This window comes from Lissotriton vulgaris, chromosome 5, assembly GCF_964263255.1.
Source record: "Lissotriton vulgaris chromosome 5, aLisVul1.2, whole genome shotgun sequence".
Lineage (NCBI taxonomy): Eukaryota > Metazoa > Chordata > Amphibia > Caudata > Salamandridae > Lissotriton > Lissotriton vulgaris.
Genome location: NC_141693.1, coordinates 1618070123 through 1618142211, shown reverse-complemented (window position 1 = coordinate 1618142211; position 72089 = coordinate 1618070123). Strand labels below are relative to the sequence as shown.

General features: G+C 43.8%; 2 pseudogenes; one reads left to right on the top strand and one right to left on the bottom strand.

Moving 5' to 3' along the window:
• Nucleotides 1-49945: 49945 nt before the first annotated feature.
• On the top strand, nt 49946-66454 carry LOC147716839 (fez family zinc finger protein 2-like; annotated as a pseudogene).
• Nucleotides 66209-67282, bottom strand: LOC147716838 (charged multivesicular body protein 4a pseudogene; annotated as a pseudogene).
• Between the last annotated feature and the right edge of the window lie 4807 nt (nt 67283-72089).

Here is a 72089-nt window from a genome sequence, read left to right as displayed (position 1 = left end):
CGCCGCGGCTCCAAATAGTTTACAAAGAGGCCAAGGCAGCTGGCCGTCTACCGCAGTCCATGCGTGAAGCAATTGTGGTGCAGCTACTAAAACCCGGCAGGGATGGCAGTAGCCCCGCGTCTTACCGGCCGCTCTCTATGCTCACCGCCGATTATAAGATCTTGAGCTCTATCTTGGCGGCGAGACTCTTGCCACACATGCCGGGACTGATACACGAAGAGCAGAACGGGTTCATACCGGCCCGCAACACCACGATTAACATTAGGCGACTTGTCCGCCTCATGGATGATCTGGATGGGGAGGTCGGGTCTGCGTTGATTCTCTCTGTTGACATCGAAAAAGCTTTCGATAGTCTGGAGTGGGACTATCTATATGGGGTTATGGAACGCTCTGGATTAGGCGCTGGCTACATTCAGTGGACGCGGGTTCTCTACGCGGAGGCAGTGGCAAGGGTGAGAGTTGGGGCGACGGTATCCCACCGCTATCCGGTAGAAAGGGGCACCCGACAAGGTTGCTCCCTGTCCCCTCTTCTGTTCGCGCTAGCTATCGAACCCCTAGCGGCTGAGGCCCGAACGGGACGGCACTTCGCCTGGGTACGCGCCAGGGATGGGCAGCAGTTCATCTCACTATATGCCGATGATTTGTTGCTCTTCCTGAACAACGGGGCCGCGGACTAGGAGGGCGCAGAGGCACTGCTGGAGCGGTTCGGAGCACTGTCGGGATTAAGAGTTAATTGGCCCAAGACGAGCTTGTTCCCACTGCGAGAGGGCACTGCTCGGCCGAGCCACCGGCCGGCGCTGGCCTGGGAACCTACCTGCATTAAATATTTGCGGGTCCACATTTACCACAAGGCAGCGGACCTGTTTGAGGGTAATCTGGGCCGTTGCGTGCGAGGACTAAGGGGCTGCGTGTCCTTCTGGGCCACGCTGCCGCTCTCTGTGGCCGGCAGGATCTCCTTATTGAAGATGGTTGCCCTACCATGGCTGTTGTACTACTTCTGCACGCTCCCAATCTGGATACCTAGCTCCTTCTTCCCGCAGCTCCAGTCCCAGATAACAGCGTTTGTCTGGGGAGCCGGACGATGCAGGGTGGCGCTGGCAACGCTTGCCCGCCCGAAGGATGAGGGGGGACTGGCGGTGCCGGACTACGAGCTTTACTATTTGGCGGCCCAACTGCAGGTCTTCACGCAGGAGGTGGCGCGAGTATTTCGGGGCCCGGAAGACGAAAGGCTGAAGGGCACGCCCCGCCATATTTTGGCCTACATTACTCTTCAACAGCGGATTGACGGTCGAGATTTGTCACTAGAACAACGCACGTACCGTCAATGTTGGAATCGAGCGCAGAAGAGGGCGGGAATTCGACTCCCGTACGCCCCGGAGATCCCTCTGGGCATGTTAACGGCGTTGCCACATGGAGGTGACTGGTCACGCCTACAGCAGTGGGAGGATGTGGGCGTGCAGGTTGTCGGAGACCTTTATGAAAATGGAACGTTACTCCCATTCCAAGAACTGCTAGAACGCTTCGACCTCCCGAGGGGGGGATATCTACTTCACGCGGCGGTGAGTGGAGCAATCCAGACCCATTGGGGCACGGGGCTGGTGGAACCTGAGACCGCAGCGGCATGCCAATACATCATGATGTCGGCGTTTACAATCAAAGCAGTAACGTGCCTATACAATAGAATGATACGTGAGAATCTCCCTCCTCTCGCGTCGTTGAAAGCCAAATGGGAGGCTGACCTAGGTAAAGACATTCCTGACATGACGTGGGCGCAGCTAGTACGTAGGGCCCGCAACAGTACAAGAAACGCTAGGTTTCAGCTTATCCACTACTACATACTACATAGGGCATTTATGACCCCGGGGAGGATTAAGAGGTACTTTTGAACGATAGAGGCGACATGCCCTCGCTGTCCGGAAGAGGGGGCTGAATTGGTGCACATGCTGTGGGCGTGCCCGGTCCTTCGGGAATATTGGCAGGCCATAGGTGACATTTTGAATGAGGTGACTGACAGGACCATAGATTTTGCCCCGGCGGAGTGTATATTGCATTGGTTCCCTCACACCCCCAAAAACAAACTCACAAGCAAATTTATAGATCTGGGGTTGATGGTGGCTAAACGAGAGATCACCAGGCACTGGAAGGCGAGGATGGGTCCGACCCCCAGATGGTGGCTCAATGAATTTCTGAAATGGGCGACTGCCGACAGCACACACAGATTCCAGCTAGCGCGTAAGACCCCTAACCAGGGGGCGACTGAGACAGCGACATCGTGGGAGGTGATGGTACAGGCCCTTAGAGATAGCAGGGAGGACGAGGTGGATGAGACCCCCGACACGGACAGGAAAGGAGGGATAAGCTGAAAAGCCGGCGCTTAAGCATGGGAAATCAGAAGACAAGGAACGCGCCCTAGATAAGCAGGAACGGTCAATGCTAGTGGCCCTTAGATAGGTGGTGGGGGGGGGGGTTGGGGGAGGTTTTCAGTTTTAGTTCAAAGGGGGAGGGGGACGGGGTTCATCACATTGGTTAGATGAGGAATAAAAGTAGTCATGCACACACTTCTGCAGCTTGATACTCCTGCAACTTTAGCATCAGGCATGGGGGGGCTACGAACTTATTGCCGCCCAACCCTCTGGTTGTGGGCTTACAGGCTGTGTATGACGTAATAGGAAATGATAAGCGACGGCTCAATGATTACTGTGATACACATCTGTGCTTTGGCCTTATCTTGGCATATAAAAATTACTTTAAAAAAAAAAAATATATATATATATATATATATATATTGTTCATTTCCGCATCACCGGGCACCGAAGTAGGCCTCGCGGCCGAAATGCATTTGCCTGATGTACCCACGAGAAATAAACGGCTCCCTGGTTCTCCCCTATTCGGCTTCTACTCTTTTCTTTGGAGGAGATGTGTTCTCATGAATTCACCGTGTTTTGCCTGTGACACGGTATAGAAGCCACCGCAACACAAGTGACTCTGGTTTCATTGGCAGCGGCGGCTCTGGCTGCCTGTTTGGCGTTTTCTGTGGTAGCAGAATTCCAGAGTCCACCACATGACCCCAGGAAGAGGAGAAGCGACGTTGAGGCTATCCTGCCTCAATCTGGACCCGATGCATTGCCATTCGGAACCTCGCAGAAAGGAAACCTGGGCGATTTGGGTTGTTGCGGGTTGGGGACCCAAGGGAGTGCCGTTAACTCCAGAATTTACAGAAATGGTGACACGCTCCGTTCCTTGACTCACCTGCCAGTTATTTCATTCAGTATGGTGTTTCCCTACCCTTGGATCCCTTCTGCTGGAACTGAGTATTCTGGGATGTGTAGTCCGTTGAACTTTCGTGGACTGCACGTTGGACATCCCGCTCCAGCCGGAGTGGGAGGGGGCTAGTGTGACTGCCAATGAGGACTGAGCAGGACCAGTATAGCAGCTCAGGGAAAGGGGTTTGTTCATTTCCGCATCACCGGACACCAAAGAAGGCCTCGCGGCCGAAATGCATTTGCCTGATGCACCCACGAGAAATAAACGGCTCCCTGGTACTCCCCTATTCGCCTTCTACTCTTTTCTTTGGAGGAGATGTGTTCTCATGAATTCACCGTGTTTTGCCTGTGACACGATATAGAAGCCACCGCAACACAAGTGACTCTGGTTTCATTGACAGCAGCGGCTCTGGCTGCCTGTTTGGCGTTTTCTGTGGTAGCAGAATTCCAGAGTCCTCCAAGAAGAACTGCCGAGCCCTCGAGAAAGTCTGGAGAAAGGAACCGACACCGGACAACAGGACCTCCTTCAAACTTGCCACCCGGAAACACCACCAGCTGATCCGCGCCGCCAAGAAAACAGCATTCAAGGACCGGTTGGACAACAACGCACACAACTGCAAGGAACTCTTCAACATCGTGAAAGAGCTCTCCAACCCCAGCGCAGGAAACAACGACATCACCCCATCGCAAGACCTCTGCAACTCCCTCGCCTCTTACTTCCACAACAAGATCGCGGACATACACAGCAGCTTCAACAACCAACTAACGCACACCATGACCGAACAACCACACCCCACCACCACCCTCCACGCCTGGACCCCGATCAGCACCGAAGACACCATCCGCACGATGAACTCCATCCACTCCGGATCACCGACCGACCCCTGCCCTCACCACGTCTTCAACAAGGCCGACGCTGTCATCGCACCCCACCTGCGAGACATCATCAACACATCCTTCGACACCACCATCTTCCCTGAGAGCTGGAAACACGCCGAACTCAGCGCTCTACTCAAGAAACCAACAGCGGACCCCACCGACCTCAAGAACTACCGCCCCATCTCGCTCCTCCCGTTTCCAGCCAAAGTCATCGAGAAGACCGTCAACAAGCAGATGGCCGCCTTCCTCGAGACGAACGGATCCCTCGACCCCTCACAGTCCGGCTTCCGAGCCAATCACAGCACCGAGACCGCCCTCATCGCCGCCACCGATGACATCCGAGCCCTGATGGACAATGGAGAAACAGCGGCCCTCATCCTCCTAGACCTCTCCGCGGCATTCGACGCGGTCTGCCACCGCACCCTAGTACGGCGCCTCAGCAACATCGGAATCCAGGACAAGGCGCTGGAATGGATCATCTCCTTCCTCGACGGAAGAACTCAGAGAGTCCGCCTACCACCGTACAAGTCAGAGGCCTCTGAAGTCATCTGCGGCGTCCCTCAAGGATCATCTCTGAGCCCCACCCTCTTCAACGTCTACATGAGCCCCCTCGCGGCCATCGTACGCAAACACAACCTCAGCATAATCTCCTACGCCAACGACACCCAGCTGATCCTCTCCCTGACCAACGACCCCACCGCCGTCAGAGCCAACCTGCACGAAGGGATGAAAGAGGTAGCCGAGTGGATGACGACCAGGCGCCTGAAACTGAACTCGGACAAGACGGAGGTCCTCATCCTGGGCCCCTCACCCTCCGCCTGGGACAACTCCTGGTGGCCTCCCGCCCTGGGCACCGCACCCAAACCGACAGACCATGCACGCAACCTGGGCTTCATCCTGGACTCCTCCCTCTCCATGACCAGGCAAGTCAACAACGTCTCCTCGGCGTGCTTCAACACCCTACGCATGCTACGGAAGATCTTCTGGTGGATCCCCACCGAGACCAGAAAGACCGTCACCCAGGCCCTCGTCACCAGCCGACTGGACTACTGCAACGCCCTCTACGCCGGTACCACCGCCAAGCTCCAGAAGAGTCTCCAGCGGATCCAGAACGCCTCAGCCAGACTCATCCTCGACATCCCACGAACCAGCCACATCTCCGGACATCTGAGAGACCTTCACTGGCTCCCCGTCAACAAAAGAATCACCTTCCGCCTCCTCACCCACGCACACAAAGCCCTACACGACCAAGGCCCGAGCTACCTCAACAGCCGAGTCAACTTCTACGCTCCCAAACGCCACCTCCAATCAGCCAACCACGCCCTCGCCGCCGTCCCCCGCATCCGAAGAGCGACGACAGGAGGAAGGTCCTTCTCCTACCTGGCCGCCAAGACCTGGAACTCCCTTCCGACCGACCTGCGCCTGACCCAAGACCACCTCTCCTTCAGGAAGAAGCTGAAGACCTGGCTCTTCGAGCAGTAGCGGCACCCCCCCCCCCCCAGCGCCTTGAGACCCTACGGGTATGTAGCACGCTTTACAAGTGTCATTGATTGATTGATTGACATGACCCCAGGAAGAGGAGAAGCGACGTTGAGGCTATCCGGCCTCAATCTGGACCCGATGCATTGCCATTCGGAACCTCGCAGAAAGGAAACCTGGGCGATTTGGGTTGTTGCGAGTTGGGGACCCGAGGGAGTGCCGTTAACTCCAGAATTTACAGAAATGGTGACACGCTCCGTTCCTTGACTCACCTGCCAGTTATTTCATCCAGTATGGTTTACTCTACCCTTGGATCCCTTCTGCTGGAACTGAGTATTCTGGGACGTGTAGTCCGTTGAACTTTCGTGGACTGCACGTTGGACATCCCGCTCCAGCCAGAGTGGGAGGGGGCTAGTGTGACTGCCAATGAGGACTGAGCAGGACCAGTATAGCAGCTCAGGGAAAGAGGTTTGTTCATTTCCGCATCACCGGGCACCGAAAAAGGCCTCGCGGCCGAAATGCATTTGCCTGATGCACCCACGAGAAATAAACGGCTCCCTGGTTCTCCCCTATTCGGCTTCTACTCTTTTCTTTTCATTGGAGGAGATGTGTTCTCATATATATATATATATATATATATATATATATATATATATATATATATATATATATATATATATATATATATATATATATGCACAGGAAAACTAAACAGGCACTTCCTTTACAAAGAAGTACAAAGTTTGCATGTCTGCAGCCTTTCTTATTTTTCACCTTCTTCATCTTCTGCTCAATCAACACATCGTCCACACATACACACACCTACTTGCTCCCTTTCTTGGCTGCGGTTATCAATCATTCTTCTTTAATTCAAATTCAAAATGCAGGCCCTTTATTAACGCTTTTTTTCTTATAACAACTACCCCGGCCGTAGGCACTATGAAATTTGCACACTTGCTCCCTTTCTTGGCTGCACTTATCAATTATTCTTCAATTTCATATTTTGATTCAAACTCAAGGCCCTTTATCGAGTCTTTTTGTTGTAACTACTGTTGCAGTGATTCTGCTCCTACACACAACTGTGCATAAAGACTTACGACCTCAGTGAATTACGGTGTTCCAAACCCCACCTTAGTACCAAAACCCCCTAACAGACTAGCATTCAGTGACTCATTGGTTCATCCTCCTATAGCAAAAACACCAATTATTAGTCAACCCACAACATGCGACTTAGGTTACCTCAGGTAAGTTAGATAACAAAAGTACTCTTTCGTTACATTCTTACACAAGTCCAAAAGAAGCACTTAATAAACACACCTGCAACTTTGAAATGTTTATTTCTAACACCGTAATCTCATGCCCAGTACCTTACATAATAGAAGCAAACATATTATCAGAAACAAAGTTGTCAGCATTGTTACTATTCCATAAAATACAAAGGTAGAAAGCATCCTATAATGCAAAAGGGAAACAGGGACTCATACCTATGTTACTCAGCAGTAGTGGATCACATTGAGTTCTACACAAACTGTCAAGATACGAATGTTCTCAAACTGTGTAATCGTGCCTGCACACTTCATTACTAAACGTGCAAGTATAAGAGATGCCACCGCTGCATATCTCTTATGGCTCGAACGTGCGAATATCATTTTGAATAACACACACAGTATCCAACATAACCTTGATGTTTCATGCTCTCACTATACAAACTAAAGTAGCGAGACAGTCTACAAATGTAGTATATCAAATTATTCTCATATGAAGCAAAATTCTCAGCCTTCTCTAAACAATATTGCAAGTGCGTGTTGTGTACAAATCAGAACAGGAAAACAAAAATGGCGTTTAACCTTCTAATAAACCAATGATAACTTAACACGGGGTGAGTGCAAGGCTCAGCCCACGACACATTTCCTTGACCAAAGCACATAATATAAACGTGGGCAAATTACGAACGAAGACTCCAAGCCTAAAAAGCAGAGTCAAGTTCAATTTTGCAAAAACATTTTTTTGATCTTTGATAAAAAGCAGTAACTAAATAATAAAGAATAGGTAGAAAAATCAAACAGTCTTATTCAACCAGCGTATAAGCTCAGTATGTAGCAACAGCCTCCAACAGGAAGTCATTGTTCTCATCAGAAAACATTTCAGCCATCCATTTCAATAGTGGGACTGAACATACATGTTCCTCAATAACCGGAGCCTCTATCACTATCGGAGGAAAACTCAGGTCATCTTCAATGTAACTGCGTGCCAAGAAGTCATGCGCCGCTGCAAAAACATTCCAACGTCCCATTATTCCATGTGTCGCTGCTACGGCCATAATCCTGCGGCCAGAACAGAGCAAGTCATGAACCACTAAGGGGCTCATCAGCTAGTCATAATCCGCGTTGGGAGGCACCGTACTGCAGAGACACAAATCCAGGGCCCAGTCGAAATCACAGCTCAGGCAATGGAACACAGGTTGAACGCATGTGAAAAAGGAGAATCGAAACAATAATCCATAAGCTGCACTCAACGTTGCAAGAGGCAGCGCTCCATAGTAACTAAGCATTCGGTTGCGGACCAGCAAGAACCGAGAAATATTTTCGTCTGCTGCAAAATGTGCAGCTATATTTAAGTAAACAAATTAATACAAGCACACCAGCAACTAATGTGAGCGTCAAGCACAATTCACCAAAAATGCTGGAAAAAATCGAATGAAAATACACCGACAAGACACCAAATATAGTTTCTACAGAAGTCACAAGGCCAATGCTTATAACTTTAAAAAAGTAACTTAACCCCCTACTCGAGGACGCATTAAAGATAGTCTAAATTAACTCCCTTAAATTCCGGGGCACGTCTGTATTTAATAAAGCATACACTTCTGTGCTGGTGTTTGCTACATGAAGGACAAATGTTTCTCTAGCAGATGTAAGAGCGACCTCTTTTTGAGACAATAGCGCTCTTATACGGCTCATTTGATTGACTCTTCTTTCAAGGTCGGAATCGACGGCCAGATGGAAACATCCAGCTTCCCATACAAAGGAGTAAACACAACTTTTTTATAGCAAACCACACGCTCAGTTACCGTAATCATGTAAGCGATAAGTGCTAACATCGCACAATAAGCCACACAGCTGAATCGGATCTCCAATAAGTAACCACTTCTAACTATTCTCATAGCTCGCCCTGTGCTCTGATTTGACAGTGAGAGAGTGATCGCACCATAGTTTCTACTGCTAATCATTCTCAGCATACGCTACGAATACGATAAAACGGCGATAATTTTAACACCAGTCCTTGATAAAATGCCCCGAATTTCGTAGCGCGCCCTGCATCGCAAAATGCAATGCAGGGCACGGAACGAAGGGGCATATTATCAACAACATAAGACGATATATTATCGCTGGTTTTATTGGCAGGAAACTGTTGATAAAGCGGCGATTATGGGCTTGATAATAGGCCCCTGTAAATTCTCATAGCAGCCCAGATTCTGGTGTTAACCTGGGCTGCTATGGGAATTCACAAGGGCATATTATCAAGGCCATTATCGCCGCTTTATCGGCGGTTTCCTGCCAATAAAACCGGTGATAATGTATCACCTTATGTTGTTTATAATATGGCGCAAAATTTGTTTCATTAATTTAATGGTTTACTTACCTACAATCATCCACATTCCTTTGTTTATCACCCCCCACCCTGCCCCTACCCCGCCCCGCCTGTCCGACCGCAACTCCCTCCATGGGCCACGTCTGAGCTTGATAATACGCCCTTGTTAATTCCCATAGAAGCCCATGTTAACACCAGAACATGGGCTTCTATGGGAATTAACAAGGGCGTATTATCAAGACCATTTTTGCCGTTTTATCAGCAGTTTCCTGCCCATAAAACGTCGATAATTTTAACACCGGTCCTTGATAACATGCCCGTCAGTGCCTTATTATCAGTAAAGGGCGATACATTATCGCCGCTTTTATCGGCAGGAAACTGCCGCTAAAGCGGCGATAATGGGCTTGATAATAGGCCCTTGTAAATTCCCATAGCAGCCCACGTTCTAGTGTTAACCTGGGCTTATATGGCAATTCACAAGGACATATTATCAAGACCATTATCACCGCTTTACCGGCAGATTCCTGCCGATAAAAGCGGTGATAATGTATCGCCCTTTATTGATAATATGGCCCATACACCCTTAATGTACAGAGACGCACAAACTGATATTAGACAAAAAAACATATCAGCATGCATTATAGCAAAACACATTTACTACTATAAAACGTTTAACAACGGACTAATATAGGGGCATATTATCAAGAAAGGTGATAACATTATCGGCAGTTTTCTACCCATAAAGTGGCAATAATATTATCGCCTGTCTTGATATACCCCATAATTCCTTAATGTACAAAGATGCACCGCACACACTCCAATACAACTTATCAACTCACCTTTCAAATTGATTTGTAGATTAAGAAGAATACCACTCACATAGTGGATATTCTTGTACAGAATCTCTCTAGTTCCGTGTTTGCAGCAGAACCGTCAAATGGAACATTTTCCCCTCTCATTTTACACATACATACATATAAATAACCAATTAAAATCCTGCACACATTATCTCAAAACAAAACACACATTTCTATTGATTTAACATTCCAAACCTTTCCAGCTGACATAACTTTCCACCCTACCCCCAACATATCATGAAAAAGTCAACTGTCAACAGAGGTCAAAAGTTCAGCACTGTATAAAACACTGCTCCTCAACAAATTTAGACTATGGATAAGCACTTACTTATAAGTACCAATAAAGCAAAAGTCTCATTACAAGCAACAAAGATATACACACATAAACTTGATAAATATCTGTAAAAGATTTATTTTTAATTCATTCTTCTTGCTTACGTACGCTTATGAAACAACTTTCAAAATTCACACTGTTTGCGCACAATAAATATACCGTAAAAAAAAATTGCATACATCACTAATTTTTTACAATCACCGGAAACCCCATCCAGAAAGCCTCAAATATAACGTTCAAGACCGTAGGTAGAGCCCCAAATCCACCACGCTACCAGCCGCCTCCCTGCATCATTCGGGAGCCGGAATTGCTTTTGGTCAGAGAAACTATCTTACATACTGCTCTCCAGGCACGGTTCTAGCGGGTGGGCCAGGCCCACCCAAACATCGGCCTGGCCCACCCAAACATAAACCTGGGCCCTGGCAACGACATCAGCAAGGCCAGCAGAAAATGGCCACTGCAATTTAAAACATTCTCTGAACGTTATTTTTCTTCTTTCCTTAGGAGTTGTGTGATTGGGCCTGGGCTCACTCCCCCAATCACGTATCTCCTATTGAAAGGTGGGCTCTGTCTCCGCCCACTCGTGCAGGTACAATTGGAGCATGGCGAAAGGAACAAATCCTTTCATTGGCACTGGATTTGTGTACCATCCTGCTGCGTGGATACTTCATTCTTTTCAGCTGGTGAAGAGGAGTTTGTTTTTGCCGATTCATTTTCCTGACCTTCCTGAACCCTTGAGCTGTTTATCAGATCAGGCTGTGCAGAGTTCGTAATTAGCAGGTAAGAGACTGTGTGGCTATTGTTGTGTTTTTAAACCTGTGTGCAAGACACAATCTTTGTGTGCCGCGTATACTTCATTTAAATCGTTTGTTTAAATCGTATCATTATCATTCATGACTTGTTCTGGCAAGGATGCACGGCAACTAAATGTCCAGATAACTTTGGCCATATACTGCTGGCGATCAATCTTTTAACTGCTTTTGTCTGTTTGTAGTTTTTAAATGCAGAGAAACTGCAGTTAACGTGGATAGCTCAGTGGGTTACGGCCTTTGTCACAGAGATCCTTTGATTATTTGCAGTTCAGAAGTTACAATCCAAACATAGGACAGGGACCTATGGACTGTCATCAAAGACCTGCATTCAAACCAGAATGGTTTAATTAGATTTTTTTTGTTTGTTTTTGTATTGCTAGTTAGTTCGAATTTTCCCACACTTTCATTATTCTAATGTTGCAAAAAAAAAAGGGTTTGGCCAGATATACATTCTAATCTAAAGCCAACCACTGGGGTATGCTTTAAATCCTGTGTGTGTGCTTCTCCAGACCCAACCCTCTTAAAACATATTCCCCAGCAGCATGGATGACATGTGATTCCTACACCTGGCAACCCTTATGTGACATTACCTATAGGCTGATTTGCATATTTTTATGAATCATTGTCCCTGAATAGTGTGTGTGATGTACAGTACTGTGACACCCTACACTATGAGTAGAGCTGTACAACAAATAAAATGCATATGAGAGAGGGGCTACGGAGAGATGATGGGCACTGTTGGAGTGTGGCAATTAGGGAATCCGAGGGGGACATCATGGGGGTGGGGCTTTGGAGAGATGAGCGGCACTGGTGGAGGGTAGCAATGAGGTAATCCGAGGGGGAGGTCCTGGGGGGTGGAGATACGGACAGATAAGGGGCACTGGTGGTGGTTGTTTGTGAGGGAATCTGAGGAGGAGGTCATGGGGGAGGGGCTTTAGAGTGATGAGAGGCACTGGTGGAGGGTGGTAGAGTGGGACTCTGAGGAGGAGGGTGGGACTTTGAGAAGGAGGTCATGGGGAGGGACTATGGAGCGATGAGGGGGAGGGGCTTTGGAGCAATGAGGGGCACTGGTGGAGGGTTGTAGGGAGGGAGTCCGAGGAGGAGGTCATGAAGGGAAGGTTATGGGGGGCTTTGGAGTGATGAGGGGCACTGGTGGTAGTGGGGGAGTCTGGGAGGAGGGTGGCAATGAGGGAATCCGCAGAGGAGGTCATGAGGGGGAGGCGCTTTGGAGCAATGAGGGGCACTGGTAGAGGGTAACAGTGAGGAAATCAGAGGAGGAGGTCAATGGGGGAAGGGGCTACGGAGGGATGAGGGGCACTAGTGGATGCAGGTAGGGAGGAAGTCTGAGGAGGAGTGTGGCAGTGAGGGAATCAGAGGATGAGGTCAATGGGGGAAGGGGCTATGGAGCAATGAAGGGCGCTGGTGGAGGGTATTTGTGAGGACGTCTGAGGAGGAGGTCATGGGGAAGGACTTTGGAGAGATGAAGTGCACTGTTGGAGGGTGGTACTAAAGGTGTCTGCCGAGAAAGAGGTCAGTGGTTGGACGCCAATAAATACTTTCGCACGAGCGCTAAAATAGATCCTGTAATGGCCTTTCTGTTTTTGCTTATTTAAATAGCAGTTGGGTCATTAGGGCCACAGTGTAACATATTTTTAAAGTGTGTGCTAATTATATTTACTGTTATATTCACGGTTTTGAGTTTGAAGGTGATTTTACTCATGTTTATTTAGTGGGAATAAGGAAAATGAAGCAGGGTGGTGGCTGATATGGGGCTGGGGACCAAGGTTAGCTGTGAGATAAGGTGCACGGTAGAGGGATGGTAGAAAATTGATAATCAGGCCTTGAAGGGAGTGTTCTGCAGAGTGTGGGTCAGGTGGATGTATTAATGAAGAGAGATTCTCTCTGAAGGCTGGCTACGAGGGAGGCTGTGTAGTGTTACTTGCCTGATACTCCCACCTCAGAAACATCCTCTTCCCATCAAAGGGACCTTACTTGGGGAACGAAACACTTTTTGAGAGTGTTAACGATTAGAAAGATTTGCAAAATAATGCATTTTATTGGGCCTTGTAAGACTAGGGAGAGATAAAGAAGACCCCTGAAGTAGGCCTTGCTAGATATATGGGCCCATCTCTAGGGGTGGGTGGGACAAAAAATTAACAGGAAGAGCTGAGGCAGTTGAGCAATCTGTTTGGCTTGGTTCAAAGACCCTGGCAACAAGACGAGAACTGAAAGTTTGGCCTGTAAATTGTACAGCATACCGCCTGTGAAATCTCTTTAATATCATAAAAGTCTTTTCTTAAATGTTGAAGAGATTTTCCAGAGGGGTAACATCACTTCTCTGGAGGAAATAGGTTCTCTGCATTGAGAGTACCAGCACTTCTAAGGAGCAAATAGGTTCTCCGGAAAGAGATTACTGCATGTTCTCAGGAGCAAATAGTTACTCTGAATAGAGAGTACTACATTTCTCTGGGGCAAATAAGTACTCCGAAAATAGAGCTCCTGCACTTATGGATTCTTGAGCTCTTACAATGCATCTTAATCCTGATTTGCAGCCCTGCTATTTCTGCATTAATAATCACTAAAGTCCTTTACATTACATTTAAATGGTGACTTGTAGTACTCCTGCTTTGCCGTCTTGAAAACTGCCTCCTGGCGGAATATTGCCCTACTATTTTTGAACTTTTAAATACTCACATGTTAAACCTCACTCACAGTTCACTTGGTGCACATCAACTAGGATTCTTGCCTCCAGTGCCATTTCTGTATTAATCAAATCTGAACTAAAAGGCCAGCTGTTATGTGTGGCCTACTTGTGGCTTAGATTCTTAGTGCAGAAGAAGCATTAATATAGTATACTAAATTAAACATAAAAGGTGTTTTCTATGGTGCACAGCTAGAACACATGTATTTGAAGGTGCACTCTTATGTGATGATGAATAAAGGAGGCTCTTCGAAATAAAGATTTGGCTCAGATCACACAATTGGGTCAAGCATGGAAGCCAGGATTGATCCCAGGTTTTGTAGTTTCACATTGTGCAATTCAGTCAATAGATAGGTGTCTCACTCTCCTGTTTTGCATTACAGATTAATGCTTTACATTTCATACTTGTCATTTGACATTACAGCCTGGGCAGCAGGCAGACGCCAAATGAAAGCTAGGCTTGTTTTGGAGCAGGAGGATCAAAGACGACCTTGAGCTGAACCAGGCATCTGGCTCAAACCTTAAGTGACTCTTGCAGCAGAACTAACTGTTTCAAACCCATTGTTACAAAAGAAAGTCCCAGATGGTGCAGATGTTGCCACCATTTGTGAACTGGTACGTGATTATACTGAAGCTTTCCCAGCACTTCATAAAAAGTATGTATCTGCGCTGGTTGTAGGGGTTTAAACCGCAGCTTGTCAGAGCTCCTTTTCAAACCTATCCCGCATCCTCACACCTTTCCGATGCACAATGAATCGTGATTGGAAACAGAATTTGACTATTTTAGCACATGAGAAAGAGCTCACGGCAAACCTATTTATGGATGAGTTTGTAAGGGAGTTTTCAAAGAGCAATAGAAGATTACCTCTGACTGGAACTGGCAGTTTTGAAATAGTTGGTGTGAATACTGCTGGCAGTTTTCAAAAATACTCCTTTCTCTTTTTTCAAATGTGTTACTGTTTTTTAAGAATTTTTATCTATGAAAGTACTTTGCAAAAAAATGACAAGAAAATAAAATGTATAAAGTTATATTTATGCAGAGAAATAAGTGATGGGCAAATTGCAACGAGTAAATTGCCAGCCTTTCTAGTGCAATGGTGTCAAGGCTTTCGTGTAGTAATAGGGACTTAATCTTGAATGCTTCATAATATGCTTAGCATTCAAGTACTTGTGTTGAAGCCAGGGAGCTGGAATTCGAGGGTTTGCAGTTAGGTCCAGACATTGCTCTTACTGCCTGGCCAGCTGGAATTCGAGGGTTCGCAGTTAGGTTCAGACATTGGTTTTACTTTCAAATAACTCTCCACGTGCTCTGGGTACACACAGAAGCAATCCGTTGTCTCATTCTGCCAGTTTGCAAGTACATATGTTGTAATCTAGGGCTTGTAGGCTACCTCAAGAAGCGACAAATTTGGCCCAAATTCCTGGAGCCAGGCCTTCTGCTCTCTCAGACAAAAAACAACCTGCTTTCCTACTTCAAAGAGAACTCTCGCCCAATCATAGCAAACAGCAGACTCCCACGAATTGGCACCCTATAACACTACAAGAGCCGACCCTCGGAGACGGTGCTCCCCAGGGCCATCAAAGGCTCATCAAAGACCATCAAAGATTTTGAACTTGGACATCATTGTAAATCCCCCTAAGCAATCCGACGGGATCTGGAAGTCCTATAGCACATAGCAAACTTTTCCAATCAAACTACACACTCAATCTACACACATATACAAATAAATAAAAAATCACATTTATTCCCACATTAAATTCAAAACAAAGCACATTTATATTGTTTGAATTTTTGCACCCTTTCCAACTGACAAAACTTTCAACCCTACCTCCATTCCACAATCTGCCAGTTACCATAGAAACACTTCAGGGAACACCTAACTCAGCACACAGGTGAAAAGTTCATCATACATTGTTGCAAATTAAAACAGCAAGTATGCTTCACTTGAGAATATACCAGCTTATTTTATGTAACGTTCTTTGCTTACACTTTTTCTTAACCAATAAAAATCAGCCTTTTAAAACACAGAAACATTCATCGTAGCTTAGTGCAGAATGTTCGCGAATAACTAGTCGATCCTTTTCTTTTTTCAAAACTGCATGTTGTCCACCATTTTAGAAAAAATCTCACTTTTCAAACTGCCACTTCATTTACAGAGACCTTCATAGTGCATCCAGACCTATCTTCAAGATGCTTACCATGTGGATTCCCGAGGACCCCATCCCCCGGGGCTCAAATCTAACGTTGCGGACCGTGGGAACAGCCGCAAGGCCTCCACGATCCCAGCCGGCTCCCCACTTCCTACGGGAGCCGGCATTGCTATTCCTCACAGAGAGCAGCTTACATGCTTACATTCTAATTTCAAACATGATTTCAACAGTTTGTTATACATTTTATAAAATAATATAGTACTGCACGCTAAAGCAGAAAAGTCAGCACAATTATGATAGAATACAAAATAGAAAAAAATATATATACTTCTACACTCAACAAACTCGTAACCAGAGTACACAGTTTAATTTAAAAAACACCCTACCATAAGCTAGTTTTTCAAACGCATTGTACAATAAAATGTGTCACAAAATAGGTCACATACATGGTGACTCTATAACATCACATAGAAAAAAGAAGGCCACTCTTACGCTACCAGGAAAACACAACAAAAGTACACGGCCCAAACTTCGTTTTTAGTGATTTCTTAGTTGCAGGTCTAGTTGTCAGATCGACACACCCTCCCTCATGACTGGTATACACCCACACCACACCCATTCAGCGCATCACTCACTACACACGTGACCCTATCTATAAAAAAGACGGAGCGCACGTGTTGTACACCATTTTAGAGTTGTTACCAAAGCACCGAGCAAAGGGCCCACTACCACATGAGTGGCCTCTTTGGTCACTGAGTTAGTAGTGCCCGAAGCATTGAGCGGGTGAAGAACCTGCGATGATGATGATGATGGGAGCACGTGTATGTTGTGAGCCATAGAGGTATCAAGACTCGGCAACACGTATGAGACTTCTTTGTTGAAGATTGCGACTACATCATGAAGAAACTTGTTTCCACAAAAGGTGAGCAGTGACACTTGAGTACGCATCAGAAGGAGTCAAAGGGTTGTAGCTGACTACATACAAAAATGCGACTTAATATTTTAGACGAACGCACTCCTATATAATGTATTAATTTACATATTTAAATGTTTTCCCCAATAGCAGTAACATTTTAATAATCGCTGAAATGTCCGGAATATATTCACGCAACTCAGTTTACGATGACTAATCAAAATGTCCTTTTGTTTCCTTCAGCAAACATCCTTCAGAAGCAACCACGGCCTATCGAGCAACAGCAATGGAATTGTCTGCAACGTATTGAATATACTTTGACGTATAGAAGCAGAGTTCAAGTTGAGTGGTGAACTCCGGTGGCCGCAATGTTTATACAAGGTAAACACAGCAGCCTACATATACAATGCCATCATAGCAATGCATTAGATATAAATCGGCATATTTACAATGGCGTTATGCCACTTTTGCGTCAGTAACGCAGTAGGCACTTCCACATAGACACCACTTGAACGCGGCACTATAACAAGTAAAATATTACAGGTACACTGCACTCATAAAAATATAGTGTTACCTTTAATTCAAGGAGAGAGGGCCATATCATCAATCCTTGGCAACAAAATTATCGCCACTTTATCAGCAGGAAAGTACCGCTAAAGTGGCGATAATGGGTTTGATAATATGCTCTATGGAATTCCAATCGAAGCTCATGTTAGATGAGAAGGACATCTAACATGAGCTTTGATTGGAATTCCATAGAGCATATTATCAAACCCATTATTGCCACTTTAGCGGCACTTTCCTACCGATAAAGTGGCGATAATTTAGTCGCCCAGGCTTGATTATATGGCCCAGAGTCCGTAGTGTACAGCAGCTTCTCTGTAACAACAGATAGGTTACAACAGTCTGAGAAATAGATCCACAACCTTATTACACCACTTTTGAGTCACTTTTAACATGGGTAAAGTGACGCAAGGAGCTTGTAAATCTACGTCTGACTTTTCAAGAAAAAATCTCAACTCCAGACTCTGAGACACAGTTTTAATGTTGTTTTCTCTCTCTCATGTTAGATGTGAAGGGTATACTTCTTTCATTTTGTGGGGGAGGGGTATGACGGACCACAATAAAAATAATGTTGAAATACTATAGTAAGATATTCAAGACTAGGATTGAAAACTACTGAGTTCTAAGTAACAGATATAATAAAAATAACAATGAAAAACTACTAAAATGGCGATGGACAGAGTACGTGATCAACGTTTGGCGCCTCAACACTACCTTTCAAATAAATAAAGAAAAAATATGATTATTAATATATTACAAAAGTACAGCAGCGGATGACACACACGACCCGGATAAAGATGTTTTACATACTATAGAATGAAGGAGCATATTATCAACAAAAGGCGATACATTATAGCCGCTTTTATTGGCAGGAAACTGCCGATAAAGCGGCGATAATGGGCTTGATAATAGGCCCTTGTAAATTCCCATAGCAGCCCAGGTTCTAATTTTAACCTGGGCTGCTATGGTTATTCACAAGGGCATATTATCAAGCCGATTATCGCCACTTTATCAGCAGTTTCCTGCTGATAAAAGCGGCGATCATATATCGCCTTTTGTTTATAATATGGCCCACTGCTCTTTTTTTTTACGAGTAAACTTAGGTGCATATTATCAAGGACCAGTGTTAAAATTATCGCAGTTTAATGTGAAGGAAATTGTCGATAAAACAGCGATAATGAGCTTGATAATACGGCCTTGTTATTTCCCATTGAAGCCCATGTTAACACCAGAACATGTGCTTCTATGGCAATTAACAAGGACGTATTATCAAGCCCACCCTCCCAACATTAATAAAAAATCCCAGACAATGCAGGTACCCGGAGCAGGAAGGTCATTTTACATATTACTGCCCTAGAAAGGTGGCGTTCCCCACGACGTCTATGGGAAGAGAGAGAGAGAGAGCTCAAAACATATTTTTTTTTAAAAGACCCGAGGGGTGCCGCTACCCGAGACTGCGGGGAGTAGGACCGTAACCCCTCCTGCATACTTCAAAATAAAACCAGAGGAGTGTCGTTCCCCAGTGCTCGGGACACCTTACAAGCCCCCATTATGCAAAAAAATTGCCCCCCTAATTTGCCCCCCGGGACCTACTGAATAAAACGGACTTCTAGTTTTTTTTCACCTTTTCCACCGCATAGAAGTACTGCATGAGTACCCCGCCAGTTTTTATTTAAAAAAAAATGTGAGCCTAAGCATCCATGTACAACCCCCTGAGCAAGCCTATAGGTTCAGAATGTTTCTAGCCTGCCCCCTTCCCTTATTTCTCAACTTTGTTTTACTGTTTTCTTGTGACTCGTTTCTACCGAGGCACAAAATAGCCACCAACAATTCCTAGTTTCGAGTGCTGACAGACAGTTCACAGCCAATCAGCATGCAGATCGCGCTCGTAATTGAACGGATTTCCGTACATGTGCTGCACTCCGTCTCTAGATATCGCTAAGATTTTACTTGTAATTTTCTCAGAAACTACTGAACGGATTTACACCATTTAACAAAAAGCACAATCTGCGAACCGAACTCTACCTCTCTGCCAAATGTTGTGTAATTCCGTTCAGCCGTTCGGGCTGTAGCCCTGGCTACGAAAAATTGCATGGAGAAAACACATTTTGGGACCCTCCCTTTTTCTCGGCTTCCGCTTGACAAATCACCCCCAAACTTTTGGGGAAGGAGCGGAACCGAGCACGCCATTTTCTTGGAGAACTTGACGAAGATTCGTCCACCAGCGTCAAAGTTATTCCAAATAGAATGTTGTGGATTTCCTATGGAAACTTGGTCCTAACTATAACTACCTACTGGCGACCGCCAGTAGGTAATATATATATATATATGTATATATATCCACAGAACCCTCTCCAACAAGCAAAGAAGCAGGGGCCACAGCGGGGAATCAGGTAGAAGCATTTATTGAGTTTTCTGGCATAATGCATTTCGGCAGACCTTCTGCCTTCCTCAGACGCCATTCACTTTGCTGGTGATTCCTTCACCCATTTAACTAACAGCCTGCCACAGTCTCATTGGCTGCGAGTCGTCACACCCCCACTGTAGTTACTGCTCACCACTTGTAATTCGTAGGAAACACAAGTCCCACAATCCATTGTTCGGGTAAGTGCTGCGCAGGGAGTGTCCAAAATGGAATTGACGATGTGCAGGGAAATGTTTGGTGAAAATAAAATCAAATGCCCAGTTGCTGTACTCGCAAAAATGCTTCCTCCAGTCCCCAACCGTTCTTTCCTCTCCAACACGAAATTCAGCCGAGCAGGGGTCAAGAAGCCAGTGCTTTACGATCCTCTGTGCAGTCACAGACCGCGCTGCAGCTGCTCTGGATTCCTCTGTGTGGAGTGGCAGGCCCTGGGCAGTTCCAATAACTTGGAAAACGGAGAAACTGCCGGAGCAGGAACTTGGTCCTAACTATAACTACCTACTGGCGACCGCCAGTAGGTAATATATATATATATATATATATATATTCACAGAAAAAACCATAGGTTATAGGCCATATATAGTTAGGAATTTGCATTTACAAAACCTTGAAAATTCACTGAAAAAACCATAGGTTATAGACCATATATAGTTAGGGATTAGCCTTTTCAAAACCTTATTTTACTCACACAAAACCATTGAAATTTCATATATAGTTAGTTGCACTAACTATATATCGCGGACCCGCAATCCACTGCTGATGATGTCACATATTACATCATTCATGACATGGTTAGTGACATCACTGATGACATCACTGATGACATCTCAAACTCGAACGTTCAATACTACAGTAATCAATAACACATCAGAACTTAATATCAATAGGGATGTCAAATATTCAATCAATTCTCGTCCCCGCCCGCCATGAGCATCAAAACTGCATTCATATCTCGTGATATCAAAGTTGTTCAACCAGTACACAACAAGGAGTTACGAGTCCCATTTATACCGGCGCCATTTTGGGCGAGGCCGGGCAGGTCCAAGATATAGTCAAAATGTCTCCACCAACCATCGGCCAGACCAGAACCCATTTCGGCCCTTTATGCTACAAGATGGTGTCTTCCATTCAGAAAATATTGTTGGCAGCATTTTGAAAGGAAAGATAAACAGCCGTTCTCCTAGTGAGTCTCACATTTAGGAAGAATGTTGAAGAGTAGTATGTGGGAAATCTGAAGCCATTTTTCTACAAACTTTCAATCAGCCTTGGATGGAAAAAAAAATCCTGAAGAATGTACAAACTGAAAACCAATTTTTGTCTGTATAGCATCAACAGCAACGCTTGAGTCAGCTTTGTGTGAAGCCGCCATTTTGATTCAATCAATAGCGTCCCCCTGCACACATTCAGGGACCTGGTCGTGTCTTCAGTTGAAACGGATTGTGGGACAAGAAGCAAAAAGGAAAAGGAAAAAAGTTCCGCCGGACCTCGGGAGCCGGCCGCCTATGTCATGTGCGATCTTTGGCCACACCAGGGCAATAGTGAAGCTGCAGCAGGTGCAAATAAGCTTCAGACAGTCTTACAAGCACTGCTCAGAACTCTCAACTATGGCACTCAACATCCAGGACTTGCCATTTGGATCTTGGCGCCTTGTGCTGGTTCCGACCTATTCACACATCGGTCCACTACTGACATCACCTCATAAGCCAACGGGGCACCCCACGCCGACTTTCCGCGCAGCATTGTAGGATGGCCACACCAGTGCGGCAACTTGCTGGACACCACCTCGGTGCCATCCGTATCTCGGCACGTTCGAGTCACTGTACCGCAAGAGCGGGAGAAACTCAGCTGGACACGCCGTCTTTCGGCGCAGCATTGTAGGATGGCCACACCAGTGCGGCAATTTGCTGGACACCACCTCGGTGCCATCCGGATCTCTGCGCGTTCGAGTCACTGTACCGCAAGAGTGACCGCAACTCAGCTGGACACGCCGTCTTTCGGCGCAGCATTGTAGGATAGCCACACCAGTGCAGCAACTTGCTGGACACTAACTCGGTGCCATCCGGATCTCGGCGCGTTGTGCTGCCTTCGGCCTATTCGCACATCGGTCCGCTACTGACGCCGCCTCACGTGCCAACGGATTTTCTACACTTTTTGTAGCCCTATGCCGCATAACAGGTCATGTGACTTGTTTATAAAACTTTTCATTGGTTCATTTTACTTTTGGTTTCCTAAAGATGGAAGGCTTGGTCATATGACCTAAAAATAACACTTTTCATTGGTTTAGAACATTTTTTTTTCCCAAACGATGAAAGCCCCACCTTGTTTCTGGATGATTCAGACTGAAGCTGGCGTCAGCATGAGAGCACCACCATCTCGTGGCTCCGTCGTGGTCATTCCGCGAGCAATCATGGCAGCCGCTCCCCACCGGAAGCCTGCGGGAGTCGAGGGCCCCCAAGACTTTTGTAGAATCTTCACGGCTGAGGGGACGCTTTCGAGAATGGAGCCCAAGCCCTAGCAGGCAAGCGTCCGAGTTCCAAGGTGTCCCAGGGCCATTTTAGTGGACCAGGCCCAAAACCGAAGAGCCGTCCGCCATTTTAAGAGTCCTGTGGCAGCCGCCTATCGCTGCACTGCAAGACTGGGCGGAAGTCAACTACATGGTGAGCGAGACGCTGTAGCCGCAAGAGCGGGCGCAACTCAGCTGGATGGCCGCCACCTGGGGAGGCCCGTTCACGCCGCCTCCCCCACGCCCCCCCCGGGCCGCCCCACGCCAATTTTCGGAGCAGCATTGTAGGATACCAAAACCAGTGCGGCAGTTTACTGGACATCACCTGGGTGCCATCCACATCTCAGCGCGTTCTGCTGCCTTGGGACTATTCGCACAACAGACCGCTACTGACGAGGCCTCCCCCCGCACCACCCGGGACGCCCCACGCTGTTTTTCTGAGCTGCATTGTAGGAAACCAAAAACCAGTGCGGCACCCAGGTGACATCACCTGGGTGCCGTCCAGAACTCAGCACGTTGTGCTGCCTTGGGACTATTTACAACAAGGGGTGGTGAGGGACAGAGTCTCTGAATTAAGCAGAAAGCTCTCACCCAGTCAAGAGATCAGGGCTAGATCCAACACCGTTTTTTAGCTCACTGCACCATCCCAGTTTCAGAACCTGGCTGTATGCAAATTAGTCTGTTCCTGTCCCAGTGCATGATGGGAACAGGGCAAACCAAACTACAAAAGCCAATTCTTACACTGGGAAGGAAACAAGCTCCCGGGGACCGGTTTCTGGCATTACAGCCGTCTTCGGCCCGGTTTGCTTGAATCCTGATGGTGCAATGAGCAAGGGTCTCACATCTGAGAATACCCTTCCACGCTTAGGGTGGACAAAAATATTTACAACAAGGGGTGGTGAGGGACAGAGTCTCTGAATTAAGCAGAAAGCTCTCACCCAGTCAAGAGATCAGGGCTAGATCCAACACCGTTTTTTAGCTCACTGCACCATCCCAGTTTCAGAACCTGGCTGTATGCAAATTAGTCTGTTCCTGTCCCAGTGCATGATGGGAACAGGGCAAACCAAACTACAAAAGCCAATTCTTACACTGGGAAGGAAACAAGCTCCCGGGGACCGGTTTCTGGCATTACAGCCGTCTTCGGCCCGGTTTGCTTGAATCCTGATGGTGCAATGAGCAAGGGTCTCACATCTGAGAATACCCTTCCACGCTTAGGGTGGACAAAAATATTTACAACAAGGGGTGGTGAGGGACAGAGTCTCTGAATTAAGCAGAAAGCTCTCACCCAGTCAAGAGATCAGGGCTAGATCCAACACCGTTTTTTAGCTCACTGCACCATCCCAGTTTCAGAACCTGGCTGTATGCAAATTAGTCTGTTCCTGTCCCAGTGCATGATGGGAACAGGGCAAACCAAACTACAAAAGCCAATTCTTACACTGGGAAGGAAACAAGCTCCCGGGGACCGGTTTCTGGCATTACAGCCGTCTTCGGCCCGGTTTGCTTGAATCCTGATGGTGCAATGAGCAAGGGTCTCACATCTGAGAATACCCTTCCACGCTTAGGGTGCACAAAAATATTTACAACAAGGGGTGGTGAGGGACAGAGTCTCTGAATTAAGCAGAAAGCTCTCACCCAGTCAAGAGATCAGGGCTAGATCCAACACCGTTTTTTAGCTCACTGCACCATCCCAGTTTCAGAACCTGGCTGTATGCCAATTAGTCTGTTCCTGTCCCAGTGCATGATGGGAACAGGGCAAACCAAACTACAAAAGCCAATTCTTACACTGGGAAGGAAACAAGCTCCCGGGGACCGGTTTCTGGCATTACAGCCGTCTTCGGCCCGGTTTGCTTGAATCCTGATGGTGCAATGAGCAAGGGTCTCACATCTGAGAATACCCTTCCACGCTTAGGGTGGACAAAAATATTTACAACAAGGGGTGGTGAGGGACAGAGTCTCTGAATTAAGCAGAAAGCTCTCACCCAGTCAAGAGATCAGGGCTAGATACAACACCGTTTTTTAGCTCACTGCACCATCCCAGTTTCAGAACCTGGCTGTATGCAAATTAGTCTGTTCCTGTCCCAGTGCATGATGGGAACAGGGCAAACCAAACTACAAAAGCCAATTCTTACACTGGGAAGGAAACAAGCTCCCGGGGACCGGTTTCTGGCATTACAGCCGTCTTCGGCCCGGTTTGCTTGAATCCTGATGGTGCAATGAGCAAGGGTCTCACATCTGAGAATACCCTTCCACGCTTAGGGTGGACAAAAATATTTACAACAAGGGGTGGTGAGGGACAGAGTCTCTGAATTAAGCAGAAAGCTCTCACCCAGTCAAGAGATCAGGGCTAGATCCAACACCGTTTTTTAGCTCACTGCACCATCCCAGTTTCAGAACCTGGCTGTATGCAAATTAGTCTGTTCCTGTCCCAGTGCATGATGGGAACAGGGCAAACCAAACTACAAAAGCCAGTTCTTACACTGGGAAGGAAACAAGCTCCCGGGGACCGGTTTCTGGCATTACAGCCGTCTTCGGCCCGGTTTGCTTGAATCCTGATGGTGCAATGAGCAAGGGTCTCACATCTGAGAATACCCTTCCACGCTTAGGGTGGACAAAAATATTTACAACAAGGGGTGGTGAGGGACAGAGTCTCTGAATTAAGCAGAAAGCTCTTACCCAGTCAAGAGATCAGGGCTAGATCCAACACCGTTTTTTAGCTCACTGCACCATCCCAGTTTCAGAACCTGGCTGTATGCAAATTAGTCTGTTCCTGTCCCAGTGCATGATGGGAACAGGGCAAACCAAACTACAAAAGCCAATTCTTACACTGGGAAGGAAACAAGCTCCCGGGGACCGGTTTCTGGCATTACAGCCGTCTTCGGCCCGGTTTGCTTGAATCCTGATGGTGCAATGAGCAAGGGTCTCACATCTGAGAATACCCTTCCACGCTTAGGGTGGACAAAAATATTTACAACAAGGGGTGGTGAGGGACAGAGTCTCTGAATTAAGCAGAAAGCTCTCACCCAGTCAAGAGATCAGGGCTAGATCCAACGCCGTTTTTTAGCTCACTGCACCATCCCAGTTTCAGAACCTGGCTGTATGCAAATTAGTCTGTTCCTGTCCCAGTGCCTGATGGGAACAGGGCAAACCAAACTACAAAAGCCAATTCTTACACTGGGAAGGAAACAAGCTCCCGGGGACCGGTTTCTGGCATTACAGCCGTCTTCGGCCCGGTTTGCTTGAATCCTGATGGTGCAATGAGCAAGGGTCTCACATCTGAGAATACCCTTCCACGCTTAGGGTGGACAAAAATATTTACAACAAGGAGTGGTGAGGGACAGAGTCTCTGAATTAAGCAGAAAGCTCTCACCCAGTCAAGAGATCAGGGCTAGATCCAACACCGTTTTTTAGCTCACTGCACCATCCCAGTTTCAGAACCTGGCTGTATGCAAATTAGTCTGTTCCTGTCCCAGTGCATGATGGGAACAGGGCAAACCAAACTACAAAAGCCAATTCTTACACTGGGAAGGAAACAAGCTCCCGGGGACCGGTTTCTGGCATTACAGCCGTCTTCGGCCCGGTTTGCTTGAATCCTGATGGTGCAATGAGCAAGGGTCTCACATCTGAGAATACCCTTCCACGCTTAGGGTGGACAAAAATATTTACAACAAGGGGTGGTGAGGGACAGAGTCTCTGAATTAAGCAGAAAGCTCTCACCCAGTCAAGAGATCAGGGCTAGATCCAACACCGTTTTTTAGCTCACTGCACCATCCCAGTTTAAGAACCTGGCTGTATGCAAATTAGTTTGTTCCTGTCCCAGTGCATGATGGGAACAGGGCAAACCAAACTACAAAAGCCAATTCTTACACTGGGAAGGAAACAAGCTCCCGGGGACCGGTTTCTGGCATTACAGCCGTCTTCGGCCCGGTTTGCTTGAATCCTGATGGTGCAATGAGCAAGGGTCTCACATCTGAGAATACCCTTACACGCTTAGGGTGGACAAAAATATTTACAACAAGGGGTGGTGAGGGACAGATTCTCTGAATTAAGCAGAAAGCTCTCACCCAGTCAAGAGATCAGGGCTAGATCCAACACCGTTTTTTAGCTCACTGCACCATCCCAGTTTCAGAACCTGGCTGTATGCAAATTAGTCTGTTCCTGTCCCAGTGCATGATGGGAACAGGGCAAACCAAACTACAAAAGCCAATTCTTACACTGGGAAGGAAACAAGCTCCCAGGGACCGGTTTCTGGCATTACAGCCGTCTTCGGCCCGGTTTGCTTGAATCCTGATGGTGCAATGAGCAAGGGTCTCACATCTGAGAATACCCTTCCACGCTTAGGGTGGACAAAAATATTTACAACAAGGGGTGGTGAGGGACAGAGTCTCTGAATTAAGCAGAATGCTCTCACCCAGTCAAGAGATCAGGGCTAGATCCAACACCGTTTTTTAGCTCACTGCACCATCCCAGTTTCAGAACCTGGCTGTATGCAAATTAGTCTGTTCCTGTCCCAGTGCATGATGGGAACAGGGCAAACCAAACTACAAAAGCCAATTCTTACACTGGGAAGGAAACAAGCTCCCGGGGACCGGTTTCTGGCATTACAGCCGTCTTCGGCCCGGTTTGCTTGAATCCTGATGGTGCACGTTAATTTCTCAAAATCCACTGGAGCACATATATTGAGACGTAGCAAAGGCACATCGGGCTAACAGTCCCTACAATTTTGCCAAGTTTCGTGCAAATCCATTCAGCCGTTCGAGCTAAAAGTGAGGCCAACCGCCCTATGGAAATTAACATGGGAAAAACGCGTTTTGGGACCCCCCTTTTTTCTCAGCCCCCCCTTGAGGAAACCCCCCCAAATGAGGGGCTGCTCAGAAACAAAATGTGCCATTTTCCTGAAAATTTCAGCCGATTCCGTCCACAAACGCCAAAGTTATTAGACATAGAATTTTCAAAAATCCCATAGGGAAAAAATCCTAACTATATATACCTACTGGCGACACGCCAGTAGGTAATATATATATATATATATATATATATATATATACATTCACTTAAAAAACCATAGGTTTCAGGCCTTATATAGATAGGACTTAGCATTTAAAAAAACATTGAAATTGCTCCTATATAGTTAGTTGTACTAACTATATTTCGCGCACCCGCAATCCACTGCTGATGATGTCACATATTACATCATTCATGACATGGTCAGTGACATCACTGATGACATCTCAAATGACATCACTGATGACATCACTGATGACATCTCATTTGACATCACTGATGACATCATCCAGTGACTGTGTGTATCTGTAAAGTTTAAATATGTTTTACATATTGAAGAATGAGTGGATGTATAAGTGTCTGGATGAAGGATTTAGTAGGTGCGTGACTGACTGTATGAGTGAGTGATTAAATGTGTCTTACTAAATGCATGGGTTAGTGACTAAACTGTCTGAATGTGTGCATCAGTATGTCTGGTGTTGTGTAAGCTGATGCATGTGTTGATCAGTAGCTATATGAGTGGCTATATGGGTTATTGATTGGTTGCCCAAGTATCTGAATGGGCGACTGAGTGTGTGTGTCAGTGGCTGGGAGGTGTGTAACTCTGTGCATAGATGTGTGAGCAGTTGATTCACTAGGTGTATGAGTTCAAGAGTGCATGTGGAAACAGCTATATGGGCGGTTGACTGTGTGCATGGGTGTGTTGGTGAGTGAATGGATATCTCAGTGCTACATGTCCAAGTAAGTACATATGTAAAACACAGTGCATTTGAGAGTTGGCATATATAAATGACTATACATGAGAGCCAGTGAATGTGCGAGTGGCTGTATGGATCATTGTGTACTTGTGTCAGTGATTGTATAAGAGAGTAAGTATGTGTTAGTATATGTTTGAATAAGTAAGGTGCTGTGTGTATAACTGTATAGTTGAGGAAATGGTAGTGTGATTGATTCTTTGCATGACTGACTAGGTGTGTGAGTAACTCCATGGATGATTGGCAGTGTGTGAGTGTCTGTATAGGTGTATGAGTGCATATGATAGTGTTGTATTGATGAGTGACTGTATGTATGAGTGATTCTATGGGTGAATGAGTGAATGTGTGTGTAGACCTAGGAATCAGTGAGCGCGTATGTAGTAACTGGTATTGGTGTGTCAATGGTTTCAAGAATGGTAATCTGTATTTAACACTGGGTGTATCAAAGGTTATATTAGAGTGTGAGGAGGTGCATCGTATTATCACATGAATGATATCATCAGTGATGTGATCAGTGATGTCAAATGAGATGTCATCAGTGATGTCATTTGAGATGTCATCAGTGATGTCATCCGTGATGTCACTGACCATGTCATGAATGATGTAATATGTAACATCATCAGCAGTGGATTGCGGGTGCGCAAAATATAGTTAGTACAACTAACTATATAGGAGCAATTTCAATGGTTTTTTAAATGCTAATTCCTAACTATATAAGGTCTGAAACCTATGTTTTTTTAAGTGAATTTGCAAGTTTTTAAAATGCTATTTCCTAACTATATAAGGCCTGAAACCTATGGTTTTTTAAGTGAATTTACAAGGTTTTTTAAATGCTAAATCCTAACTATAATACTATATAAGGCCTGAAACCTATGGTTTTTTAAGTGAATTTGCAAGGTTTTTTAAATGCTAATTCCTAACTGTATAAGGCCTGAAACCTATGGTTATTTCAGTGAATTCTCAAGGTTTTTTAAATGCTAGTTCCTATCTATATCAGGCGTGAAACCTATATTTTTTTTCAATAAATTTCAAAGGTTTTGTAAATGCTAATTCTATTAGCGGATAACGTTTATATATGTTATTATCCTTCTGGGACCACCTGAGCAGCCATCTTGTTTCTCAGAAGAAGTGAGGCACAAGAGAGCACAAAACAAGAGTGGAAAATGCGAAAAGGGGACAGGGTAGAGACCCCCTGACCCCCTAGCCCTTCTCAGGGGGTCCCAGACGGACCACCAAGTGCAAAAAAAATATATATTTTTTTTAAATCGCGGGGTACGCGCACGGTACAGATTTTTTCGATTTTTTTGCCCTTGGGGGTCCTTCTGGGACCCCCAAGGGCAAGATGGTGGCCAACACTTCCTGGTTTGGACAGTTTGGTATGTTGACAGTCGACTGCCCGCCAATCAAAAACTCGCTTGCGCACATAAGGGTACCCGCACGTACGCGTACGGTGAGCACATATAGATATATAATTTGCTCGAATTCAATTTTCTCAACAACTACTGGAGGGATTTTCACCAAATAAAGAAAAGGCACTACTGCATACCTGTCCCTACCATTTTGCCAAGTTTGGTGTAATTCCGTTCAGCCGTTCGGGCTGTAGCCGTGTCTAAATGTCCCATAGAAAATGCCATTTGAAAAATTTCAAATTCTATTTTCTCAAGAACTACTGGAAGGATTTTCACCAAACATACAAAAGGCACTGCTGAATACCAGTCCCTACCATTTTGCCAAATCTGGTGTAATTCCGTTCAGCCGTTCGAGCTGTAGCTGGTCAGAATGTCCCTATGGAAATTAACATAGGGAAAACACGTTTTGGGACCCCATTTTTTCTCATCCCCCGCTTGACGAATCCCCCCGAAACTTTCAGGGAAGGAGCGAGGCAAATTTAAGGAAAGTTATAGGCAGATCCCTCAATCGATGCCAAAGTTATTCCCAATAGAATGTTCGAAATTTCCTATGGTAACTAGGTCCTAACTATATATACCTACTGGCGACCGCCAGTAGGTAATATATATATGTATACATATATATATATATATTCACTGAAAAAAACATAGGTTTCACACCAGTTATAGTTAGGAATTAGCATTTAAAAAACCTAATAAATTCACTGAAAAAAACAGAGCTTTTACACCAGTTATAGTTAGCTGGAAATTTTACTGACATAAAACCATTGAAATTCCCACGTTATAGTTAGTTGGACTCACTATAACTTGCGCGCCTGCAATGCACTGCTGATGACGTCACATATTACATCACTTATGACATGATCAGTGACATCACTCATGACATCACTGGGGATGAAACAGAGTGAGAGAAAGGCAGTGTGAGTGAGTAAAGAGAGCTGAAAAATGGTGGAAAAAGGAAAGTGAGTGTGAGACAATGGGAATACAATATAAATTACACAAAACAAACTATAGAATAACTTCTACAACATGTTACATAGTTTATTTTTGCTGTTCTCAGAATATATTGATTTTCACTAAAAAAAGTGAGTTCAAACTATTCATCATATGACAGCGGGGGAAAAAAAACACAATCTAAAAGATTGTGTTTAAAGAAAACCATATAAACTTACAAATCACATATTTACACTAATCTTTGATTCACTTACTTTTTCTTGAGGCCAAATAGTAGATCGTGAAGGTCCTTTTCATTGGAAAATACTCTGCTGTTCTCTAAAACTTCAATTTCATCGACTTTCTATAAAAAAAAAAATAATTTTTTTTGTTGTGTTAAGTTATGACTCTTTGCTAATTCCAACACTATTCCTTATGGGCAAATAGTGTCATATTTATCAGTCTATTTTTAAACTCAGAAATTACCGTTTACCCGATGTTTTGAAAGAAAAGCTCATACCACATTTTTACAATGTATAACTATTCATATTCCCATCTCTGGATCACTCATGTTCAACATTTCCTATAATACTGAAATCACTTACTATGAGATCCACTTACAGTACCTATATGAGAACTGCATTTTTTATATTATGTTCATCAATTTTACTCACAATATAATTTTAAATAGCAGACTAACTTTTATTAACTGCTCTTGTCTTTATAGGCCAATTACCTTTAGTTAAATTTCGGTTCTAAAAACACTAGGTAAGAATTTTTTAAGTCAAAAGGCAAACGTTGTTTGAAAGTCAAATGAGTATCATTACAGAAAGACCAACCTTTTCGACATTTTAAATAAGCTGTATAATGCCCTGATGTTGTTGAAGGACCGTCATGATAAATATTAGTTACAGTTACAAAGGTTCTTCCTGAAATTGATAACTGAGAAGCCACAAAGTTTTTAATAGAAGTTGTCAATTTAGTTCCATCAGATCTACATCGTTGAAACATTAAAATGACATACTGTCCATAAGTTTTTATAAATAATGTGGACAGCATTGGACACTTACATTGGGAACAAACCATATTATGATCAGCTGCTTTAAGTAGATTATTAAAAGACACTGATTTGCAGTCTGGTAAAGTCAAATATATAAATCTTTCAGTGTCTATTCTAGTACTACTTGATAAACTACAATTGTCGCAGTCATGCTGCCAATGATAAGAAAGCCTAAAAAGATTTTCTACATCTACACCTTCATCTTCCAATACACCAAACATATACATTAAAAATTCCTGACAATCCTGCTGAATATTTTGTGAATTTTCTTTTGACCTGAACATATATCTAAAAGATTTCGAATTTCAGAAACACTTTCTATTTTTGCTCTATCACTGCTACATTTCTGAAACACAGAATTCAATAAACAGCAGAATCTTTGATCCCGATTTTCAAAAATCTGTTCTTGTAAAGTTTTACGAAAAAAAACATTAACCACTACATTAGCATAGCAGTTGACACCAGAACTGTTTTCAAATTGAAATCCAACAACATCTTGAACAGAGTCCTTTTTCTTTCTGCTTACAATTACAGTTTCATCTACTTTTTGTCTTTTTGCTACTACCTCACTGCAATTAATCTCATTTCTTCTTTTTCGGCCTACCACACATTTTTCAAACAGAGGATATTGAGGCAAATGTGGAGCATACTCTCTTCTTAACCCATAGTATTCTTTAACACAATCTAGATCTGCACAACTCTTTGTCTCATCACACTCAATCAAGTACAATCCTGATAAAGTTCTGACTCGTGATAATGGCACATATGCCATACCCTTTTTAAACACAGAACTTCCAATGTTCACCAAAGCACTATCTACACTTAAACCTTGAGATTTATGAATTGTCACCGCATATGCCAAACAAACAGGAAACTGTTTTCGGCGAACATATAAGTCTTTTACAAGCAAAAATCTAGCAGAACAACGACTGATTTGTTGTACTTGCTCAATGCCATCAAATTTTATTTTTAAAAATTCAATTCCATCTCTATTTCTATAATTCAGAAAATCAACAACATGACCCATTGCTCCATTTACCAGACCTCTTTCAACATTTAAATTCCTTCTCAAAATGATACGACAATTTAAACACACATTCAGAGTCTTTTCAAACCCAGCTGTTTTAGATATACTTTTCTTTAATGAATCCAATTTTGTTTTCAAATTTTCTGACGAAACAATTGTTGCACCCATATGCTCTATTTAATTATTGCTTCCAGTTTCACAATTTCTTCATTTTCTAACTTTAACATTTTGTTGTTGAAGATGGAACATTCTTGCAGAGTTGACATCAAACATATCCCAGATTTCTTCTCAGTAATTTTCTTAAAAATATTCTCTGGAAGAATGTTTTCATTTGGATACAAATTTGAAATTAATCGAGCATGTAAAGCTTCTTTCCCGAGCTCACTTACTTTTCCGATTCTTACATCTTGTAGAATATTTTTATAATCTTCATCCTTTGCCTGTCGCATATTTTGAAGCAGTTCTGCAAATTCAAAATGTAACCATATATTAATGTTTCCAATGCTTCCAAGGGACTTCCTGGTATCTTCATGCGTGAGCATTTTAAACACTGGATGTCCTTTTACTGGAGTCAACTGCAGTAGATCTCCAAAAACAATAATGTGTTTTCCTCCAAATAACACATCATATTCTGTTCTAAGAATTTCTTGCATTCTCAAATGCACAAAAGCAAGCATTAGATTTGAGACCATGCTTACTTCATCAATGATAAAAAGTTTCATTTTCTTCAGGACTCTGGAAACTTCAGAACACGCATCTCCAGATAGCTTATTGTAATGCAATTTATTATCATGCTCAACTGGCAGCATCAGTAAACGATGTAGAGTAATCCCTTTAATGTTATGTGTTGCCAGACCAGTTGGAGCGGTTACAACACAAGACAGCGGTGATTAAGTCCTTTTCTGCAAATAAGTTGCAATGACTTTAATCAGAAAACTGTTTCCTGTTCCCGCTTCTCCACTTACGTACAGTCGGACAGGCTTAAATGATGTACATGAGCACTCTTTTTTCTCATGTCTGAATCCATGTTCAATCTGTTCTGTGACTTCGTCATATATCTTTTTCTGCTCAACGTTTAGTTGCTTTACCAAATCTTTTAAGTTAAGTACATCCTCTTGAGCTTGTTCCATAGCTCTTTCCACCTCATCCATGGCAGTTGCAGCTTCATTTTGGATAATTTGTCCTCCTAGTGGATCTTGACTCAACGAAGTAGAACTCTGACTGTCTTGAGAACTGTCTCTAGCAATCTCTTCAGCAATTGAGGCTTCTTGCTCTATTTCTTCGTTCAACATTTGCAAATAATTTGGAAAAACAGGACATTCTATGGTATCCTTGGTTGCATTAAAAGAGTCTTCGTAACAGAGAAAATCTCCAAGTAGTTCCTCTTCTGTACGCCATGGCTTAAACAGTTGCAAAAGAGCTAAATAGTAAAATTCTCTTTTGTCTGGAGATTCGCAACTCAATTTTCGATGATTAATCAAATGGCCTTTTCTCTGCTTCACTAGACATCCTTCATACCCAATGACAGCATATTTTCCATTATTGATATCTTCTGTGATGTTCCTCTTATAACTGTAGTTTTGCAGAACTTCATACAAACAAGTGTTCTCAAGGTGAGTACTTCTATTTGGAAAGTATGTATCCAACATGTTTGTCTTCAAAATATCTGTACTGTTTGGTTCTTTCTCCATCAAATATTCAATTTCTTGTACAGATTTCAAAACTCGGTTTTGTGTTGCAGCAAGACCTAGACTCACCCAAATGATTGTTCTTGATTTGGCATAGAGACTTGCTGATGATAACCGATCAGAACATTCATATGCTCCAATTTCTCGATGCGACAACATCTTCAGACTGAAACTGTATAATTTTTTACTTATACTCTTTTCATGTGAAATGTCTTCCCACATTTCCTTCAGTTCAGTCTTTTCTTTTTTTGTGATGTAAGACGTCACATATCGAGCCACAGCAATAGAGTTGTCAGCAACGAACTGAATATCCATGTTAGCATTCCACATGGATAAAATCATTGGGTTGTAGTCGTTGATGTACTTGGACTCTTCGTTTCTTTTTAAATTGTATGTATTTTTTGGTGATTTCCTTGTCACAGTATGTCGCAGAGAAGACATCAAATTATTTACTCTTCCTTTCGAAATCACTGGTCGTGGAAACGCGAAACGACATTTCGTGTAGAATTTGTCCTTGTTTTAAAATTTTCGACGACAGTACTTTCCACAACGATGGGATTGAAAAAGTAAAACTTGTTGCCTTAAACTGTTTTCTTCAGTAGTTTTCGGAACAGCACATGTTGAATATTCTTCAATGAAACTCATCACTGTGTCATCCGAATCAGTTCCAAATTTGGATGCATCTTTAATGCATAACAACATATGTATGTGAGGAGCACCTCTCGCTTGATACTCCTTCCTCCAAAAGAAATCCAAAACCTCTCCAAGGGGAGGATTTTTTTTGTTGGTAATAAAAGACATAATAGTTTCAAATCTATGATTAAAATATCTGCAAACATTCACTGGATCCAAAGAACACAGTTCTCCAGGTGTTTTCAATTCTATATTTTGTAAGTTTCCATTTGCCTCTCGTAGAAATTGAAGTAAGTCGTCCCATGCATACTCAGCACAGCTAAGAGTGAGGAACCATGTAGGAGTTCCTAAGTTTCTTAGCATACATTTCAATTCCCCATGACGACGGAACCAATACTCGTTTGTTCCACGCTGACATGCCATGAGATTGATTAGCTGAGATTCAAAAATACTGTCTTGAAGATTGACTTTCTCCATAAAGTCCCTCGCCGAAACATTTTGCAGATGAGCTCCACTTTTCAGTATATGATTAACTGCATAAGAAAGCCCAGACAAATCACTTTCATACAGTAGATGAAACAAATACGGAATGCATTGACGAAACCTTGGATCTTCAGCATATAATCTTAAAGTCCGGTATTCAGCTGCAGGAATTTGAACTGGTCGATCGTCATATCGTCCACCTCGACCTATTGGAAATAACTGTGGAAAACAAAGAGCTTCCAAACTTTCTTCCCATACACTAATAGGACTTCCTTTTGCTGCTTTCATTTGAAACAAGTCAATTGCATTCCCCATTACTTCTTTGGAATGCAAAGGATGAACAGTATAATGTTCATATATTTATTCACTTCTAGACACATCAACTTTTTCAATTTGGCCAACTGAACAATCACTGTCTTCTTCTGTAGCTGTTTCCTCTGCTCCAACACTTACATCTTTGTAGTACTCATTGTTTTTGACCAAATACAACGTTGCCTTTTTGACTTTCCTAACATCCACTAAATTTTGCTAGATTTTCTTACTCTTTGTCGGAACCCCATTAACTAGAATAACCAGAGGATCCTCTTCTACTCTTTCTACACCAATTGTATCAATATTTTTCTTGACATCTAAAGGCAAATAAACAACTCTTCCCTTTAATCCTCTTTGTAAATCTGTAGGAGGCAATTTCCCTATCTTAGGCTCCATGCGAACAATAGCCTGAAAAGGATGGACACATTGAATCAAAATAGATTCATAAGTATTTAAATCCAGCAATTCAGAAGGAATATCTGTCAACTGAAGATTATTATGAACAACACTAGCAGGCATTCTATTTTCATTTAATTTTTTCAAACAATAATTACAAATACGCTGATCAAAACTCAAATGAAAAGAATTCTCCACCAACAAATAACTTACAAAATCCTTCCATTCACTATTATTTTCCAATTCACATTTTGCATATAAATCAACTAACCTAGTCTGAATCTTATAATGAGTCCGTCGACAACACACACAAGTTAAATTAGGCCTTTCACTTGATTTCACCTTAAACTTGGTAATTTCCTCGTCAAACTTTTCCATACTTGAAATCTGTACATTGTCTTCCACATTACCATCCATTACTATATCCATTTCTACACTTCCTCATTGTTCCCAAAATAACAAAACTCAATTTCTTCATAAATAGTCTTCACATCTACTTCAGATCCATGCAAAAGAGCACTGTTTAACTGTTTAAGCTTAAGTTCTGGACTTTTTGCATAATACAACCTTCTCACTAATTTCCTCACCTTATTATGATGCACTGCTAACATCCTAAAATGATGAAAAACACTCTGACATACTTTTCTAGAAAGACAAGCCAGTGAATGCCCATGCAAACCTGTGTTTTCTCTCACTCTGCAAGGATCTAACTATTGCAAGATCTTCATTTTCTGTTTTACACTTTTCTTACTATATGTACGCAAGAAATTTCAAAGCAAATCGATTGAATCCTGTCGCACACTACAAATACTACTGCACTTCCATGTGTACACTGGACCCTTAGTACGTCTCCCTAAAACTTCTTCAGCTAACATCTCTTCTGCATCTCTAGACACAAGTTTCTCTTTTTCCATCGGACAACCATCTTTCACCTCATATGCTCGACCACTGGTGTCAACTGCATGCACCAAATCATTTTCCTGAAAGTAACTCTCCTCATAAAAAATGGCTCAGAACTTGAACTATGCATCCATTCTCCAGAAAATACTTTACAAAAATTAGTCCGATTAATCATTCTTTTCCCTCTACTGTTCGATTTGAAAACATCAATTGCCTTGTTAAGTATCCTAATTCTATTAATTACTAAAATAAATAATTTTTTCTTAACTTCAAAAGCCTGATCAACAATCTTCTCCACACTTTTCTTTTTCTTGTAAAAAGCAGCTCTCTGTTTACCTTTCTTTTCAGTTTTTAGCAAATTTAAAACTACCCTATTGCGAAACATTCATCTACGAATGTCCCTAAATAGATTTTGCCTTCTATTGCTATCCATACTCTTCTCTCCTGCTCCAGTAGTGAAATTTTTTGTGGGCCTCTCCCTCCTTTTCAAATTTGCTCTCTCCTTCTGGACCTTCACATTCCCGTTAACATTTTTTTTTCCTCTACATATGTTCCGAAAAAAAGACTTAGTTGTCTTACCAGAAGCTTTTTTTGTGTTTTTTGAAGTACTTGTTGTAGGGGATTCCTTTAATTCCGTTGCTGATTTTGTTCTTTTCCGTATGGTATTTTTTCTTTTCCTTTGCCTTGACGGCATTTTTGCTTACTGTTGAAATGTTGATTTCAATCTGTGGTAAAGAAAAAAATAACACATTATAGACCACTATTATCAAACAACAAAGCAATGACAATAAGCAAACGATATAAACACTCATTTGCGACATATCTAAGTGTATACCACAGCAACAATATAACTAGGAGTAAGACAAAGAAAAACAGCTAGAGGGAGTAACACAAAGACACAGAGAGACTCAGACAAAGAAACAGGTAGAGGGAGTAAAACATAGAGAAGGACTAAGACAGAGAGAGTGTATAATATGTTGAAAGACAGAAAAAGGATGTAATAGGGAGAGGAAGTAAGTCAAAAAAAGGGAGTAAGTCAGAAAAAGGAAGTAACAGGGTGTAAAATAGAGAGAGGGTGTAACAGGAAGTAAGACAGAGAGAGGGTGTTAGAAGGGAAAAGGTTGTAAAAGAGACTAAAACAGAGAGAGCCTGTAAAGGAAGAGACAGAGAGTAAGTTTGAGAGAGGGTGTAAGAGGATGAAAATCAGAGACAGGATTTTACAAGAAGTAGGTCAGACAGAGGGTGTAACAGGAAAAGAGAAAAAAAGTCAGAAAGAGGGAGAGAGAGGGTATAAAACAGACAAAAGGTGTAATAGGGAGTAACTCAAGGACAGAATATTACAAAGAAAAAGGTTGATTAGATAGTATCTGCATGATTCAAAAAATATATTAGCACATTTCACAATCATGTCATCTATGTTTCCTCAGATTAGTCATGTTTTTCGATAATGCTTGGTTAAAACATTTTGCTGCATAGGGGAATTGCATTATGTGAAATAGTGAAGTTTCAGTAGTAAAATTGAATGCTTGTACATAGGACCTGTGCTGTGTTTCTAAAATGTAATTTAAAAAACGATTTTGGGGTAATTGAATGGCTTCTATAGTTTTGATAAGGAATTAATAGTGTTTACCTCATTAAATAAATATATTCGAACCTTTTACAATGATAACACCTGTGTTACCTCAGATTAGGATGCAGATTGAGCTTCTTTCTTGTTGGTTTGTGTCATGTTTTTTGATAATGCTTGGTAAATAGATTTTGCTGAATAGAGGTATTGCATTATATAAAATTGAGACGTTTTACTAGTGACAAGGAATGCTTGTACATAGGACCTGTGCTGTGTTTGAAAAATGTTATTTAAAAAACGATTTTGGGGTAAATGCATGGCTTTTATATTTTTGAGAAAGAATTAATAGTGTGTGCCTCATTAAATAAATATATTAACACATTTCACAATCATTTCACCTGTGTTTCCTCATATTAGTAAACAGATTGAGCAGATGAGGTGATGCCTATCCAGGGGTGCAAAGGACTTGAGCACTGTATCCAATAGTGCAATGGACAAGACTTACCTTCTCTGACCCTTGGGCAAGCCAAACATCCTCTGTGCCCCCTTGAAAGACCTCAATGTATTGGGTATATTTAATAGTGACAGGGTGCACATGAAGTGAAGCCTGAGCAGGAGTGCAGATGAGGTGATGCCTGTCCAGGAGAACAGAGGAGGTGAGGCCTGTGTCGAAGAGTGCAATGGACATGACTTCAAAAAGCCTCTCCCCCACTGCATACTAAAACACAGAATTCACCTCCTTTGCACCCCTGAACAGACTTCTCTCCCACTACACTCTTGAACACAGGCCTCACCACCTCTGCACCGCTGTGCAAGCCTCGCGTCATCTACAATCCTAAACAAGCTTCACCTCATCTGCACCCCTGGACAGGCCTCACCTCATCTATACCCCTGGACAGGCCTCACTCCAAAATGTAAAAACTATTCATTTACCCAAAAAATGTTTTTTCGCATCACATTTAGGAAACACAGCACAGGTCCTATGTACAAGCATACAATTTCACTACTGAAACCCCACTATTTCACAAAACACAATTCCTCTATCTTGCATATGTTGATATCAAGTATTTCCAAACAACATGCCACAAACCAACAAGAAAGAAGCACAATCTGCTTCCTAATCTGAGTTACGCAGGTGACATCATTGTAAAAGGTTCAAATATATTTATATAATGAGGCAAACACTAATAATTCCTTCTCAGAAATATAAAACCCATTCATTTACCCCAACATCGTTTTTTAAATAACATTTTAGAAACACAGCACAGGTCCTATGTACAAGCATTCCATGTCACTAGAGAAACTTATTAATTTGACATAATGCAATTCCCCTATGCTGCAAAACCTATTTACCAAGCATTATCCAAAAACATGACACAAACTAACCATCCTATTCTGAGGTAATGCAGGTGACATCATTATAAAAAGATCAAATATATTTATTTAATAAGGCAAACACTAATAATTCCTTCTCAAAAATATAAAAGGCATTCATTTACACCAAAATCGTTTTTTAAATAACATTTTAGAATCACAGCACAAGTCCTATGTACAAGCATTCAATTTCACTACTGAAACTTCTCAATTTTACATAATGCAATTCCCCTATGCTGCAAAACCTATTTGCCAAGCATTATCCAAAAACATGACACAAACTAACCAGTAGGAAGCTCAATCTGCATCCTAATGCAGAAGTATTGCAGGTGACATTATTGTAAAAGGTTCAAATATATGTATTTAATGAGGCAAACACTAATAATTCCTTCTCAAAAATATAAAAGGCATTAATTTACCCCAAAATCGTTTTTAAAATAACATTTTAGAAACACAGCACAGGTCCTATGTACAAGCATTACATGTCACTAGAGAAACTTCTCAATTTTACATAATGCAATTCCCCTATGCTGCAAAACCTATTTACCAAGCATTATCCAAAAACATGACACAAACCAACCAGAAAGAAACTCAATCTGCATCCTAATCTGAGGTAACACAGGTGACATCATTGTAAAAGGTTCAAATATATTTATTTAATGAGGCAAACACTAATAATTCCTTCTCAAAAATATAAAAGGCATTCATTTACACCAAAACCGTTTTTTAAATAACATTTTAGAAACACAGCACAGGTCCTATCTACAAGCATTCCATGTCACTAGAGAAACTTCTCAATTTTACATAATGCTATTCCCCTATGATGCATAACCTATTTACCAAGCATTATCCAAAAACATGACACAAACCAACCAGAAAGAAGCTCAATCTGCATCCTATTCTGAGGTAATGCAGGTGACATCATTATAAAAGGATCAAATATATTTATTTAATGAGGCAAACACTAATAATTCCTTCTCCAAAATATAAAAGGCCTTCATTTACACCAAAATCGTTTTTTAAATAACATTTTAGAAACACAGCACAGGTCCTATGTACAAGCATTCAATTTCACTGCTGAAACTTCTCAATTTTACATAATGCAATTCCCCTATGCTGCAAAACCTATTTACCAAGCATTATCCAAAAACATGACACAAACAAACCAGTAAGAAGCTCAATCTGCATCCTAATCTGAAGTAATGCAGGTGACATCATTGTACAAGGTTCAAATATATTTATTTAATGAGGCAAACACTAATAATTCCTTCTCAAAAATATAAAAGGCATTCATTTACACCAAAATCGTTTTTTAAATAACATTTTAGAAACACAGCACAGGTCCTATGTACAAGCATTTCATGTCACTAGAGAAACTTCTCAATTTTACATAATGCAATTCCCCTATGCTGCAAACCCTATTTACAAAGCATTATCCAAAAACATGACACAAACCAATCAGAAAGAAGCTCAATCTGCAACCTAGTCTGAGGTAATGCAGGTGACATCATTGTAAAAGGTTCAAATATATTTATTTAATGAGGCAAACACTAATAATTCCTTCTCAAAAATATAAAAGTCATTCATTTACCCCAAAAGCGTTTTTAAAATAACATTTTAGAAACACAGCACAGGTCCTATGTACAAGCATTCCATGTCACTAGAGAAACTTCTCAATTTTACATAATGCAATTCCCCTATGCTGTAAAACCTATTTACCAAGCATTATCCAAAAACATGACACAAACCAACCAGAAAAAAGCTCAATCTGCATCCTATTCTGAGGTAATGCAGGTGACATCATTATAAAAGGATCAAATATATTTATTTAATGAGGCAAACACTAATAATTCCTTCTCGAAAATATAAAAGGCATTCATTTACCCCAAAATCGTTTTTTAAATAACATTTTAGAAACACAGCACAGGTCCTATATACAAGCATTAAATTTCACTACTGAAAATTCACTATTTCACAAAATACAATTCCTCTATGCATTAAAATGTTTTAACAAAGCATTATCAAAAAACATGACACAAAACAACATTAAAAAAAATAATCTGCTTCCAAATCTTCTCCATAGAGCATACAAGTCTCTATCTAAATTAAATGAATCACTTCTTACCTTTACAAATGCTTTGGGAGATAGAGAACAATGTCAGACACACACACCAATTTTTCTTTAGCAAAGCAAAAGGTATGCACTCCACACACTGCAACCATGACTGGCACAGAAAACCTCTAATTCTACACAGATATGCCTCATTTTAACCAATCAAAACTCTTCCCTCACTATTTTCAAACCAACACCCTTCCCCCTCAGCTCTTTATATCTGTTACCATAGCAACTCCCTCCTTACTTAACTCACAGGTTCAAAAGTTTATTCTACAATGTTGCAAATGAACTAAGCAAGGATGTTTGACCTCTCAATACACCAGCTTATCCGATGAAATGTTTCTTTAATTGACTTTTTCTTAACCATTCAAATAGCTTCTTTCACAAAACCCAACCATGCACCCTAACTTTTAGTTTTCAACTATCTGAATCCACCAATCATTGCTTGTGATTCAAGAGCAGTGAAACTCCACAATTATTTTTTTGTAATTTCCTACTGTTCCAACTGCCATTTCATTCCCACACTTCATCTGACTGCACCAGAACCTTCTCTCATCATGTATTCTGTGTGGATTATTGGACATAGCTACATCCACTGGGCTCAAAGGTATGCAGCTAGCAGATATTTTCACAACCTTGATTTAACAAATGTGGAAATCAAGTGGATTGGCCAGAGAGGATTGAGATGTCACCAATTGATACCATTGGTGAAAACCTTTTTGCATCAGCCAAACCCTGACCTCTTAATAGTGCACTGTGGAAGAAATGACTTGGGCACTTTGACTGGGGCAGGTCTGGAAATGCTTTTTAAGGACACCTTTGATCAATTGATGACACTTTTTTCACAAACTGCCTTGGTATATTCCAATATATGTCAAAGACAGAAATGGAACTGGTCCAACCAATTTTGTCCACAATTTGAGAAAGCACAGAAACATGTGAATAAATCTGTTTCTGCTTACATGAGAGACTATGGAATGGGTTCAATATACAACAATAAATTGTGTTTCAACATGCAAGATATCTACAGAGGAGATGGTGTGCACTTCTCAGATGAGGGGAATAGAATATTCCTCCTGAATTTAAGACTGTGCATTGGAACCTAAATCAGCCACAGAATTCAAAAGCTCTTTTCAGAGCTACCCTACCTCTGATCACTCAAAATGATTATCTTTCTCTAACTTTTTTCACTATTTTTCACCAGAGTACGCTCCCCGGTACGCTCCCCGGTGCGCGTACCGGGTTCTCCCCGCGAATTCTTTTTTTGTTGGCATATATGCCCCTCCTAAACTCCCCTCAGAAAATCTAGAGGGTCAGGGGGTGTCTACTGTGCCCCTTTTCACCCATTTCCAACGTTGTTTGTCCTCCATCTTGTGTCTCAATTCAACCCAAACACAAAATGGCGGACTCCCGTAGCGCTCCCGGTACGCGTACCGGGGCGCGCACCGGTGAGCGCTCCCAAAAAAATGTGGGAAACGAAATTACATAAAAACCACTGGACAGACTTTCACCAAATATAGAATAGACCCTACTACATACCAGTACCTACCATTATCCCACATTTGACGGTATTCCATTGAGCCATTTGGGCTGTAGCCCTGTCTAAATATCCTGAGGTAAATTACATGACAAAAACACATATGAAGTGATACAATTTACAACCAATTAAAATGTTACTTTCATTTCCTACTTTTTTTTCCTGACATTTGATTGGTTATGTACATGAATATAAATGAAAAATGAGAGGGAAACACGGCCATTTTGACTACAACTACCTGACATACATCTTTAAAGGATTTTCTCATTTATCTTCATCACCTTTCTAGAAGGTAAGTTATAAATTTGTGAAGGGGCACTTTAAGTTCATTTGTAAAAACGTTTTCTGACAGTTATTTAATGTTCCTCTGTTATAATTAAAGATTGAGATAGGCTTCTCTGTTATAGTTATAGATTAAATTAGGCTTCTCTGGTATAATTATGAATTTTATTAGGCTTCTTCACATACACTTTTTTATATTTCTACTTCCTACCTCATACCATACACTGCCCAAAGATAACTTCACTGTTAAAAACTCACAAGTACCTGTCTGAACTTAAACCAAACAGTGCCCTAACTCTACTGATATATTTATTTTTTATGCAATTTACAGCAAAAAAATGGAAGGAGAACAAAATAAAATCAATATTTCATTCGAAATTGATCTGGAGAACAATCCTAAGGAAGAGATTGATGAATTAGACTTTTTGGATCAGTCTCTGGACCAAGACTTACTTAATTGTGTGGAAGAAATGGAATCATGGAATCCAAATGAGGACATACCTGATGAAATAATGTTGGAAATTCTTTTAGATTTTGAAAAATCACAGCAATACATTTTTATTTAAAAATTCAAAATTGTTCAAGGCATTATTCTTTTTATATGTAAATTATGAAATAGTACCAAAATGAATATAATATAACGTGAGACTTATAGTATACTGTGCAACTTTTTTGTGTTACATGGTAATTTCGCTCATAGTTACTTCCTTTCTCCCACTATATTATCTCCAATGTGTATTAAACATCTCTTTATCATCTCCTGCCTCCATGTTGTTTCTGCTTTCCTGACAGACTATGGTATGAAATCCATATACCACAATAACTTCTGTAACAACATGCAAGATATCTACAGAGGAGACAGTGTACATTAAATTTTAGACTCTGCATTGGTACCTACATGTTGGTACTTAAATAAAATAAAAAACCAACAAAAAGAACAATTTTATTAATAAAGCAAAATTTTTTAAAAAGTCTCTCATTCTTTTTTCCCCATGGTACGCTCCCCGGTCCCTGGCCCCCACATCAAACCTAGGGGGTCAGGGGGGGTCTACTCTGCCCCCTTATGGTCAATTTCCCCTTTGTTTTTGCCACCTCTTGTGTCTCGATCCTACCGAGACACAAGATGGCAGTCGCTCCGGACTGTTTGGAATGTTTACAGACACCCGAGAGCCAATCAGATTTCCGCACGCAAGTCGTGTAGCGCGCCCGGTACGCTCCCCGGTGCGCATCAGTGATGTCAAATGAGATGTCATCAGTGATGTCATCAGTGATGTCATTTGAGATGTCATCAGTGATGTCATCAGTGATGTCACTGACCATGTCATGAATGATGTAATATGTGACATCATCAGCAGTGGATTGCGGGTGCGCCATATATAGTTAGTTCAACTAACTATATAGGAGCAATTTCAATGGTTTTTTATATGTTAATTCCTAACTATATAAGGCCTGAAACCTATGGTTTTTTCAGTGAATTTTCAAGGTTTTTTAAATGCTAATTCCTAACTATATAAGGCCTAAAACCTATGTTTTTTTCAGTGAATTTCAAAGGTTTTTTAAATGCTAATTCCTAACTATATAAGGCCTGAAACCTATGTTCAGTGAATATATATATATATATATATATATATATATATATATATATATATATATATATATATATATATATATATATATATATATATATATATATATATATATATATATTTATATATATAAATATATATATATGTATATTACCTACTGGCGATAGCCAGTAGGTATATATAGTTAGGATTTTTTCTCTATGGAACTTTTGAAAATTCTATGCCTAATAACTTTGGCGTTTGTGGACGGAATTGGCTGAAATTTTCAGGAAAATGGCACATTTTGTTTCTGACCAGCCCCTGAAAATTTGGGGGGGGGTTCATCAAGGGGGGGCCGAGAAAAAAGGGGGGTCCCAAAACGCGTTTTTCCCATGTTAATTTCCATAGGGCGGTTGGCCTCACTTTTAGCCCGAACGGCTGAATGGATTTCCACGAAACTTGGCAAAATTGTAGGGACTGTTAGCCCGATGTGCCTTTGCTAGGTCTCAATATATGTGCTTCAGTGGATTTTGAGAAATTAACGTTTAAAACAAGATATATATCTGTAACAGCGCTCCGGGTAGCGCTCCGGTTCGCGAACTTTTCGCGTATCGGAACTTTGCGAAGCGAAGCTGATTGGCTCTCCGGTGTCTGTCAACATTCTAAACAGTCCGGAGCGGCCGCCATCTTGTCTCTCGGTAGGATCGAGAGACAAGAGGAGGCCAAAACAAAGGGGGAAATGAAGGAAAGGGGGCAAGGTAGACCCCTTCTGACCCCCTAGGATTGATGAGGGGGATATTATAGAGCCACGTGGGGCCCAAAAAAAAAAAAAAAAAAAATTCAGATTTTTTCGCCGTAGAGACGCGTCTTGGTACGCGAACCGGGCAGCTAACCGGGCAGCTAACTGGGAAGCTAACCGGCAGTGTAACGGGAGTCTGAGGAGTAGCTGATTGGCTGTCAACATTGTAAACAGTCCGGAGCGGCCGCCATCTTGTCTCTCGGTAGGATCGAGAGACAAGAGGAGACCAAAACAAAGGGGGAAATGAAGGAAAGAGGGCAAGGTAGACCCCTTCTGACCCCATAGTATTGATGAGGGGGATATTATAAAGCCACGCGGGGCCCAAAAAAAAAAATCCGATTTTTTCGCCGTGGAGACGCGTCTTGGTACGCGAACCGGGCAGCTAACCGGGCAGCTAACCGGGAAGCTAACCGGCAGTGTAACGGGAGTCTGAGGAGAAGCTGATTGGCTGTTATCATTGTAAACAGTCTGGAGCGGCCGCCATCTTGTCTCTCTGTAGGATCGAGAGACAAAAGGTGGAAAAAAAAAGGTGTAAATGAATGAAAGGGGTAAGGCAGACCCCTCCTGAACCCCTAGGATTGATGAGGGGGCTATTAAAGTTCCCTGCGGGGCAAAAGAAAAAAAATTGTGATTTTTCGCGGTAAAGGTGCTTCCTGGTACGTTAACCGGGCAGCTAACCGGCAGCGTAACGGGAGTCCGACATATTGTGTTTTTTGAACGTTTGTGATATGTGCACGTGTGGATTTTGTCTAATTAAGGTTAAAAAAATGTATATATATCTTTAAGCGTGTTCTGTGCGCTTACGTTTTGGGTTTGGTTTGCGCTGCAGAGACGATACGTCACGGTTATGCGATGCATCATGAGGCGTCTCACGGGCTACGTGATACGTCACTTAATAAAGAATATATTTTACAGCTATAGATATTAGCTTTTAAAAAACCAATGAAATTCACAGAAAAAACCATAGGTTATAGACCATATATAGTTAGGAATTTGCATTTACAAAACCTTGAAAATTCACTGAAAAAACCATAGGTTATAGACCATATATAGTTAGGGATTAGCATTTAAAAAACCTTATTTTATTTGCACAAAACCATTGAAATTCCATATATAGTTAGTTGCACTAACTATATATCGCGGACCCGCAATCCACTGCTAATGATGTCACATATTACATCATTCATGACATGGTCAGTGACATCACTGATGACATCACTGATGACATCTCAAATGACATCACTGATGACATCACTGATGACATCTCAAATGACATCACTGATGACATCACTGATGACAACACCCAGTGACTGTATGTTTCTGTAAAGTTAAAATATGTCTTACATATTGAAGAATGAGTGGATGTATAAGTGTCTGGATGAAGGATTTAGTAGGTGCACGACTGACTGTATGAGAGAATGATTAAATGTGTCTCACTGAGTGTATGGGTTAGTGATTAAAGTGTCTTAATTTGGCAATCATTATTTATGTTGTTCTGTAAACTGCTGCATGTTTAAATCAGTAGCTATATCAGTAACTATATGGGTTATTGAATGGTTGCCCAAGTATTTGTATGGGAGACTGAGTATGTGTGTGGGTGGCTGGGAGGTGTATAACTCTGTGCATAGATGTGTGAGCAGTTGATTCCCTAGGTGTATGGGTTCAAAAGTGCATGTAGAAACAGCTGTATGGACAGTTGACTGTGTGCATGAGTATATTGGTGAGTGAATGGATATCTCAGTGCTACATGTCAAAGTAAGTACATATGTAAAACACACTCCATGTGAGAGTTGACATATATAAATAACTGAACATAAGAGCCAGTGAATGTGTGAGTGGCTGTATGAATCATTGTGAACTTGTATCAAGGATTGTATAAGAGAGTAAATATGTGTTACTATATGTTTGAATAAGTAAGGTGTGTATTACTGTATAGTTGAGGAAATGGAGATGTGATTGATTCTTTGCATGACTGACTAGGTGTGTGAGTAACTCCATGGATGTGTGACAGTCTGTGAGTGCCTGTTTACACTGAGTGTATCTAAGGTTATATTAGAGTCTGAAGATGTATTATCACATAAATGATATCATCAGTGATGTAATCAGTAATGTCAAATGAGATGTCAGTGATGTCATCAGTGATGTCATTTGAGATGTCATCAGTGATGTCATCAGTGATGTCATTTGAGATGTCATCAGTGATGTCATCAGTGATGTCACTGACCATGTCATGAATGATGTAATATGTGACATCATTAGCAGTGGATTGCGGGTCCGCGATATATAGTTAGTGCAACTAACTATATATGGAATTTCAATGGTTTTGTGCAAATAAAATAAGGTTTTTTAAATGCTAATCCCTAACTATATATGGTCTATAACCTATGGTTTTTTCAGTGAATATATATATGTGTGTGTGTGTGTGTGTGTCTTCAACAGATTTATAAGGATTCCCCACATTTCTCTCCAGCAAGACAACAACATTTTACTAGTCCATAGTGCATTGAGAAAAGAAAGGCATTTGTTCTGGAGAACAGAAAGGAATTTGTTCTGGAGAACAGAAAGGAATTTGTTCTTTCTTATACAGAACCATTCTCAATCAAAGTTATTCAGCCATTCTCCACTATAGTTTACTAAGGCAGGGGTTGCAACGAAGCCTGTTGCATGAAAAACCCCGATAGCAGGAAAGGGATCGTACTCTCGACCACTAGCAGGAATGGGGCTTACATGACTCCATACGGTGTTTGGTGAAGTATAGCTTGGCGATCTCAGATTGCCTTTGGAAGCCTAATGGTACACTTCTTGAAAGATTCAGAGTTGTGGTCCGATTCCAAACAACAGAGACACACCATGGGGGGGGGGGATCATTTGGCTGGAATGCGCATACAGTGTGGTGATTGCATGCGTCAGTGGAATAAAGCGACCAGTGGCATCATGTCTTTTTATTTACCGATGTTGCACACTATTGGAAAAATCGTATATCTTCTCCAGCACCACAACACTGTACAGCATCAGGAAAAGCCATTAGATAAGCAGATATATATTCTGGTACATTGTCATTTCCATTAAACTGATAGCCACTTTACTGGCTCACTTTTCAAGTAGAGAGCCCGCCTGCTCAGCTTGTTGACTAGTCGCGCACTGTGGCTGGTGACAGCCGCGCGTGCTGCTGGTGATCTGAGCTGCTGTACAGTGGCCCTTCCATGCCACACTCTGCCTGCTGTGACTCCACGTGATGTCAGCTTCCTGCACGAGACGGCGATGTGCCGCTGGTGAAGATGCTGGCAATCACAAAGTGACAGTGCAGCCAGCAGTCTCCCCGGAGTGCATCTCCTAGCAGCTCTGGTGGCACCAGGCACTTCCTAGTCCCCCCCACTCCCCAGTCACGCTTCCCGTGTGAGGAGCCGGGCACTGCAGATCACTGGGTACTCCCTAAGAAGGTCGAGCATGTCTGCTACTTTGTGTGCGCCACTTAATGAGCACTAATCGGGCCCCCCGGGTGGCATTGTTCCTGAGTATGTTCATTTGAATGTAAATGGGTGGCACGGCGCGGGCTGGTGCTCGTTTGAGTGGTGCGTGCACCGGCTTCCCCGGAATGCAGACTAGTTCGCAGTGACCAAGGAACCAGTCCCTGCGAGGATGGCGAGCTCGGCGACCCTGGAGCCCATCGTGGTGCCCTCCTGTCCCCAGCACAAGGGCAGGAGCCCGGGCACCGGCACTCCCAAGACCCTGACGTTCTCCATCGACAGGATCATGGAAAAGAGCGCGGAGCCCCAGCTAGCCGCCTTCCACGAGCACCGGTCGGGCACGAAGCCCGAGTCCAAGAAGGCGCCCAGCCTGTGTGCCCCCGTACCCTGCATGCTGCCCATGTAGCCCGTGGGCTACGAGATGAACCCCAAGTCTCTCCTGAACTACTCCGAGCTCTGGAAGTCGAGCCTGAGGGGCACGGTCTACAGCTCGCTGTGCAAGTCCAACTGTGGCATTTGTTGCAAGAGCGACTTGAACATTGGGCAGTCCGTGCTGCCCACCAGCCGGGTCATCAAGCCGCAGGTGATAAACCAGGCCGGGGGGATGCCCGCCAACGGGTCCCTGTACTACTTCAACTACGTAGACTCGTCGTACCCGCACGGCCTCCTCAGCAGGCACTTGTTCCCCTGCGGCATCTTGAACGCTCAGTCCCAGGCTTCCCTGTCCGCCCACCAGAAACTGCTTTTGTTGGAAAATGCCAAGCTGGCGAGCCTGGCGGCGGAGAAGTTCTCAAACCTTCAGTACCCGCACAAGGAGCGCCTGCCGGGGCAGCTGGACCAGGTGATGAAGGAGAACACGGCCTTCTCTGTGGACAGGAACGGGGTCAAAAGTCACAGCAAACTCAGCTCCACTGCCCCGGATGGGAAACCGAAGAACTTCTCGTGTGACGTCTGCGGCAAGGTAAGGACCCCCAGAGCACTTCTATGGGTACCGGGTGCTGTAAGGGACGCCAGGTTAGCGCTCTGGGTAAAGAGTATGGTAAGGGCCACCAGAACGGTTCTCTGGGTATAGGGTGTAGTAGGAGACGGTAGGTCAGTACTCTGGGTACAGAGCATGCAGGGACCCACCAGTACAGTTTTCCGAGTGCAGGTCATTGCTCTGGGTACAGAGTGATGCAAGTGCCCCAGGACAGTTATGCTTGTCCAGGATTTAATAACAGACCCCAGGACAGTGCTCTGGGTGCAGAGCATGGTAAGGGCCCACCATAGCTGCCAAGGTTTCAGATTGCTATGTGTGACGTTTTCATAATTTAAGTGAAATTATGAGTGACATTTCATCAACTATGAGTGACATTCCTCACGGCCTGCAAAATCAAGCAATGAAGATGAGTGAAACATATAAATATCAGAAATTACATCTATTTGAGCAATAAGATCGGCTTTAGGATCATATATTCAAACACACATAGTTAAGCTGAAAGAGTGGTGACCAAAAACTCTAAAGAGTTATAAAACAGGCAATTGACTTTCTCCATCTATGCATGAAGGGTCTGGAAAACATCCCTGTATCCATCAGGGCTGCCTCAACACTACTCCAACTGAGGAAAGAGTTGTACACGCACCTTTTTAAAGAGCAGGACAGCACAATGCAGTAATATTACATGTCTCCTCACAGAACCCAGGTACCTCTCCCATCATTTGCTGACTTCTCGTGCCTTGACCATGTACATCACTCCACTTGTCTTGGTTTGTGCTATTAAAATAGCATATACTTAGAATAATCTCCCTTCACAGACATAGATCTTCAGAGTAATCTACATGCACAGGTGCAAGAAAGCAAACGTTGTGCCTAGTCATATATGGTGACTAATAACTAGAATGTTATAAGCAGACAAGCAATGTTAAATACAATAATCAAATAAAACAATCTTTTTATAAAGTAACACTACAGATCTGGATAACAAGGTTAAAGTTACTTTAAAACTCTAATGTATGCAGATACAGCCCTGCCTGTGGGTGTTTCTCTTAGCTTTTTCTGTTTATTTGCTTTCAGTCTTTTACCCAAACTCGGTTCTAACAGTGCGCCTACCTGAAAGCCCTCGCTGCCTGTTCCCTTTCTTAGCTCCAGCAGTTCCTATGGGCCCTGGCTGCCTGTGCCAATACTCAGGTGTAAATGTACGAAACTCCCCATCTGCACTGCAAACAGAACACGACTGAGATGGTGAAAGGTTTCAGGCTTCCCCTGCGGTACTCTAGTCGCCCTCCAGCAGAGATAGTGCTCCAGGAGATGGCCTGACGTTACAGAAATGGAGGCTTAGGTCTGGGGGCTGGCGGAGGAAGGAGGGAAAACATGTTTTCTTTATGTGTATTTTTAAAAGGCGCACACATTTATGTCCATTTTTTAGGATGATTATAAACAGTCACATACAATGCTAGAATTCAAACATTAACAAAAGAAGTAGGTTATACAGTAAAAATGTCCTTTAGTGAATCAATCGCTTAGTACAACAACAGTAAGGCAGTGATATTTGTGAGCAGCACGCATCCGATGAAGAGGAGCTGGTATCTTTCAATGCCAAGCAGCGAACGGAGTGAGACCGTAATACAAGCAACTATTTGTATGAAACAACTGACTGCTTGCTACTTAAAGGTAGTCAGTGTGAGACACTTACTTGTGGCGTGGGGAACACTGCAGTGCTGTCACGGTACAGGCCAGACAGCCGCCACGACCTCCTCCCGCCCCGTGAGCAGAGGCCTCCATGGCCTAGGCCTCAAGTCAAGGAATGGCGCAGACCCTGCATTTTTATTATGCCCTTAGTTCTGCTGCACTCATTACAGCGCTACAGGGCCTGTTGAGGCACCATCAGTTTGGCGGACGGGTCGTGGGTGACGGGGTAGTCAGATCACGGCAGTAATTCAGGGCATCCATGATCGCGTGGTGAGAACAGAAACTGTGTGCGAAGCCGCGCCGCCCACTCGTGCAGCCTAAGGACGGTCCTGTGACTGTTCCCTGCACCACTTAAAGTTACCCTCGCCGCCTGCACCCTCTGACCGCTGGGGTGTGAAAGCTGCCGCCCGCAATAGCATACACTCAAAATATGTTTTCAAGGTATTATTATTTATTTATGCATTTTTATATAGCGCTGACTTTACCCGAAGGTGTCCGAGCGCTTCACAATAAGAACAGAAATGATACATAAAACTGAAGTAAACAGGTTAAAGAAAAAAGAAGGCAGGCAAAAGGAGAAGCAAGAAGGGGTCGGGGCAGTAATTGGATTGCTACGGAGCGAAACAGGTACGTCTAGGAAGAGACGGAAAAGGTTGGTGTATACCGGCTTGTGTGGCCTCCATCTTTTAAAAGAAGGTGGATTTTTGGCATTAGTTAGTGTCAGGAGTCTACTATCAATCGCCGTGATGATGAATCTTTTTCACCAAAACGACATGGGTAGCAGAAGTGACATCATACACCCTATGAGCATTGATGACATCACAGGGCTGATGCTTGCCATAAACTATGCACCTCAAGAACTTACGGTTTGCTGTTAAGCTGCTATGCACTGAGCAAGACATGCAAATTAGTGAACGTTATTGCTGCCTTGCCATCATGACTCTTGAGACGAGGGCTATCAGTGACAGCAGTAGGGTTACAAAAAGTGGTAGCCAAGTGTAAACGCTGCTACTCCTTCCTATCCTTTATTGATGTCCCAGCTCAGACGGGAGGGTGAAAGGGAGCAGACGCGCAGCGCTTGGTAGGCTCTCTATCTATTTTCTACTTGCACATTCGATTCGATTTCATATGATTACAACCCTGTTTTGTAATTGAACAAACCTGAATTGTTTTTACTATGGCCAGCTTTTGAGTGCGTTATACTCAGTATTTAAAAAACAGTGACTTAATTTCTGTGTATTACTTGTCATGAGGCTGCTCTGTCCACAGTCGACGCGCCAACGACAGACATACTCCTCGGCCGTCACCGGGCCCCAACCCCCGGGCCCGGCGTGGCCACGTTCGCAGTCCTTCTCTTGGTGGCCAGAGAGCAAAAGCTGCCAGGAGGCGGTCAAGGTGCGGCCTGCCCCACCACAGCAGTTCTCTGTGTGCTGTATAGCAAGGGGCACAAGGTCAGACCCGCACAAGCCAGCAGCATCACCCGGTCTCCCCCTCAGCATGGGAGACCGGCGGGCACATCGAAGGCTTCCCCAAGGCAGAGGGAAGCGGAAACCACGTCCTCCCGGCCCCGCCCACAATCAGGCGGCGGCCATCTTGAGGCGGCTCGGGCCACAGCGGTGATCTCGGGGTAAAACGAGGGGTGGGCACCCTCGAGATTAAAATAAAGACATTAAAATAAAAGACAGAAGCCCCCCAAGCCCCCCCCAATTTTTTTCCCCCGAAAAATCGTGGGGTGCGCGCACGGTGCGCGCTTACAGATATATAATTTTTTTCTCTTTTAATTTTCTCAGGAACCACTGGTGGGATTTACACTATTGAACCAAAAGCGTGATCTGCGTACCAGACTCTACCATTTTGACAAATTTGGTGTAATTCCGTTCAGCGGTTCAAGCTGTAGCCGTGTCTAAAGGTCCTATGGAAATTAACATGGGGAAAACACGTTTTGGGACCCCCCTTTTTTCTCAGCCCCCACTAGACTAATCCCCCCAAAACTTTCAGGGAAGGAGAGGAGCGGAGCGGGCCATCTTCTTTGAGAAATTTGGGAATATTCATCAACCAGCGCCAAAGTTATTCCCAATAGAATGTTGTGGATTTCCTATGGAAAATAGGTCCTAACTATATATACCTACTGGCTATATATATATATATATATATATATATATATATATATATATATATATATATATATCGAACCAACGTCCAGCAGAACTGTAGGAAGAGGCACACGCGGGGATTTCAGGAAAAGCCTTTAATTGAACACGCAGGTAAGGCATTATGCATTTCGACAATGAAGTCTTCCTCAGACGCCCCTGCTGCACTAAACAAACAGTCCCGCGCTTCCACTTAAATCCATCTGGATGCTTCCTATAGGTGAGAGGAAGCACCTCCCCTGCCATGTGGTCGCTCACCTGCTGTAGTGTTGTTGGTACTACAGCACCCAGAATGCAACATCCCTGGGTTGGTGCTGCGGGGAGGCACTGCAAAGTGGAGCGCACTGATGTTAATGCACATTGAAGTTCTCGGGCTTCCCTGGGTCCCCGCATTCATCTGTACCCCCACAGCACGAGTCTGCTGAGTCCTGGGCTGGAATAATGTCCAATCCATCCGTGAAGTCACGAAACTGCTCTCAGTGAACTCTGCCTGACTGGCGCTGGAGAGGTGTGCTGCTGCAATCCGATACCTCCGTTCCAAAAGAAAAACTGCTCTCGCAGAAGCCAGTGATGCAGCAGTCACTTTGTCAGATGTGGCCTCTTGAGGCGTCTCTGGCTGACGCCGAAAATATCCAACCAACCTCCAGCAGAACTGTAGGAAGAGGCACACGCGGGGATTTCAGGAAAAGCCTTTAATTGAACACGCAGGTAAGGCATTATGCATTTCGACAATGAAGTCTTCCTCAGACGCCCCTGCTGCACTAAACAAACAGTCCCGCACTTCCACTTAAATCCATCTGGATGCTTCCTATAGGTGAGAGGAAGCACCTCCCCTGCCATGTGGTCGCTCACCTGCTGTAGTGTTGTTGGTACTACAGCACCCAGAATGCAACATCCCTGGGTTGGTGCTGCGGGGAGGCACTGCAAAGTGGAGCGCACTGATGTTAATGCACATTGAAGTTCTCGGGCTTCCCTGGGTCCCCGCATTCATCTGTACCCCCACAGCACGAGTCTGCTGAGTCCTGGGCTGGAATAATGTCCAATCCATCCGTGAAGTCACAAAACTGCTCTCAGTGAACTCTGCCTGACTGGCGCTGGAGAGGTGTGCTGCTGCAATCCGATACCTCCGTTCCAAAAGAAAAACTGCTCTCGCAGAAGCCAGTGATGCAGCAGTCACTTTGTCAGATGTGGCCTCTTGAGGCGTCTCTGGCTGATGCCGAAAATATCCAACCAACCTCCAGCAGAACTGTAGGAAGAGGCACACGCGGGGATTTCAGGAAAAGCCTTTAATTGAACACGCAGGTAAGGCATTATGCATTTCGACAATGAAGTCTTCCTCAGACGCCCCTGCTGCACTAAACAAACAGTCCCGCGCTTCCACTTAAATATATATATATATATATGTTAAAACAGTTTTAAATCGGACACTGGCTATACTACAGGTACCAGAATGCTGCTAACAAACGGAAGTGATTCCTAATGGGCGGAGCTAATTAGAGCTATGTTAAATGTGAAAATCCTACCTGCAGTAAACCAGTGAACTGAATTGGTGGCAGGCGCAACCTATGAAAAAGTTTCCAGCAGAAACGAAACATGTCGGGAAAAACGCTTTGTCCAGTTACCCTGCACGAATAAATGGTTAAAGGCAAGGTTTGTGGCGACTCATCTTTCTCCCGTGGGAGACACCCTGTTGAAATAAATATCAGCGTGGTTCAGCTGAAGAGGAACGCACAACGGAACGAAGCGCCATGCAGCCCCGCACCTGAACCTCCTTGCCAAACACCGTCACACGGATTAGGGGTCTGCGGTGCTCCCGGGGACAGGACTCCGGTATCCGGCCCCCAGTCAATCAGAAAAGTGGACTGACACCGGGGGAACCTACATCATAACATCGTAGCAGAGGCTTTAAAAGTGGCTGGCACCACTACGGGACAAATATCCACCACCCACTGAAGGGTTTTAAAACAGTTTTAAATCGGACACTGGCTATACTACAGGTACCAGAATGCTGCTAACAAACGGAAGTGATTCCTAATGGGCGGAGCTAATTAGAGCTATGTTAAATGTGAAAATCCTACCTGCAGTAAACCAGTGAACTGAATTGGTGGCAGGCGCAACCTATGAAAAAGTTTCCAGCAGAAACGAAACATGTCGGGAAAAACGCTTTGTCCAGTTACCCTGCACGAATAAATGGTTAAAGACAAGGTTTGTGGCGACTCATCTTTCTCCCGTGGGAGACACCCTGTTGAAATAAATATCAGCGTGGTTCAGCTGAAGAGGAACGCACAACGGAACGAAGCGCCATGCAGCCCCGCACCTGAACCTCCTTGCCAAACACCGTCACACGGATTAGGGGTCTGCGGTGCTCCCGGGGACAGGACTCCGGTATCCGGCCCCCAGTCAATCAGCAAAGTGGACTGACACCGGGGGAACCTACATCATAACATCGTAGCAGAGGCTTTAAAAGTGGCTGGCACCGCAACGGGACAAATATCCACCACCCACTGAAGGGTTTTAAAACAGTTTTAAATCGGACACTGGCTATACTACAGGTACCAGAATGCTGCTAACAAACGGAAGTGATTCCTAATGGGCGGAGCTAATTAGAGCTATGTTAAATGTGAAAATCCTACCTGCAGTAAACCAGTGAACTGAATTGGTGGCAGGCGCAACCTATGAAAAAGTTTCCAGCAGAAACAAAACATGTCGGGCAAAAACGCTTTGTCCAGTTACCCTGCACGAATAAATGGTTAAAGGCAAGGTTTGTGGCGACTCATCTTTCTCCCGTGGGAGACACCCTGTTGAAATAAATATCAGCGTGGTTCAGCTGAAGAGGAACGCACAACGGAACGAAGCGCCATGCAGCCCCGCACCTGAACCTCCTTGCCAAACACCGTCACACGGATTAGGGATCTGCGGTGCTCCCGGGGACTGGACTCCGGTATCCGGCCCCCAGTCAATCAGAAAAGTGGACTGACTCCGGGGGAACCTACATCATAACATCGTAGCAGAGGCTTTAAAAGTGGCTGGCACCACAACGGGACAAATATCCACCACCCACTGAAGGGTTTTAAAACAGTTTTAAATCGGACACTGGCTATACTACAGGTACCAGAATGCTGCTAACAAACGGAAGTGATTCCTAATGGGCGGAGCTAATTAGAGCTATGTTAAATGTGAAAATCCTACCTGCAGTAAACCAGTGAACTGAATTGGTGGCAGGCGCAACCTATGAAAAAGTTTCCAGCAGAAACGAAACATGTTGGGAAAAATGCTTTGTCCAGTTACCCTGCACGGATAAATGGTTAAAGGCAAGGTTTGTGGCGACTCATCTTTCTCCCGTGGGAGACACCCTGTTGAAATATATATATATATGTATATATATGTCCAAACACTCCTCTCAAAGAAGAAGAAGAGGCCACAGTAGGGGAAACATGGAGGCATTTTATTCTGGAACTCACGACATGGCAAATGCATTTCGGCATCTTCATGCCTTCTTCAGTGCCAGAGGTGTTATGTGGATGCAGGCACCAAATAATGGATTTAAATATCCCGTCCCATCCTGTTTCATGGTCAGCCGCTCCGCCCACAAGGTAACTGCTTGTGCCAGAGCCTTTCTGTATGCAGCGTGATGTATACTGCCTACATGTCCCAAAATGCAAAGTTTTGAAGAAGTTGAAATTGCGGGGGATGACTGGTGCCATGATCTAAACAAACCCTCAAGTCCGTGTGCCTCCCGAAAACCCATGCCTCCTCGAGTCCCCTGGACCGCATCAACCCCCAAACCGTAGGGATCCATACAGCGGGGGCAAGGTGGTAACTCCACCTCGCCCGACGTGCAGTCAAATTATGGCATCACCGCCCCATCTCCTCCCGGGCCTGGAGGTGGGCCAAGGAAAATACAGTACCCTGGAAACCAAAGGAAATCCGCCAAGGCAGAAAACAGCAAGTCCTTGGACGACTTGTGGATGTGGGGGCCTCTTGAACGCGATGCTGGCATTCGGGCTATTAATTGTCCAAACACTCCTCCCAAAGAAGAAGAAGAGGCCACAGTAGGGGAAAAATTGAGGAATTTTATTCTGGAACTCATGACATGGAAAATGCATTTTGGCATCTTCTTGCCTTCTTCAGTGCCAGAGGTGTTATGAGGAGGCAGGCACCAAATAACGGATTTAAATATCCAGTCCCCATCCTGTTTCGTGGTCAGCCGCTCCGCCCCCAAGGTAACTGCTTGTGCCAGAGCCTTTCTGTATGCAGCGGGATGTATATCGCCTACATGTCCCAAAATGCAAAGTTTTGGGGAAGGTGTAATTGCGGGGGAGTATTGGCGCAGTGATCTAAACAAACCCTCAAGTCTATGTACCTCCAGAAAATCCATGCCTCCTCAAGTCCCCTGGACCGCATCAACCCTCAAACTGTAGGGATCCATACGGCAGGGGCAAAATGGTAAATCCACCTCACCAGACATGCAGTCAAATGGCGGCACCACTGCCCCATCTCCTCCCGGGCCTGGAGGTTTGCCAAGGAAAATCCAGTACCCTGGAAACCAAACGAAATCCGCCAAGGCAGAAACCAGGAAGTCCTTGGCCGACTTGGGGATGCGGGGACCTCTAGAACGAGATGCTGGCATTCACGCTATTATTTGTCCAAAAACTCCTCCCAAAGAAGAAGAAGAGGCCAAAGTATGGGAAACATGGAGGCATTTTATTCTGGAACTCACGACATGGCAAATGCATTTCGGCATCTTCTTGCCTTCTTCAGTGCCAGAGGTGTTATGAGGATGCAGGCACCAAATAACGGATTTAAATATCCAGCCCCCATCCTGTTTCATGGTCAGCCGCTCCACCCCCAAGGTAACTGCTTGTGCCAGAGCCTTTCTGTATGCAGCGGGATGTATATCGCCTACATGTCCCAAAATGCAAAGTTTTGGAGAAGGTGTAATTGCGGGGGAGTATTGGCACCGTGATCTAAACAAACCCTGAAGTCCGTGTACCTCCCGAAAATCCATGCCTCCTCTAGTCCCCTGGACGGCATCAACCCTCAATCAGTAGGGATCCATACGGCGGGGGCAAGATGGTAAATCCACCTCACCCGACATGCAGTCAAATGACGGCATCACCGCCCCATCTCCTCCCGGGCCTGGAGGTTTTCCAAGGAAAATCCAGTACCCTGGAAACCAAACAAAATCCTCCAAGGCAGAAACCAGCAAGTCCTTGGCCGACTTGGGGATGCGGGGGCCTCTAGAACGAGATGCTGGCATTCACGCTACTAATTGTCCAAACACTTCTCCCAAAGAAGAAGAAGAGGACACAGTAGGGGAAACATGGAGACATTTTATTCTGGAACTCGCGACATGGCAAATGCATTTTGGCATCTTCTTGCCTTCTTCAGTGCCAGACGTGTTATGAGGATGCAGGCACCAAATAACGGATTTAAATATCCCGCCCCATCCTGTTTCGTGGTCAGCCGCTCCGCCCCTAGGTAACTGCTTGTGCCAGAGCCCTTCTGTATGCAGCGTGATGTATATCGCCTACATGTCCCAAAATGCAAAGTTTAGGAGAAGGTGTAATTGTGGGGGAGGATTGGCGCCATGATCTAAACAAACCTTCAAGTCAGTGTGCCTAACAAAAATCCATGCCTCTTTGAGTCCCCTGGACCGCATCAACCCCCAAACCGTAGGGATCCATACGGCGGGGGCAAGGTTGTAAATCCACCTGGCCCGACGGGCAGTCAAATGACGGCATCACTGCCCCATCTCCTCCCAGGCCAGGAGGTGGGCCAAGGAAAATCCAGTATCCTGGAAGGAAATCTGCCGAGGCAGAAACCAGCAAGTCCTTGGCCGACTTGGGGATGCGGGCCTCTTGAACATGATGCTGGCATTTGCGCTATTAATTGTCCAAACACTCCTCCCATTGAAGAAGAAGAGGCCACAGTAGGGGATTGATATCAAAAGAAAGGAGTCTTGGGCTATTACTGCTCAATATGGAGCAGAAGGTCCACACACGACGTGCCCAAACTATATGAAATACAAAGGATGTCGTGTTGTTCCTAATGAATAAGAAAGGAGTTTGTGAGGTGTGTAGTGCAAGCGGATCAGAACAGGGTAACCTGATGGTCACCCTGGGAATCCATTTTGTTGGATTTAATGCCCTCACACACCCTTTCAGGTGTCATGCTTCATCATTTGGGCTTGCTCCTCGTTGGGTCGGCGGTGCAATACCCAACGGGCAACACCTCATAGAGGGGCTCTTTGGCGGAGATCTTTTTCCGACTGCCGTATAGATGAAGTGCGGGTATGGGGCCAGGATTCAGGGTAGACGTTATTATGTGAAGTAAAATAAAGCTAGTAGTACCAGAGTCAATTTTATTCAGGAGGGCTACTGCTTTAGTTAAAAACAGTATCCTAGAGGAGAGTAATGGAAAGTGATGTTTCCTACTCTTTTCTGGAGTGTGTTAAAGTCCGGTCAACATGTTTCTCGCTTCTCTAAAATTTGCTGAGCGATTCTTCAGGACCACGGGGACTAGTTAGAAAGTGTCTAAGAGTATATGCTTGAGCCAGAGCTTTTCTGTATGCAGCGTGAGGTATATCGCCTACATGTCCCAAAATGCAAAGTTTTGGAGAAGGTGTAATTGCGGGGGAAGATTGGCGCCATTATCTAAACAAACCCTCAAGTCCGTGTGCCTCCATAAAATCCATGCCTCCTCGAGTCCCCTGGACCGCATCAACCTCCAAACCGTAGGGATCCATACGGTGGGCGCAAGGTGGTAAATCCACCTCGCCCGACGGGCAGTCAAATGACGGCTTCACCGCCCCTTCTTTTACCAGGCCTGGAGGTGGGCCAAGGAAAATACAGTACCCTGGAAGGAAATCTGCTGAGGCAGAAACCAGCAAGTCCTTGGCTGACTTGGGGATGTGGGGGCCTCTTGAACGCGATGCTGGCATTCGCGGTCATAATTGTGTAAACACTCCTTCCAAAGAAGAAGAAGAGGCCACAGTAGGGGAACCATAGAGGCATTTTATTCTGGAACTCACGACATGGCAAATGCAATTACGGCATCTTCTTGTTGAAGTGACCAATTCAGCAATATGTACTAATCCATTCACTGTGTTAAAACTCAAGCACTTATAAATTCAGTCAGGCACTCTCCTTGCAGAACTGTATTTATTCAGCAGTATGTACTGTTCCATTCACTGTGTTAAAACTCAAGCACTTATACATTCATTCAGGCAGGCAGTCACGCTCTCGTGTCCTGTGGTCACTCCTTGCATCTGATCGCCACTGTGATCACAGTCAGGGGTCGTGTAAAGGCTCCTCCTCTAGCAGGTGGGGTCGCTCGTAAATGGAGCGCCCTTGATTCTCAAGGTTTTCTTTCCTTCCTGGCTGAGTCTCGCCCCCGCAGCGCAGTATTGCGACTGTCCATACTCTGGAGGATGATTTCTCCAGCTGGATTACCAAAGCCAGCGACCATTTCGCCCCCTCTCCAGATTCCCTCGCTCCCGGCACAGCAAGTCACACAGGTGGTTTAATACCACCCTGAAAACTCAGCAACTTGAACTGCGCCAGACGGAACGCAGGTGGAGACGTAACTACTCGCCAACCGATAGAGAGGCATACGTCGCTGCACGGAGAAAATATAAAAGTGCAATTATAGCAGCAAAATCCTCACATATTTCTGAAAGGATCCTTATTGCCCCTAATAAGTCTAAGGAGATCTTCAGAATCATGAGTGAACTTACGTCTGACGCCAGAACCCTCCCTTCTCAGGCTCCCACCCAAGAGTCCTGCAATGCCTTAAATAGTTTTTTTATTGAAAAAATTATTAAGATTAAGAATACTATCCCTCCTGCCTCTTTCGTGGCCTTATGGGCTTTCTCGCCTGGAAACCCACTCTCACTATCACACTTCCCCGTCCTTGATCCTACCACTCTGGCCAAACTCACTGTCCGAGTCAAATCCAGCTCGCCCAATGATTGTTGTCCCCCCTCTGTTTTCCACGATATTTGCCTCGCTCTGCCGGACTGCATCTTGCCTCTGTTAAACACCTCCCTTGAGACGGGCACGGTACCCAACTCCTTTAAGGAGGCTGTTTTGGTGCCCTGCTGAAAAAAGCCGGAGCCGATCCGGAGGACCTTGCCAACTATCGGCCTATTTCCCATTTGCCCTACCTATCCAAACTCTTGGAGGCATACGTCACCACTTGCCTCTCTCAATTTATCGAGTGTTCCAACTGCCTCGAGCCTAACCAATCCGGTTTTAGACCAGCCCACTCCACCGAGGCTGTGAACCTAGCAGTTATGGATTCTTTAAGGGGCAATGCCGATAAAGGGGCACCTCAGGAGCTCGTCCTATTGGATCTGTCGGCGTCATTCGACACGGTGGACCATAAAATCCTTCTCCACCGTGCGGATCAGGCCAGCATTCGGGGCCTGGCCTCTGCCTGGATCAAATCTTTTTTGTCGGGGAGAACCCAGGCGGTCCGTTTAGGCCCTTTCACGGCTGCTAAGGAACTATCCACCTGCGGAGTGCCCCAGGGATCATCCCTGTCCCCTCTGCTTTTCAATCTTTACCTCCAACCGGTCATCCATTCTTTGAAGAGGTGGGACATCACTGTTTTCAATTATGCAGACGATCTGCAAATTATTTTCCCCCTCAACACTCCCAATGCAGCTCTTTTTACTGTCAAGCGGTTATGTTACACATCCAGCAATGGATGAATCTGAATCAGCTCAAGCTGAACCCGGGGGAAACAGAGCTAATCCTCTCGGGTAACAGCCCCACTCATTGGGGTCCACAGTTCTGGCCGGTGGAGCTTGGCCCCCCGCCTGCTCCAGTTAAGTCAGCAAAGAGTCTCGAGGTTATCATTGACACAGAGCTCTCTCTCAAGCCTCAGGTGGGTGCTGTTGTGTCATCAGGCATGTTCCAGCTAAGGAAAGTTAGGAAAGTTTCCCATCTCCTCACACCTGAGGCTCTGATACAACTTCTGATTGCCCTGGTGCTCTCCCGCCTGGATTTTTCAAATTATCTGTACCATGGTCTACCCAAATTCCTTCTCCACAGGCTCCAAATGGTGCAGAACCAGGCAGCAAGATTGGCCTATAAAATCCCAAAGTGGCAGTCTGCGAAACCATTACTTCGCAAACTCCACTGGCTGCCGGTTGAACAGAGGGCTGCGTTTGAGATCGGCTGCTTGACATTCAAAGCTGTGTCTGGGACTTCTCCTGCCTTCCTTAAATCCTTGGTCACTCTCTACTGCCCGGTACGTAACCTACGGTCCTCTCATCGCCAGCTCTTAGTCGCCCCCCCCCCCCCCCCAATCAAGCTAAAAAAAATTGGCGGCCGTAGATTTGCTCACTTGGCTCCTAAACTCTGGAACCCGCTGTCTCTCCCGCTTAAATCTTCCAACTCCCTGCTGGAATTCAGAAAACTCCTGAAAACTAGTCTCTTCACACAGTCTGGCTAGATCCCCTCCTTTACACCTCTCAGCACCCAATTAGCGCCAGGAAACTTACGGTGTCAGAGCGCTATAGAAAATCCCCTTAAGATAAGATAAGATAAGTATTCATGCAGCGTAGTAGGCCTTAGAACATAGACTGCTTCAAACGTCTATGAATTATTATGCATGCAGTCTTGTATCCACTTGCACACTTGTGTTTAACATCTTTAATTCCCCAGTCTGTATCCTTACGCTTCCAACAAACACTCTGTCACTGCTGTTGCACTGTTGTAGTGACCCATTCAGCAGTATGTACTAATCCATTCACTGTGCTATATCTCAAGCACTTATAAATTCAGTCAGGTACTCTCGGTACAGGACTGCAATCATTCAGTCATTACCAAAGTACTCATGCAGTGATCCAGGCCTTAGCAGATGGACTGCTTCAGACTCCTATGCACTATGCATGCAGTCTTCTTTTCACCTGCACATTTGTCTTTCACATCTCCAATTCCCCAGTCTGTATCCTTCCACTTCCACAAAATACTCTGTCACTGCTGTTGCACTGTTGTAGTGACCCGTTCATCAGTATGTACTAATCCATTCACTGTGCTAAAAGTCAAGCACTTATACATTCAGTCAGGCACTCTCCTTACAGAACTGTAATCATTCAGTTAGTACTTAAGTACTCATGCAGTGAGCCAGGCCTTAGCAGATGGCCTGATTCAAACCCCTATGCAGTATGCATGCAGTCTTGTATTCACCTGTACATTTGTCTTTCACATCTTCAATTCCCCAGTCTGTATCCTTACACTTCCACTAAATACTCTGTCACTGCTGTTGCACTGTTGTAGTGACCCATTCAGCAGTATGTACTAATCCATTCACTGTGCTAAAACTCAAGCACTGATGAATTCAGTCAGGCACTCTCCTCACAGAACTGTTATCATTCAGTCGATACTTAAGTACTCTTGCAGTGAGCCCGGTCTTAGCAGATGGCGTGCTTGAAACCCCTATATACTATGTATGCAGTCTTCTATCCACCTGCACACTTGTGTTTCACATCTTCAGTTCCCCAATCTGTATCCTTACACATCCACCAACCACTCTGTCACTGCTGTTGCACTGTTCTAATGACCCATTCAGCAGTATGTACTAATCCGTTTACTACGCTAAAACTCAAGCACTTATAAAGTCACTCAGACACTCTCCTTATAGTAGTCTAATCATTCAGTCAGTGTCCAGTACTCATGTAGCGAAGTAGGCCTTAGGGCAAGGACTTCTTTAAACTCCTATTCTGTATGCATGCACTCTTCTATACACATGCTCACTTGTCTTTCACACCTTCAATTCCCCAGTAAGTATCCATGATGTTGCAGCAAATACTCTGTGTCTCCCCTTGTACTGCTCTAGTGATGCATTCAGCACCTTGTACTAATCCATTTACTGCTCCAAAATCCACCCTCTTATAAATTAATTCAGGTACTCTTCTTGCAGATGTAGTTCTTGAAACTCCTATGCAGTATGTATGCACTTCTGTTATCACTGCATCTCTCATTACTTTCGAACAATGGAATCTCCCTCTTTGTAATTAGATCTCCATATACTCCCATACAGTCTTCTCTCCAACTACCCCCCCCCCCCTTCTAATATTCACACCTTTCCTCCGCATGTTTTACAAATGGATTTTCCTTTCGGGGAGCACTTACCCCCCAAATCTCCACACCATCCCCCTTCCATAAGCTTTAATTGAAATCACTGTTTGGCTTTCAAAAATCATGGCTCATTGGATTTCTTAGCTTGTCCTCCACAGAATCTTTGTTGGGCCCGCTCTTCCATTTCTTTTATCCAAGGAATCTTCCTTAACTTTAGATGCCTCCCTCCTGTAATCTCCCACCTGGCGGCATCTTCCTTTTCCTTTAACCCCCATTTCCCATCGTGGAACCTTTGCTCATCCTTGGAAAGTCTCCTAAACTTACTAATATTGGCTTCTGACTTCCTGCATTTCTCCTCATTAAATCTTCATTCTTGGCATCAGATTCCTCCTCCCAGTAAGTTAGCCTTTGAAATTTTCTTTGGTGCATTTGCCCTCTCCCAAACCAGAATTTTTTTGTGTGTGGGGGGGGGGGGGGGGGGGGGTTTCGAGGACGGAAACATTCCCCTAATTTTACCGACTGAACGTTCCTTCCGGACCCTCCAGGACCACTTCTTGGCAAATCTTCTTACTTTTCCCTTCTGCTTTTGCATTTCAAAAGCCATTAAAACTTCCTCTAGAACTTTCAATCCTCACTCTACTCTACTCTGGAATCTTCCTGCACCGTCCCCATTCCTCCTCTATCTCACCAGTTTATCCACATAGGTTTCTCAGATATAAAATGTATTGTCTATAAAGTCTATGTCTTATGTACAGAGTTTACAGTCTGCGTGAGCAGTGAAGGTTCTCAGTCTGTAGCTATCCTTCCGAGGGTCAGACTGGATAGTCCCGCTGGTTGCGGTCATGCCGCATTGTGGTCAAAGCGGGTGGTCTCACTTGCATTTTAATCAGGATGCCCAAGCCTCCAGCTCTCGCAAGTCGTCATCCTCATCCTCCTCGACTTTTGATGCTGGCACAGTTGGAAAACGGGTGGCTGGAACACTGGGAAGTTTGGCAGGTTCATCCTCTCCCACATTCAGCAATTCCTTCTCCAAGTCCTCTTGTTCCATTTCCTCTAACTCAGCCAAGAGTTCATCCTCATCCACATCGTCTGCGAACCCCATCGGCCGGGAGATGGCATCCAAAATCTCCTGTGCCAGTTCTTGCTGCTCTGTGATATCTGCCATGAGATCAGCTACCTTATCCACGTCCATGTGCTGGTGCGCCTCCTTCATGGCCTCGGACATGGTTTTGAGAACCTCTGTGTTAGTGGTGGCATTCTCCAGAGACTCACGCTGGAACTCAATAGTGGAGAGGGTGCCATCAATTTGACTCAGCTGCTGCTCATACCGCTTCTTTCGCTTCAAAGCTTGAAGTGCCGCTCTTTTGTTTTTGGTGCCATGTTTCTTTGCTGTTGCCAGTTCTTGCTGAATTTTCCCCTCCAGGAATTCTTGCTTCTTTACCATTATTTCCTCCGTCTCTCTGAGCTTCTGAATTGCCTCCTGCGGGCTTGCCTTTTGCATTTTTTCCTTTGCCGAATATCCTCCCCAGGGCGCTCATTTCTGCTTCCCTTCTTCTCGTTCTACTCCTCCACCTCCCTTCCGTGGAACTTCAGCTCCAGTACTTCCTACTTCTGTTATCAATTACACTCTTGTTTTTTATACTTAGTCATTGTAGATTGCATTTGTTTAGTAATAGAATAGTATATTTTATAGATTTATTTTTATAACATTATATACATTTTTTATAACCGATTCCATTTATCAACACTAAAAGAAGTTCATCATGCCTTCAAAAAATGAAAAGAGGAAACAACATAAAAAAGCTTAGCATTTCAAGAGAAGTCATCCACAAGATTTACCTGAACAACAATGTGTGGAGAAAAGGAAGAAATCTCCCGGTAAGAGAACAAAGGATTTTCTAAAAAAAACTATCAAACACTAGGAATAGTGTGGAGAATGTGAAAAAAAAGAATGTATCTGCAACAAAAAAGAAAATCAAGAAAAATATATAAATGATGGAAAATCATGTTCTAAAGAAACACTGTATAGTAGAAGGAGGAAGAATCAATTTCAGGAAATTAGAAAAATAATGTTTTACAATAGAGTTGTCTTAAACGTATTAAAGGATATGAAGAAATGTAAAACAAAATCAGCATTTTATAAGAAGAAGAAACATATATAAAGTATTGTTGAGAAGGCTTTTGAATTAAAAAGGAAATTATTTACTTTAATAATAAATAGAATTTGATCACTAGATACACCAATCCATTTAATGAAGGCCAAAAGTAAGTGGAGAAGACTAATTAATAGAACTAATTTTTCTGATGTTTTTTTTGGATGAATGGAAACACAGTTCAAGTTCTGAGCCTTTTTTTAATGAAGAGACTTATCTTCAGAGTAATGATTTGTTGCATGCAGTTGACACCAGTGGTCGAGCTTATGAGGTTAGAAATGGTTGTCCTATTGAGAAAGATAAAATTGTTCCCAGAAATGCAGAAGAGGTGTTAGCTGATGAAGTTTTAGGGAGACGTCCTAAAGCTCCAAGGTAAAATTGGAATTGCAGTAGTATTTGTAGTGTAGAACAGGAATCTATTGATTTTTACGCAATTTCTTATGTGACTATACTAAGAAAAGTGTTCAACAAAAGATTAAGATGTTGCAAGGACTAGACCCTTGCAGAGTGAGAGAAAATACTGGTTTCCATTTTCTCTCTTGTCTTTCTAGAAAAGTATGTCAAAGTGTTTTTCACCATTTCAGGATGTTAGCAGTACATCATACTGAAAGGAGGAAATTAGTCAGAATATTGTATTAATTAATTAATTAATTAATTAATTAATTAATTAATTAATTTAAAATATTTCTAAAGCGCAGCATACACCATGCGGTTTCTTGGCGCTAGTGGGCGGATCGGCAACTGAGGGGAAGAAAACAAGAAGGAAAGGAATGAGGAGCTAAACGGGGAAGGCCTGATTGAAGAGGAAAGTTTTTAAATCTTTGCGAAAGGAGAGGTACCGGGTAGCAGAGCGGAGATGATCAGGGAGAGAGTTCCAAAATGTTGGGGCCAAGGTGGAAAAGTTGGCCCCACCCCACTTTTTTCGTGTAAAGCGAGGGATCTGAAGGAGAGACTTAGAGGAAGACCGGAGCTCTCTTGTGGGAACATAAGGTGTTATTGGTGAGGAGATGAAGGCGGGGGCAGTGCCCTGCCGGGCCTGGAAGACCATACAGCCGGTCTTAAAGAGGGAGCGTTCTTTTACGGGGAGCCAGTGAAGCTCCTTTAGAAGGGGGGTGGAGTGGTGATAGCGTGGGAGGCCATAGACCAGCCGGGCCGCCTGGTTCTGGACCAACTGGAGTCTTCGCAGGCTGTATGCTGGAATGCCATGATAAAGGGCGTTGGCATAATCCAGCCTTGATATCACCAGGGCGGCCATGATAATCTTGAGTGCCTGAGGGGAGAAGAAGCGGGAAACAGAACGGATGGTACGGAGAGTGAGGAAACAAGAAGAGACCACGGAGCTGATTTGTGAATGGAGGGTGAGCTGATTATTCATTTTGACACCCAGTGTTTTAACCGTGGTTGAGGGGGAAGGTGCGGGACCAAGAGAGGGGGGCCAGAAAAGGGAGTTCCAGGGGCTGGATGAACCACCGGTGAGAACCAATTCGGTTTTATCCGGGTTCAACTTAAGATGGTTGTGGTTCATCCAGTCCCTGATGAACGTCATAGTAGACTGGAAATTAGAGACAGACAGAGGAGAGGAGGACAGGTCGAAGATGAGCTGGAGATCATCCCCGTAGTTGTACACGGTGACCTCCAGCTGCTGGAGCGCGAAGATAAGAGGGAAGATATAAAGATTGAAAAGTAGGGGAGAGAGAGAGGATCCCTGGGGAACATCGCAAGTGACAGGGAGGGGGGTGGTAGTGAAGCCGCCTAGCCGCACTGCCTGGGTGCGGTCCCTCAGAAAGGAGGAGAGCCAAACCAGAGCTGATCCCCCGATACCAGCCGCCCTGACACGGGACAGTAGGATGGCATGGTCCACCGTGTCAAAGGCGGCGGACAGATCAAGGAGGACCAGTGCCTGGCATTTGTTATCATCCATGCCCTTTCTGAGGTTATCTAGGACTGAGACCACAACCGATTCAGTCGAATGTCTAGGACGGAAACCGGCCTGGCGGGATGCCAGCCCCCCATTAGCCTCGATATGGGCGCTAAGTACCGCAGTGACGTGGCGTTCCATCACCTTGCCCAGAAAGGGCAGCACTAATGTTAAAATATTTGAACAGTGCTCTTTTGCGTGGATCAGTATCAGATGTAATGAACGTTTGTGAAGAAATTGAGTTTAGTTACTTTGGTCCTCAGCAAGACAATGCAGAAACTGATATATTAATAGAAGGAAATGTGGAAGAGAATGTACAACATTCTAGTACCAAAAATTTTGAGCAAGAAATTACGAAGTTTAAGGTGATTTGAGGTGAAAGGCCAAATTATTCTTGTATTTGTTGTCGACGAACACATTATAAAAATCAAACTAGGACTGTTTATCTGTATTTAAAAAGTGAAAGAGAAAATATAAAATGAGTGGAAGGAATTTGCAATGTATTTGTTGGTAGAGAATTGTTTTCATTTGGGTTCTGATCAATGTATTTGTAAATATTGTTATAACAAAATAGACGAGAACAAAATGCCTGCTATAGCTGTGCATAATAATCTTGATTTGGTAAATATTCCTTCTGAGCTGATAAATTTAAATACCTATGAGTCTATTCTTATTCAATATGTGCATCCATTTCTTGCTATTGTTCGGATGAAGCCTAAGGCAGGGAAATTGCCTCCTTCAGATTTACATAGAGGATTAAAGGGAAGAGTTGTATATTTGCCTCTAGATTTAAAGAAAAATATTGGTGTGGAAAATATAGAAGATGAACCTCTAGTTATTCTAGTTAATGGCGTTCCTACTAAGAGTAAGGAAATCTGGCAAGAATTAGTGGATGTTAGGAAAGTGAAAAAAGCAACATTGTATCTGGTAAAAAATAATCAGTACTATAAAAATGTGTATGTGGGAGAAGGAGAAATAACTTTAGAAGAAGGTACTGACTCATCAACTGGACAATTTGAAAAAGTGGATATGTCCAGAACTGAAGAAATCTATGAACATTACAGTGTTCCTCCCCTTCATTCCAAAGAAGTGTTGGGGAATACTATTGAGTTATTCCAAATGAAGGAAGCAAAGGGAAGTCCCATGAGTGTAGGGGAAGAAATCTTGGAAGCTCGTTGTTTCCCTCAGTTGTTTCCAACGGGAAAAGGAGGACGATATAATGAACGGCCTGTGCAGATTCCTGCATCTGAATACCGGACATTAAGGAAAGACATGGCTTGGCAGTTCGGGCTGGACTGTTCCCATGAGGCACAGGGTCAGACTGATTTGCATATGGCCATGTCTGAACTAGGGTGGCTGAGTGAGCTAAAGAATGGTGATGGATTAAACCCATATCATTTGACTGGGTGTGAGTGTTTGATTTGCTCAAACGCTTCGTCCATCACCCCCTTTTGTATCTAGACATTGGAAGTGAGCAACAGTTTAATTGAATTAAGCAATCAATCTATAAAAGGCAGCAAGACTGATTCAGAGGACATCAGTACTGCAGATGTCACCTGTGAATTTGAAAATGAAAGCAATGATGCTGATTTTTTGGAAGAACTGAATGACGTAGAGTTACCGGAAGCTATAAACTATGAAATGGCAAACCAGCAGTATGATCTGGAAGAAGTACCAGATGAACTTTTAGAAGCTGTTCTAAAATTTGAGGTGTCTGGAGAATAATTTCACTGTTTAATATTAATACATTCTGGACTATATGAAGAGATGCTGTGTATCTTTTTTATGTGGAATTAAAATGTAGCTTAAGATCATTAGACTTTAAATTTTATTTATTTCATTACTTTTAATTTAAATCTAGATTTAAAATCATCCTGTGGCACCATTATATCACTTTTTGTAACACAGTTATAGCACAAGATTGTGATTTATATGTGCAATGACAGGAAAAGATACTCTGTATGCATTTTCTTCTCCATGTAAATAGATCATTATACACACCATTATGCATTGAAGGGGTGTTCAATATGTGTTACTGTGTGTGTTTGCAAATACGAGTTATACAACAAAACACATCAGAAATTATAAATCTGAAGATGTGTGTGAATGCTGCACCATTCTGCAGTTGGTGTAGCAAGGTAGAACAGTTAGCTAGGCTTTAGTTCATGCATTGCTTCAAACGCCTACCCAGTAAGTATGCAGTTCTGCAACCACCTACACACTTGTGTTTCACACCTTTAATTTCCCAGTCTGTATCCTTACCCTTCCATGAAACACTCTGTCACTGCCCTTGCACTATTGTAGTCACCCATTCTGCAGTATGTACTAATCGATTCA